The sequence below is a fragment of the Quercus suber genome, unplaced genomic scaffold (assembly GCF_002906115.3).
Source record: "Quercus suber isolate HL8 unplaced genomic scaffold, Cork oak 2.0 scaffold_227, whole genome shotgun sequence".
NCBI lineage: Eukaryota > Viridiplantae > Streptophyta > Magnoliopsida > Fagales > Fagaceae > Quercus > Quercus suber.
Window position 1 is genome coordinate 719334 of NW_027069685.1, and position 72089 is coordinate 791422.

The following is a 72089-nucleotide window of genomic DNA, read 5'->3' on the forward strand; positions in this document are numbered from 1 at the left end:
AGAACTACACGAAAATAAATATATGAACATGCATCATCACAACAAGAGAAACATAAGAAAAGAAAAGATGAATATGGAACAACCTCTTGCATGGAGCACTCTTCTTTTTGAGAGGATATTTTAGGGTTCAAAGAAATTTATGCAATTATCTTTAAAACCTAAAAACCCTAGCTTGAGAGAATATCAAAAAGGGAGATAAGAATTTTGAGTGTGTGAGAAAGTGTCTCTCTGAAAGCGTAAAAGAGTGTCAAAGAGTCTAATGAATTTTCAAATCCAGTCTCTATTTATAAAGGCTGGAATGCTTAAAAAATAAGCAACGATGAGTAGAATGCGAATCAGGACACGTCTTTTTGCGAATAAGTCGAAAAGGATATGTCTTATCATCACCCGAAGAGAGTTGGGCCTTAGCCCTTAAGGGTGCCATTTGGCACTTTGAAAGTCCCGATCGGCACTCCAAAGGTGTCGAATGGTACTCTTGGGTGTTGATCACACTTTCGTGTTCGGGTGTGTTTTGGACTCCTTTTTTAAGTTTTCTTGAGCCGGGCCTAGCAATTAGACATGTTTTCAATCCGCATTCTAAGATTTTTATCTCTTTTCTAGATAAGTCAGGTCTTTTTAGCGACAATTATCTTGTAAATAAATACTCTAAAATAAATTTTGATAAAGTTCAAATTATCCACAATTTTATTGTTATCCAATTATCCCATTTACTCCTATGCAAGCAATCCTATTTTTGACACTAACTACCAACCAATCACAAAACTATTTAATTAATTTTAATTGTTTAACCAATTAGAATTAATTTAAATTAATTATGTGTGATCAACTCTACTTAGACATAATGCATGCTGACTGTGCAAACTTGATCATGTGATATCTTTTGATCAGACGGTCCGATTTGGAAACCAGACATACTGTCACGACCGTTAGAATCTCAATATCATTTTCATGATATGCAATGAATGAATTAATGCATGTAATGCAATCATGATTTTTGGGGTACATGGATGGTCATTCCAGTCATCTTCCTTGATTAAATCATGGGTACAAAATCAAGTGTCTACACCAGCTTAAAATCTTCATGGTTCTTGGGGAAGCTAAATGGGGCCAGCTTCCCATTGCCCAATTCTATTTTCAATTTCACAAACACCATGGATTTTACCAAATTGAGAAATTGAAATTTTAGGTGTATCTACAATGACTTCAGATGTACCTTCTTTAGGACAAAAACCACAGAGGAGGCGTTGCTAAATATTTCTTCCAAGTCTTCCAAACTCCACCCTGAACCTTTTCCTTGTGACTGTTGTTGTAGCAAAAGTTCCAGAAGCAGAAACCAAAGTTTCTTCATTTTACAAGTCTGAGAAGGGGCATGGATCAGAACAAGTAGAAATTGGGAAAGGTGGGCAAGACCCAAGTGATGATGGACTCATATTATTTAAACTTTCCAATCCCGTGTCCAAACTAACTGCTGGGCCTTGAATAGTTTCCTATGCTGGGTTTGGCATGTGGGAATATCGGCCCATTTCCTTTACTGTGATCTCATCCCTTGCCTGTGATCCTCTTAAATTCGGCCCATTGCTAGTGTTACCTAATTCAAACCAAAACCGGCCTCGGTCCACTCTCTAAACTAGGGTTTCAATAAACTTATAAGTGATTTAGGAATCTGGCCACTTCCCCATGCAGCCCTTGTAAAACCTCAAGTCTATCCACATTCAAATTATCCAAGTCGAACATCGTCACAGTCACAGAGTCACTTCAGTTTTAGAAGAATCCAGTTGAGCTTGTCGCAGTTCTCCATTAGTAATAAATGGACCATCTCTCCCCCCCAAGTCCACTTAAGATCAGAAGATACTAGGGGAAGCCATAGAGGTCTCATTGAGAAGGAAGAACCAGCCTCCTCATTCGTAAGAGCATTCACATCAGTGGGTTTAAAGTCATGTAAAATCATGTAAACATCAATTTTTACACATTTTTGTTCAAAAATGCACTCCATCAGCTCTTCTAAAATTGTATAAAAATGTGTATTTCTTTACACGAGCTACAGTAACCGTGTAAATATACACGGCTACTGTAGCTCGTGTAAAGAATAATTTATTCATTTCCTTCGCTCGTTTTTTTCTCTCTCTTCTCCGGCTCAACAACCTCAGTATCTCATCTTCCTCTTTTTCCAAATGCACACAACCAGACAAATCAACACACAAACACATCCGGACAAATCAAAACACAAACACATCAGACAAATCAACACACAAAACAGATCTACACTTGCTTTAAAAAAAAAAAAACACAGATACACAAACACGGAGATCACAACACATCAGACAAATCAACTCACAAAACAGAGATACACTTGCTTTTAAAAAAAAAAAAAAACACAGATACACAAACACGGAGATCGGAGATCGGCGATGCAGAACGGAGATCGGAGATCGACGATGCAGATCGGAGCTGTAGCGGATGGGTTTTGTGATTTGGTGGTGTATCGGTGATGCAGAGCTTCGGTGGTGGATCGGTGGCGTTTGGTGGTCGGAGCTGTGGCGGATGGGTTTATGGTGGATCGGTGATGCGGGGTTGTGGAGATCGTTGATGCGGAGCTTCGGTGGTGGAGGGTGGTGGATCGGTGGCGTTTGGTGGTCGAAGCTGTGGCGGATGGGTTTATGGTGGATCGTGATGCGGGGCTGGGAGATTGTTGATTCGGAGCTTCGGTGGTGGAGGGTGGTGGATCGGTGGCGTTTGGTGGTCGGAGCTGTGGCGGATGGGTTGGGAAGAGAAACCAGAGAGTGGGTTGGAAGAGAATCCAGAGACTGGGTTTAGAGAGAAAGAGAGTGAGAGCGTGAAAGCAACCAGAAAAATGAAAGAGAAAAATGAAAGAGAGAGAGAGGGCGCGGGTATTTAAGGGAGGTAGGTAAAAAAATAATAAAAAAATAGAGTGTAATAAATATTTTATTGAAATAACTTGTAAAATAAATGAATTGATGTGGGTGTTTGTAAAAGTGAATGTGTAAAATAGAAAAAGTAAGTTTTTAGTTAAAATGAAGTGTAAATAGACACACTGATGTATGCTCTAACCTGGTGAGGCCTTAATTATGGTTAAGGTTGGTGGTATTATGGAGTGGATGGTTGAGTGATGGACGGTTAAGGTTACGGGTCGAGTTGTTGGTATCAATCACCTGATGGTCTGGGCTCAAGGTAGGTGAATTGAATGGTGTTGGTGGGATTGCATTGTTACTCAAGTTTAAGGAGTGGATTGCCAAATTTAGTATTGCATATTCATTCTCAGATTGGATGGTTGTATTGGGGGGGGGGGGGGGGTTGGGTGGGGGTGGTGTTGGGGTGAATTAGGTGGAATATTTTCAGTGTTGGAGGGGTGAGAAGTTCCGGGTTCAGGTAAATGTTGTTGGCTTGCTTCAGAGACCTGATTTGGTGGAGATGGTTCATGATTTCCTTGGTTGGGTGCAAGTGATGATGATGGTGTAAATTACCAAATCTAATCTGTGTCATCCAACGCCTTCTTCTATTGTAAAAAGCTCTAAGGTCATTGATAAAATGTGGTTCTAAAACATCAAAACCAAATTGTACCTGGTGGATCCGTTGAATGCGACATCTTTGTCTGAAAAGCCACCTCTCAATTTCATCCATGTCTTGAGTGCGGTGGCCTCTTGTGTGCCCAATTAAACCACATCTTGTACAGAGTTTGTGATCTCTTTCATATCTACACTAAACCCAGGTTCTTGTACCATCATCCAGCCTTAACATAAAGCCTAAGAGAACAGGCATCCATGGATCTATGTGTACTCTGATCCTTATAAAATGGATATTTCATGGCATTTGGTCTTCCCAGTCCACTCTTTCAAAAATTCCTATCAATTGAACCATTCTCTCTACTAGTTCTAGGTAATGGTATTCCAAGGGAAGACCATGTAGTTGTACCCAAAATCAGACATAGTTCAGCTGCAATCTATTCAAGACCAAATCTGGTCTCCATTTCTCTAGCACAAAGAAGGCTCCATCAACTGCCCATGGACCTTCATTACATATATGGTTTAGATCTTCCATCAACTCAAAGTGGAGCAAATAAAAGTGTGAGTCTCTTCCTACAACTGTGACCGAGCCCCTGATCCTCCATACAGCGTTGATGATGTGTTGTAAGTGGGGAACAGAGAACTTTCTGTAGTCTAGAATGAATCCTATTACACAAAAGCTCTAGAAATCACGTTGCATGTTGACCTTTTCAAGATCTACTTCAATGATAGGTCCATGTCTTGCAAAAAGAATTTTGTTTCCCACATTAGACTGAAGATCCGATTCAGTTTCATCAGCAAAGGGATCACTGCTGACTTCTAAACCACTACTTTCAGTCCAACCATACTCTCGTGCTATGAACTGGTCATCCATCAAGACAAACACGCATAGACATAAAAGACCTAGAGAGGAAAGGACACAGCTGATAAATAAAACTAGAAAAGCAAATTCCACGATAACACTATCACTTAGTCAAAGAAAAATAATTTTGATAATGAAGACATAAAATAATTCCACGATAACACTATTGCTTAACAAGAGATACAATATTAATCCTAAAATTTCAAATATTCATTTAATCCATTACTAACTAGTAGTAAAATTCTTATATTAACCTAAGATAAATTTACATTAATTCTAATCATTGGTCACATCACCCAATTAGATGTTCATCATAATTTGATAAATGTACCTTCAATTTGACATAAAAGCATTAAGAACATCAAAATTTGGCCTAAGTCCTAATCTTAACAGTTTTAAATTTTTGAGTAACCCCCAATTTATGATGTTTCTACCCAATACGTGTTATTAAACCCTTATTATATGTCCCAAATACATATTATTTCATCTAATTTAGATAAATGCTTAGGAATTGGAAAATCTTAATTTTCATAATAAACTTACCTAAAAACCTTTTCTTTTTTTTAAATATTTTTACTATGGTCAAACTCTAACCAAAATTTGAGCTCAAAACTTTAATCAGAACCCTTAATTACATTCTTGAACAATAAATTTAATAGATTGTGTACGGCACTGCGGTACCCAGACCCATTTGGGCCTTGGATTCTGACTTAACAGTGTGGCCCATGGACCCAACCTCTTTCTACCCAAGACCCCAACCCGAACCCACAAAAGCCATGGGCCCAAGCTCCGTATTGCTCAAAAGCCTAAGGAGTAGGAAATCTACATTAGCATGCACCTTGTTTTGCCACCTGGTCCTTGCTCAGTGAACCATTCCCAAGCAAGAAGACAGGCGTTCGGATACACCAACCCTCGTATGTCCGGCAATGCCTTGGGGAATATCGCTACCGAGCATATCTACTGGAGTCGGAACCAATTCCAAAGCCACTCTCACCACACCCCACTCCCACCTAAACACCCATCTACGATTTACGATATTGGACCTCCTTTTGCACTAATTTTGAAAGCAGTCATAATCCCTCCACTAACGCTTGGCTATAAATATGAGAAGCTAAAGGAGGAAAGGTTGTTGAAACGCTTGCAAAGAAACAGAGAATAGAGTAAGGTAAGTAATCCAGAGTAAGAGAGAATTTTGGTGAGTATCTGTACTGAGAACAACCCAACATAGGAAATTCAAGCCCATCTTACAAATAGATTGTGAGCCCAAGTAAGACCCAGCCCAATAGCCTCATTTTTGGCGCACACAAGCTGTCTGTAGGAATCTCCTACAACGATGTGGTTCTACTGAGAATCAAGCCCAGGAAGATATCTAATAGACATCCCGAGAGCTATGCTGAAAGTGGTTCTGTGGGGTCTTTTCGGGGATCTACTTGGCGAGAAAGGAGACACAAAAGATGCAAAGATAGAGACCGTGAGCGAGACGAGGAACGATCTAGCTTTAAAGAGGGGTCATATCAGACGCACCAGATGATCTCAGACGCTTCGGGGTANGTACTCTGATCCTTATAAAATGGATATTTCATGGCATTTGGTCTTCCCAGTCCACTCTTTCAAAAATTCCTATCAATTGACCCATTCTCTCTACTAGTTCTAGGTAATGGTATTCCAAGGGAAGACCATGTAGTTGTACCCAAAATCAGACATAGTTCAGCTGCAATCTATTCAAGACCAAATCTGGTCTCCATTTCTCTAGCACAAAGAAGGCTCCATCAACTGCCCATGGACCTTCATTACATATATGGTTTAGATCTTCCATCAACTCAAAGTGGAGCAAATAAAAGTGTGAGTCTCTTCCTACAACTGTGACCGAGCCCCTGATCCTCCATACAGCGTTGATGATGTGTTGTAAGTGGGGAACAGAGAACTTTCTGTAGTCTAGAATGAATCCTATTACACAAAAGCTCTAGAAATCACGTTGCATGTTGACCTTTTCAAGATCTACTTCAATGATAGGTCCATGTCTTGCAAAAAGAATTTTGTTTCCCACATTAGACTGAAGATCCGATTCAGTTTCATCAGCAAAGGGATCACTGCTGACTTCTAAACCACTACTTTCAGTCCAACCATACTCCCGTGCTATGAACTGGTCATCCATCAAGACAAACACGCATAGACATAAAAGACCTAGAGAGGAAAGGACACAGCTGATAAATAAAACTAGAAAAGCAAATTCCACGATAACACTATCACTTAGTCAAAGAAAAATAATTTTGATAATGAAGACATAAAATAATTCCACGATAACACTATTGCTTAACAAGAGATACAATATTAATCCTAAAATTTCAAATATTCATTTAATCCATTACTAACTAGTAGTAAAATTCTTATATTAACCTAAGATAAATTTACATTAATTCTAATCATTGGTCGCATCACCCAATTAGATGTTCATCATAATTTGATAAATGTACCTTCAATTTGACATAAAAGCATTAAGAACATCAAAATTTGGCCTAAGTCCTAATCTTAACAGTTTTAAATTTTTGAGTAACCCCCAATTTATGATGTTTCTACCCAATACGTGTTATTAAACCCTTATTATATGTCCCAAATACATATTATTTCATCTAATTTAGATAAATGCTTAGGAATTGGAAAATCTTAATTTTCATAATAAACTTACCTAAAAACCTTTTCTTTTTTTTAAATATTTTTACTATGGTCAAACTCTAACCAAAATTTGAGCTCAAAACTTTAATCAGAACCCTTAATTACATTCTTGAACAATAAATTTAATAGATTGTGTACGGCACTGCGGTACCCAGACCCATTTGGGCCTTGGATTCTGACTTAACAGTGTGGCCCATGGACCCAACCTCTTTCTACCCAAGACCCCAACCCGAACCCACAAAAGCCATGGGCCCAAGCTCCGTATTGCTCAAAAGCCTAAGGAGTAGGAAATCTACATTAGCATGCACCTTGTTTTGCCACCTGGTCCTTGCTCAGTGAACCATTCCCAAGCAAGAAGACAGGCGTTCGGATACACCAACCCTCGTATGTCCGGCAATGCCTTGGGGAATATCGCTACCGAGCATATCTACTGGAGTCGGAACCAATTCCAAAGCCACTCTCACCACACCCCACTCCCACCTAAACACCCATCTACGATTTACGATATTGGACCTCCTTTTGCACTAATTTTGAAAGCAGTCATAATCCCTCCACTAACGCTTGACTATAAATATGAGAAGCTAAAGGAGGAAAGGGTTGTTGAAATGCTTGCAAAGAAACAGAGAATAGAGTAAGGTAAGTAATCCAGAGTAAGAGAGAATTTTGGTGAGTATCTGTACTGAGAACAACCCAACATAGGAAATTCAAGCCCATCTTACAAATAGATTGTGAGCCCAAGTAAGACCCAGCCCAATAACCTCATTTTTGGCGCACACAAGCTGTCTGTAGGAATCTCCTACAACGATGTGGTTCTACTGAGACTCAAGCCCGGGAAGATATCTAATAGACATCCCGAGAGCTATGCTGAAAGTGGTTCTGTGGGGTCTTTTCGGGGATCTACTTGGCGAGAAAGGAGACACAAAAGATGCAAAGATAGAGACCGTGAGCGAGACGAGGAACGATCTAGCTTTAAAGAGGGGTCACATCAGACGCACCAGATGATCTCAGGCGCTTCGGGGTATGGGCAATTTGAAGAGAGGGATGAGGAGCTTGAACGGCTATATAGGTTGGTAAGGGATTTGGAGTTGGAGGCAAGGGGCAGACGTTAGAGAGGAGACCAAGATAACCAAGAAAGGGGATCTGCTAGCCAGGGAGATTGCTATGGGACTTGGTCCAATTAGTCCGGTTCCCGCCGACATCGGGACCGTTCACATTCACGAGAGTCTCGTCGACATCGGGACCATTCACGTTCTTGTGTTCATGGGAGTATGCGAACAGGGATTCAGACTCCCCCAAAAAGCGATGACCCCACAATGCTACCATGGATGCTATGAATCGTGCCTCACTTAGAGCCACCCAGTCACCGTTCTTAGACGACATTGAACAGACCCAGCCACCCAGTCACCTCAATGCCGAGTAGGTTTACGCGCCCACCGTTCAACTCCTATGATGGAAAAACAGACCCAGTTAAGCAAGTTAGCCAATATATTTAGATGATGTCCCAACTAGTATATGCGTTGCTATCCATGAAAATGAGGGTAGGAGAAACCCTTCACAGTTATGCTAGCCGGTACTAGGAGCTTTATAATAAGATCAACGAGGGTAACGAGAAGATTGCGGCAAGCACTTTTAGAATGGGATTGCCCAAGGATTCTGGACTACGGGAGTCATTGACTAAGAAGCCTCCCAAGGACATGAGGCAACTGATGAGGTGTATTGAAAAGTACAAACAACTAGAGGATGACCGGCTACAAAGTAAAGGTAAAGCACCAATGATAAATCGTCATCGGCAAGGTGGTTTTCCACCCAGGCTTTTGGGGGGTTTAAGGATTCAGGAGCCAAAAGCACAAATAAGGGAGGTAAATGTAACATATAAGGAGCCAGTGCATAGGATTGTAGATAGGATTAAGAATGAGTCATACTTCACGTGGCCAAACAAGATGGAAGGTGACCCATCTAGGAGGAATCAAAACTTGTACTGCACTTACCACCAAGATAAAGGCCATACTACCAAGCAATGTCAGGTTCTGAAGAATCATCTCGGGCAGCTGGTAAAGGCCAGATATTTAAAGGAGTTTTTGATGGACGCAGGGGACCGAGGTGCAAGGTAGGGCACTCAACAAAGGGAGAACCCCCTTCCACCCCCTTTAGGGGTAATTGAGGTCATCCATTCTGTCCCAAGGAATCTCACTATAGCAAGAAAGAAAGGAGTGTTGACTGTAGTACCAGTGAAAGGTTGCTCAGGCATACAACTGTCTGGGAAGAAGATGAAGCTTACCTGGGAGCCTATCGCTTTTGATGATGATAATTTGAAAGGAACAATTCAACCGCATGATGATGCGTTAGTAGTCACGGCCCGGATAAATGGCTTCTTGGTGAAAAGGATAATGGTAGACTAGGAAAGCAGGGCCGACGTGATGTATCCAGACCTATTCAAGGGCTCGAATTGAAGAATAAGGACCTTTTGAAGTATAGTATGCCCTTGGTCGGGTTTGATTGTGAAGTGGTAATTCCCGAGGGGCAAATCCCCCTTCCCTTGAATATGGAAGGTAGGGAGGTGGTAGTAGCATTTATAGTGGTTGCTTCATTTTCTCCATACACGGCGATTCTAAGAAGGCCATGGATCCATGCAATGGGGCCATTCTGTCTACCCTGCATGTAAAAGTCAAGTTTCCTACCGAGCAGAGCATTGCTGTAGTAAGGGGAAGCCAGCAAATGGTTAGACAATACCTGGTTACCATAGTCAATTGGAAGAAGGAGTAAGCCGAACAAAAAATGCGAGCCGAACAGAAGGAGCAGGTCAAGCAAAAGGACCCGCCATAAAGGATCCCTTTATAGCAATTACAAGATCCCCAAGAAGAGAAGGGGGCTGGCTGTGCCGAGGAAATGATAAGAGTAAGAATATTGCCGAATATTGACAAGTACTTCCAAATAGGAGAAAGCATGAAGGACCAGGATAAGGTAGATATGTTGTTATTCCTTTTATAGAACATGGATGTGTTTACATAGAGTCCATTTGAGGTGCCCGAGATGGATCCCAAATTCAGTGTTCATGGTCTTAACATAGACCCATCATTCTCTCCTAAGAAGCAAAAGTCGAGAAAATCGGCCAAGGAGCATGTCGAGGCAGTAAAGTCGAAAGTTCAAAGGTTGAAGGAGGCTAGGGCGATAAAGGAAATTTTTTTCTCAGAGTGGTTAGCAAATACCGTGATAGTGAAGAAGAAGAATGGCAAGTGGAGGGTTTGTGTAGATTTCACAGATTTGAACCGAGCATGCCCAAAAGACCTATTTCCCATGCCAAAGATCGACGAGTTGGTAGATGCCACATACGGACACCCAAGGATGAGCTTTTGGATGCCTTTCAAGGGTATCATCAGATTGCTCTGGCATCTGAGGACTGAGGAAAGACAGCATTCATCTCCCCAGATGCCAACTATCATTATACTGTGATGCCTTTTGGTTAAAAAATGCCAGGGCCATGTAGCAACGGATGATGACAAGGATGTTCCGGGATAAAATAGGGTGTACAATTGAAGTGTACATTGATGACATGATAATGAAAAGTAAATAGAAAGTATGGCATATAGAGGATCTTCAGAGGGTGTTTGAGGTGCTTCGGCAACATAAGTTGCGCCTTAATGTTGAGAAATGCACTTTTGGTATGGGGGCTGGTAAATTCCTGGGATATCTGATCACTAATCAGGGAATAGAGGTTAACCCCGATCAGATTAAAGCCATGAAGCACCTCAAGCAGCCGAGCAATCCGAAAGAAGTGCAAGTATTGACCGGCATGTTAGCTACCTTTAACCAATTCATCTCCAAATTCGCTGATCGTTGCCGACCATTCTATCAACTTCTAAATTAGTGGAAAGGATTTCAATGGAGTGAGGAATGTGACAGAGCTTTTCAGGATTTCAATGATTATTTAATGCAAGCACCCATGTTAACGCCCCGGAGCCTGGGGAGGATTTATTCATATACCTCTCAGTGTCCAATAATGTTGTAAGTGTCGTGCTGCTAAGAGACCAAGGATTGCAGCAACCTGTGTATTACATTAGTAAGACTTTGGTTGATGCCGAGACAAGGTACTTACCCTTGGAGAAGCTAATGTTAGCTCTAATGCATGCTACGAGGAAGTTGTCGCATCATTTTCATGCTCATATTGTATATGTCCTGATCGAGTATCCTTTATAGTCGTTGTTAAAAAGATCAGACTTCACGGGCCGCATAGCTAAATGGGGGACCCAGCTTGGTTCCTTTGACATACGGTACAGGCCACGAAACTCGGTGAAGGGCCAAGTCCTTGCTAATTTCATTGTAGAGTTTTCCCCTAAGAACGACAGGGAAATGGTTTGTCATGTGGAGAATCGCCCGTAGAAGGTATTTGGGGACAGAGCGTCAAGTGCCCTAGGGGCTGATGCCGAGATTATCATTATTACTCCTGAAGTAATACGGTTGGAGCATTCTTTTAGGCTGAGGTTTAAGGCCTCTAATAACGAAGCCGAGTACGAGACCTTACTTGTTGGATTGAGAGCCGTTTTGGGAATAGGAGCCTGAGATGTGGAGATATACTCAGACTCTCGACTGGTTGTTAACCAGGTCCAAGGCAACTTTAAAGCTCGGGATTCTGGATGAAACCATACTTGCAGGTGATAAAGCAAATCATGAACAAGTTTCATAAGGCAAAGGTGGCCCAAGTGGGTCGGGCATAGAACAGACATGTTGACTCCCTAGCTACGTTAGTGTCATCAATGACAGAGAAGATTCTTCGGTTAATCAAAGTGGAGCTTATAGCAGAGCCGAGCATTAATGTGGCAGATAGCGTTGGTATTGCTAGGGTTGATGTTGCCATGATTTCAACAACCGGGCCATGTTAGATGGACCCAATCATTGACTTCTTAGCCAAGGATCGAGTTCTGAATTATAAAAAAGAGGCTAACAGGATTCGTCGAATGGCTGCTTAGTATTGGTTGTCGGCAGATCGCAAGTTATACCGGAGGTCTTTTGGGGGGCCGTACCTTTTGTGCTTGCACCCCAAGAAAGTAAGTGAGCTTTTGGTCGAGTTGCATGACGGGGTGTGTGGCAATTATGTAGGGGGGCGCTTATTAGCACACCGAGCAATGACTTAGGGATTTTGGTGGCCACAGATGTAAAAGCATGCCGCCGAATATGTGCGTAAGTGTGAACAATGCCAAAAGCATGCCCCTTGATCCATCAGCCAACAGGTCATCTGAATCCCGTCAGCAGCCCATGGCCCTTCACATAATGGGGGCTAGATATTCTCGGCCCTTTTCCCCGGGTAGTAGGCAATTGCAAGTTCGTGTTAGTAACTGTTGATTACTTCACCAAATGGGCGGAAGCCGATGCTTTAGCTAATATCCGAGATGTAGACGTTAAGAAGTTTGTGTGGAAAAACATAGTCACAAGATTTGGGGTGCCGAACTCACTGATATCTAATAATGGGCTACAATTTAATAGTAAGGCTTTTCACGCATTTTGTAGTGATCTTGGCATCAAAAACAGGTATTCCACTTCAGTGTATCCACAGAGTAATGGTCAAGCTAAAGCCACCAATAAGGCAATCGTGAACGGGTTGAAGAAAAGATTGGACGGTGCAAAAGGTAGGTGGGCCGAAGAGCTACCTAACGTCTTGTGGGCATATCGAACAACCCCCAGGAGGTCTACAAGGAAGACTCTGTTTTCCTTAATGTACAAGGTAGAAGCCGTGATACCAGCCGAGGTGAACCTATGCAATGCACAAGTTGTAGGATTTTACCCTGCCAAAATAATGAGCTGATGGTGGAACGTTTGAATTGGTTGGAAGAATGCCGAGAAGCGGCAACTATACAACTGGCGGAGTATCAGCAAAAAAAAACAAACAAAAAAAAACAAAAAAACAAAAAAAAAAAAAAAAAAACCTTACAGATACCAATGCCAACTAACACGCGCGCCACCTCGGTTCACAAACCATCAGGTAATGATGACGGCTAAACCAAACGGCCAGATGTAACTTGCCTTTTGCGAGTGCATTAATGGGTTTCTGAAATCGCCCAAATATTCCCCCATTGAGCTTCTCGGATAGCGAGTGCCTTTTGGATTCCTTGATTCTTCCCGAGAGCCAGGCATGAATCAATGGGGGGGCTAATGTACGGCACTGTGGTACCCAAACCCATTTGGGCCTTGGATTCTGACTCAACAATGTAGCTCATGGACCCAACCTCTTTCTACCCAAGACCCCAACCCGAACCCACAAAAGCCAAGGGCCCAAGCTTCATATTGCTCAAAAGCCTGAGGAATAGGCAATCTACGTTAGCACGCACCTTGTTTCGCCACCTGGTCCTTACTCGGCGAACCATTCCCGAGCAAGAAGAAAGGCGTTCGGATACACCATCCTTCGTATGCCCGACAATGCTATGGGGAATATCGCTACCGAGCATATCTATTGGAGTGGGAAACAGCTCCAAGGCCACTCTCACCACACCCTACTCCCACCTAAACACCCACCTACAATTAACGATATTGGACCTCCTATTGCACTAATTTTGAAAGCAATCATAATTCCTCCACTAACGCTTGGCTATAAATATGAGAAGTTAAAGGAGGAAAAGGTTGCTGAAAGGCTTGCAAAGAAACAAAAAATAGAGTGAGGCAAGTAATCCAGAGTGAGAGAGAATTTCGGTGAGTCTCTGTGCTGAGAACAACCCAACGTAGGAAATCCAAGCCCATCTTACAAATAGATTGTGAGCTCGAGTGAGGCCCAGCCCAATAGCCTTATTTCTAGCGCGCACAGATTGATATCTGTAATACAAAATCCCCAATTTAAGAATAAACCTCTTATCCCAATATGCAATATCTCTGATCATTTGTTAACCAGCCATTGTTTTGATCAATTGATAGTTTAAATCTTCAATTTAGCTTCCCAAGGATTTGGCTTACCTCCAGTACTTTTTTAACTAGAATCTCCTTTTATTTTAATGAGAAACTGTCACGTCATCCACTAACTAAATAAAAGATGGAGATTAAAGCCTACTACCACTTGACATTGTATATTTAAAACAAAACAACATGTCCAGTTAAAAAAGTACTGGAAGTAAGCCAAACCCAGTCCCCAATATCATGATTTTATTAATGAATTGAAATAAATAAATAAATAGTAAGTGTAGCATATAAACCCCTAAGTCATTCTCGAAACCTAAGGATTTCACAAATTCCAACCAAAGTAATTGGGTTTAAGCAAAATTGACCACAAATCTTAACCTAGCTAATAGGCTTGATTAATTTTTAAAGAGTATTTGGTGAAATGAATATCCAAAGGATCCAAAATGGATAAAGAAAAAAAAAATGAATCTTTTCAAATTTTTCGATGAGGGTTGGGTTGAGGGTCACTACAAAAAACGAGTACTGTAGTGGCATTTGAAAAACATTGCTATAAATTTTTAAAAGGCCGCTATAGGTCCACCTGGGCTATAAAACAGTGTTGTAGAACCATGGCTATAGGTCCATCTAGGTCAATAACGGCATTTTGGAAAGCACTACTATAAACCTAGACCTATAACAACCTTTTTAAAATGCTGCTATAGGCCAATTTTTTTTTTTTAATTGGCTATAGCAGTGTTTTAAAATGCCACTATAGGAAATGGACCTATAGCGGAGTTTTTGAAACGCTGCTATAGGCCTTTTTTTAATTGGCTATAGCAGCATTTTAAAATGCCTTTATAAGTCCATAAAAACGCCACTATATATATAAATTTTTTTTTTTCTTGGACAGAACTAGTTTTGGGTCATTCCATGAACATATCACCTCTTTTATAACTCCACAAACATATCACCCTATCCATAAAAAAGTCGCTATATATATATATATATATATTGTCCTGGGCATTCCACAAACATATCAACCTGTTTAAAACCTCACAAAATGCTAAACTAACTATAGCACTTGCGCTTTCGAAACTACCAAATGTCAATACAATAACAAGCTATAATATATAGATTGAATTGCAAAATTAAAGAAGACGGTCCAAATTTCGTTGACATTACATATAAACGCTAAGCATCCTACTTTATACATTGAATACAACTAAATAACCATGATGTATACTTGGATCTACAGGAGAATACTCATCAACCCATATCCTCATCATCATCATTCTCAACCTAAATATAATAGAGGCAAAATCATAACAAAATTTACCAACAACGTTACTAATGACTAATGCATCAAACCACATTAATGCATTAAATATTTTACCTAAGTCTGCATTGAAATACACACTACTTGGCTAAATTTGTCCATCATTTTTTTTAAATTGGGCGTCACATTCCATCCTTTGATTTCTCTCTTCAGCTAGTAACTGGGTCAATGTTTCTACCTGAGTCTCCAATTCCGTAACCTTTTGATCACTAGCATAGGACAATGGTGGAGTCATAGTGTACCGCTGAACATCTCTCGTCTTTCTACTAGATAAGGGCGGTCCAAAACTCACCTCATATACACATCCTTGGTGCTCTAGGCCCATCACTTGAGCAAACGCATCATTTGGTGCCCAAAGGACTCCTCCACCACTACTCTCTCCAATTAATTGGGTTTTAGTAACATTGTGCACTTCTTGCATCCTCACCTTTTTTCACAATTGTACCAAATAACATTTTAGCTTCTACATATAATGCAAAGAGTTCAGTGTATTTATAATCAACAATTACCTAGTCATTTGCAAATACAAGTAAGGCAAGAAGGATGAACATAGACAATACTTACAATGTTTTGAATGGCTTGTTCAGTTACAAGACTCCCATCTTTATGTCTATATGCTTTCTCATAGACCACAGTATGCTCTACTAGCACCGCTATAGGCCCAATGTTTAATAACGTTGCTATAGACTCTTCAAAACGTGACTATAGACTACCTATAACAACATTTTTTTGAAAATGCAGCTATAGTGAATTATAGCAGTGTTTTTAAAAATACCGCTAAATAAAATGCTATTATAGCCAGCGTTTTTTTGTAGTGGGTAAAGAAGATTAACCGTCAACCAATCCTTCTAATTTCTTGATTTGGTCTAAAATATCTTTCTCTATATTGTTTTGGTTGTTCAAGAAACTTTTCCAACTACAATAGTAGTCGTTTTTCAACGGTGCTCTTGAGGAGGAGGAAGAGGGGCTATAGGGTTTTCAACTAATATTAGATTTTACGAATATCACAAAGTTGGTCAAAGTTAGGCGATCCTAGAGTTGGGCCAAAATGACACAAATTAGCAACTCTTCCATCTGATTGGGGGATATTATTTTCATTACTTTAGAATTAGGGCCCCGTGTATTAATTTAATAAAATAAATTATTTTGGGTTGTCTAGTTTATATGGAATAGAAATATAGAACTTGAAAATTTTCGAAAGGTCAAATGGGTTTATGATAATGCTTCATGTTGGGGCTAGGCTAACACAACACTTAACATTAATAATATTATGTTATGCTTTGCTCATTTCAATTGCCAAATGAAATCAGGAAGTGGGGTTGGTCTTGATGGCGATGCGGGCAACACATCATTGTGATGAAACTATCAACAAGCCATGTCGAATTTGCATTTAAAAATGTTGAAGACAGATAAGTATCAAATTAGACTTGAAGTTGACAAAAAAGAGTCACCACTGAAGTCATTTTACTGTCACCATGTTCACATAATGAGATGCAACAAAAGATGAATTCTGAAACAAGAACGTTCTTATTATTAGAAACCATGTACAAATTTCGTGAACAAGTTTCTAATCCTCAGCTAGCTACATTCGTAGCTTTAGCACAGCTTTTTACCTCCGGATTCTTTTCCTCTTTTTTTTTTTTTTTTTTTTTTTTCTTGGAGGAGAATTCCAAGAAAGCTAAACAAGAAACAGAATAGCCAACTTTCTGCTATCCCTTTTCTAAGTCACTCTTTCTTGCTTTTTGGATCCTATTTTTCCTTAGTTCATCTGGTATTACAGCAAGATTGATGTGTGCTTCAACAATTTCCTATTTACAAATCAGATTTGTCGTCCTAGCTTATTGCACATGTAGGCCTCGCTTGTTCCTCAGCAGATTGTTGAGAAGTCAGCCGACTTACAAATCTATCTAAGGCTTCCTTCATCCACAAATGCTGACAAACTTCTCTAGCTTCTTGCACGCTCATCTACACCATATAACCAACATATATAACAAATAAACATCAGCAGTTTTACTTTAAAAAAAAAAAAAAGAACAACAGCAATTCTTTGAAGAAAAACATTCTTATATTGCAAAATTTAGGCAAAACACTCGCATAGGAAAGCACTAAATTTGTGCCTACCCATATTCTTTGGCGGGCATTCTTCTCAGGCCAGAAATCTAACTGCTCTTGAACAAGCAAAGGGAACATGAATCCTTCATAATATGTATCATGGCTTTTGCTCTTGAAACTCCATTGACCCAGTTCAGACTGCAAGAAGAAATTTCATATGTCAAAAACATTACAAAACTAAATAGTCAAGAATAAATTATAAGTCAAATGAGTTTTCACCCGCTAATATTTTCGGTAGGGGAAAAAGACGAATTCTCTGATTTAAATTTCGGAAGAAAAACGCAATAATAATAATACAAGTACTAATTTGTATGACCGCCTAGGTAACACAGCATAAAAAGTAATTTATTAATCTCCTCAAGTTAAAAATCAAGTGAGAGATAAATTCCCTACTGTTAAAAAATTCTTCCTATGTAAGGTGGAAGATGTAAATTAGTGCACCATCAATGTCATATAAAACCAGCATTGATTTTACTTTTATTATATACCAATCAAAATTTACCACTTCAATAATTGTGAAATTTGCTATATCTTTAGATTTTCAGTTATAAAATAAGTGTGTACAATATTGATGTTCAGTTGAGCAAAACTGGGAACTTCAGAGAACCACTAACCTCGATAATGCCTCGAACCCCTGCTTCCTCTAGGGTTTCCCGTGAAGCCGCCTCTATTTTGGATTCATCTGTTTCCCAACCTCCCTGGGAATTACATACATGTTAGTTTGAAAGTAATTTTATTTAAAATTAGTTAAGACAATAAGCACATCATAATAACATTCACTAAATAGTTACAACAATATGAGTACCTTTGGGAACAACATCCCTTTGCCTTTTTGAGAACTGATGACAAGAACTTCTAAATCTCTTGCATCTTCAATGGAAGTCTGGTTTGTAATCTTGTATCTGTATGGTATGCATCTATACAACACAAAAGAGTATGGTACATTTTAGCTACTAAGAACATACATTCGTTGACTCATGAACAAAGCTTCAATATTTACTAGATAGGATTCACTTCATAATTAATTCCTCTTTTAACATTTAAATCATTGAAAGTAGGAGTGTAATTTTGTAGAGTAAAATTTTATTTCTAGGAATTTTAATTCTTTGACGCTACCAAGATATTCAAGAACTTTTTTGTTTCGCTTAAAACAAAATATAAGGCCCATCATTTATAATTATGGATTTATTTCAGAATGCATAATCTTACAAGATAGTTTTATAGAATACCTCTTTCACGATACATGAGTTCTATTGGCCTGAACTCTATCAAATATGAAACCAAAGTCTCACAATACAGTTTCATGAGATTCTTTGTTTCTATTTAATGTCAATTATAAAATTGAGTCTTGACCTCACGGATCGGAAGTTGCAAATTTAAGTCATAGATTTAAATTCAAAAACTGTAAATTAAGTATGTACTTTATAATATGGATTCTGGTGTGGTGTGGGTTAAAAAAAATAAAGAAATAAAATTTTGGGTAAGGAAAAAGAAGTTTCCACATGGCTAAAGGTCAATAGATTAATAAGCATTATTCTTCATTTTCTGACGGTGATAAGAGTAGAGTAGAGTAGAAAAACAGAAGCAAAGATAGGTAAAATGTCGGCTCGTGGCCCCCAACAAAAAGTAAACCTTTCCCATCACGCCCTCCAATCGGCGGTCTCTGACCGTTTTAGCTATGAAAAATGTCAAATTTTGCACAAACTTAAAAAGGCCTCCACTGAAAATGTCAAACCCAAAAAAAAAAAGCTTTCGTTACCCAGAATTTGAAGGGTATAGTACTTTTTCGAAAGAAAAAGACTCTTATTAACGATACGCTAATAATTGACTGTGAGTTTTCTTGAAATTTATATACAATTTAATTTTTTGAAAAAAAACCCCAATTAACAAAAATTAAGTGACCTTTAACTTGTATTTAATCAAGAGACACAAAACAAGATTTAAAGAGGAAAAACATCAAAAGGATACAATTTCCAACAGATATTAATGATCCATTGACGTAACTTATTAATGGATCAATGGGGTAACTTTTTTTTGAGAAGGAGGAGGTATTTCTCCATTTCATGATGAAACATTATGAACCAGATGAAGAAACTAGAAAAAGAACAAAATTTATGAAAACCAATTCCATTATTATATAATTTGAGAGAGAGAGAGAGAGGGAGAAGTAGAACCAACCCTACAACTTGGCGCCGACCCTTGTTGTATCGTTGCAAATGCCTTCCAGTGCGAGATACCAAAGCAACCATGTTTTCTTGAGACATCAAAGTGACCATGTTGTATTGGTTTTGGGAAGAATTCTTGAAAACGAAAACAAAAAATTTGCTTCCAATAATCTTCTCAATACAAGAAAATAGACAAAATTAAGCTGCAGCAGTAGCTGCTAGCTGTCGATCTTATTATAGATAATGAAGGATGAGAAGAGAGAAAGTTGTGAAGATCCTGTAATGAAATGAAATGTTTCTGTTTCTTCTGTTATTAGTGGATATGAGGAGACAAAAGGGACAGCCGAACCACCCTCTTTAATAATGGCAAGTGTGCGTGAGAGAGAGAGAGAAGAAACAAGAAGAGAAAGAGAGCGTCATTGTTTGGCCCACAAATAATATTATTTATTTATTTATTTTGGGTTTTGTGGGAAATGCCGTTTGCATGGATCCAGGCTACGTATTGCTGATGTGTTATGGACCCTTTTTTTATGTGGTTGTCACTTTTCAATATCCAACTGCTGGGACTGGCTAGATTTAGATTTTAGTTTTAGTTCTAATTAAAACACACACTTTTTTGTTTTTACATAACTTGCTGTTACCATCTTTAATCCTAAAATGGATCTTTCCCATTTCACTTCCATTCACGTGCAATTTTACTGTTGTTGGAGTTCAAACTTTCTATTTAGTTTTCTATTCTTAGTAAATATTATTCTATTTTTTATTATTTTTTCTCTCTCAAAAATAAATAATGAAGTTCCTTTTTTATCTTTTCCACTATTTTCCCATTTTCGAAACATCTTCTCTTTCACATAAATAATTCATATTTTACACACAAATTAACAATTCACAAATTCACCACCAAAAATTCTTTTCATTAAAAAAACTTGCCCTATGTGCTCAATTTTTTATCTGTTTTGAGGTATAATCTAAGGGTCTCATCTGGTGCAAGTGAGACCCAGTAGTGCCACTCAGGTGTAGTAAAAATGGCTGCGACGAGTAACCTTTTGAAGTAGTATCATGAGAAATAAAAGAATATTGGGCTATTTAGGTAGTCTTTTTTTTTTTTGGGGGGAGGGGGTTAAATATTTAGGAAGTCATTGCTTTCTTCATCATGGGTCCTTAGAATATGACCATAGACCCCACCTTCATGTGCTCCTAATTAAGGCATGGGACTAGGAAGGCCGGCCTAAGCCATCTAGGCATAAGATAAGACCCTAGATGAGACGTTCACAACAGCCTGACCACAGACATGACTCAGGGCATCTACTTCTTATGATTAGGCATGGCTTGTTAAGAAAATGACATGAAAATGGTGGTTTGAACTTTGAAGGGATTATGGAAACAAAGTATATGTGCACAAGGAAAGCTATCAGTGGATATGGGACTTAACGGCGATCTATACCTTTGATAGGAATCCTTGGCATCAGCATCAACTATGCCAATGAAAGTATGATCTATATGCCATGTGAGTAAGATGGCAATGAGGTAATAGAGTCAGATTATAGGTGCCTTATCCTACTTTATCTCTTTTATGAGGCTAGAGAAAGGCATGTCTAGTTTGGGACAAGTTAAAAATGTTTTACTAATACTAATAAGATATATAGTTTTGACGATGATAAGATTATAATGAAACAAAAATAGAAAGGTTGATCTGAGAGTACTATGAGAGAAGAAAAAACAATTTCTTTCAAGATTATAATTAATTATGTAAAAAAAAAATTAATATAACTAGCTAGAATATGTATTATATGCATAAATAATTTAAATATATGTTAAATAAAATATTATATATACATCAGGCCAAGGTGAGCAAAATTTCTCTTTGTCATGTCACCCTTTTAAGGAAAAAAATGTATTTTACCTAATAATCATTAATATGCTACTTAATTCTTTTGTGAACAAAGATTCTAGCTAATACAAGTTCACATTTGTATTTTCTTCTTTTTTTTTTTTTAAGTTATCAAAGTCAAAACGCAATACCAATTCATTGCTTAAAAAGATCTTAATACTTCTTCTTTTTTCAGTTTACATTCTTTTTCTTAATTAAGTGCCTGAGTAACAGTAGTAGCACATGCATATTTCTACAAGTTATATCAATTTGGACAAGTTTAAAATGTTTTTTCACATGAGTTTGATGATGTTCATTATCAGTCCTTTCGAGACTCTAGGATAGTGGAATCACCAAACTTGAAAGACATACCCTGAACTTAAAGGTTATTAAGTTCAATCCATCAAAATATTCAAACTTAACTGCTAGTTTTTGCATAATTAGTTAATTACTCTCCGTCACTTGAGCCGGGAGAGAGTGATGACAATGTACCTCCTATATATATTTAGACCAAAAACAGCAAATTATTGTCTAAAACACAAAGTAGACTGCCAGTTTCTCAATGCCAAGCACTCGCATAAACATGAATTGTCAATGAATTAGTAAAAACCTTTTCCCATATTTAGACCATAGATAGCAACTTGGCCCAAATTCAAAGTTCTGGTTGCTTCTTTCTTTTTATCAAGTACTCACATAAAAATGAATTGTCAATGGGAATATGATTATTTTCGAAACTTTCGTGTGATAATCATATTCCTTTCGGTGTATAGCGATCTGCCGCTTTTTTCGGTGAGTGAATGCGGCTATGCATCTTCTTTTTGAGATTCTAATGATTTTGAGACCTTTATTAAAATACGAAAATTTGTGGAGTAGTATCAAAAAAGGGTAAGAGAATCAAATAGCTATATATTAGTTTTAAGCAATGGGATTTTTGGAATGGGACAAACTACATATTCTGCTGATACTAACATGACTCATCCCCAAAAAAAAAAAAAAAAAAAAGTCCATCTCAATGACAAACTAATATTATTCACGAGATCCCATTATATATATAAATATAAGCAAGAAATGAGAAAAATAGAACAAAAAGACTTGAAAATTGAGCCAGTTAAAGTCAACCGTTGAGGGCACATAGGTCAAGGCTGTCAAGCATATGGTTTGAATCTGAAGTGTATCCTAATTCCTATATGCTTATATAATTATTTAACGGCCCAATAAAACATTGATCGATAAATCCACAAGAACGCCACTACTTGATGATAAGAGTTTTTAAGTTGCTTTATTTGGTGTGATGTTCGACCGATAATACTAGTAAGACCCTAGTGATACACATAATATTATTTATTGTCGTCACGTGATATGGGATCGATGAATCCACACCAAAAACTTTTTTTTTTAAAAAAAAAAAAAAGATAAATCCCCCCAGAGCATTGTAGATGACAGTAGCTTAGTATAGTATATTGATGAGGAGTAGACTAGAGAGGGGAGGAGAAAATTGACATGAATTGAGATATGAATTATATAAATTAATGATAGTGACAAAATTAGGATGCTTCTAATTAACACCACTACCCATTGAATATTACTCGCGAAACTAATTTATAGCATATAATTAATCTTCCAACTAATAAACATAGTAGCTTAAAATCTTAATCAAAATTAAGTTTACAACATATCATGATTCACTGGAGAAAATGGGCAAATGCCCATTTCAAAAAAAAAATCCAGCATTTTGCCCCCTTTCCCAAACTAATTAGGGAAATACTTCTCTTTTGAAACTCAATTTTCTCAAAATCGAGTTATAAAAAAAATAAAAATAAAAATAAAAAATTCTAGAGCCCTATAGTGGCGTTTTAAGGGGCTTATAGTGACGTTTTAAGTACTTATAGTGGCATTTTGTAACTCGATTTCTATGAAGTTGAGTTACATGCAATTTTTTTTTCTTTTTTTTACCTATAACTCTATTTCATGGAGATCAAGTTACAAAACGCCACTATAAGTCCTTAAAATGTCACTATAGGCTCCTTAAAAATATCACTATAGGACTTAACTTAATTTTGAGAAAATCGATTTTCAAAAAATTATGCATTTCCCTAATTAGTTTGAAAAAAAGAGCAAAATGCTAGATTGTTTTTTTTAAAAAGGTAAAGGCCAATTTTTTCCGTGATTCACAAGATTCAACTAGTATTTGTACACTTTTTTTTTTTTTTTGGTAAAGGGAAAAATATGATTCAAACTATAAAAATAAGCTGACATAAATAATGTCATTATCACTATACACTTGCATTAAGAGTGAAAATAAAAGTAAAGTCATACTACCCAGAAAGAACGTTAATTACAATGAGTTATTGAAGCATTCAAACTAGTGTGAACTTCCAATGAAAAATGGAGGACTTTTTTTTTCCTTCGCAGTTGAATGATTGGGGACATGCCCTCTAATGTAAGGCATGTATTTTTTTCCATCCCGCCCACCCAAGTAGAAATTTGAGTAAGTCTTGCATGTATTTTTTTTTTTTTTCTCAATTTTTGTGATTTTCAACTCATGAAAGGAAATATATAAGTATATATATATATATAGCCTACAAATTAATTAGTCTATAGAGTTGAAAATCACAAAAAGAAACCATATATTGCGTGTTACACAAATCCTCATTCTTGACCCTTCCTTTTTTTCTTTTTTCTTTTTTTTTATGAGTCTTGACCCTTATTTTAACATATGAAACCACGCCTCTCCAATTGTAACACGTAGTCGGTATTTTACTGTTAGCAACACTTATTGTAGCATTTAAAAAGTTTGTTGTGATACACGACTAGTCGGTCACATGTCGGTGGGATCTGATTTTCATATTAATTATATTATTATATGCTTTCCAAGTTAGCACTTATTTATTGTTATAAATAAATATAAATGTGAATCACTACAGATATATAGTTTATGTCATCGTTGACAAATTGATATGTGAATCCTGCCACACAATTAAATTCCCCAATTTTTTTTTAATTTTTTTTAGCACTCGTGGAATGTGATGACGATCATCATATATATTATATAGATGATCATCATATATATTATAAAGGAAGTTCTGGAAAAATTGGGCACGAAAGTATGCGCCATAAATTAAAAAAGCAGGTGGCTGCACAATCATGTGGCATAAGCGCAAATTTCCATGCATATATAATTCCTATTTTAATTACATGTAAGATAAGAAAAAGGTTCCGAATTATAACTTTTATGTCGTAACTATCAATTTGTCATTTTAAAAAAAATAACAAAAATAACAACCACAAACTCTTTTTTCGTAAGTGTAAGTATAGAAATATAACTAAACTTCATTCTATCTAATCAGCCCCCACCTTGCAAATGATCCAATTTTTTATGTTAAGGTTGTCTTAACATTTCAGCAAATGGCATGTATATGGTTAATGATTGGGTAAGACGCACAATGGGCATACATATATATATATATATATACACACACACTTTACTTTGTTAGTGCATGTATATCAAAACAATTAATTGTTTTTTTTCTTTTACCATAAAAATTTTCTTTAAATAGTTCATAAACTAATATCCTCTAAGCATTCATTATCATTTTTCATACACTTACATACTGCCTAACCCAATGGCTAAGGCCAGTCTACTTATTCGTAATTTACTTTATTTATAAAACAAATTACTTGTTGTGCACACATATTGCTTATATTGAACTAACACATGCCTGTATGACAAGCTCTTGTACAATTTCATACATAATGTAACATTATAAAGATTATTCTTTTATTCTCTTTGGGATTAATTATGGGTCCTTAATAAATTAATTAGGCTAGATCACCTTTATTATTTTCCACCATTTATTTATATATGAAATCATACTCAATGTTCTTGTTATCAGTTCTATTGTCATTATTTTTGTCCTCCTCTAAATTATTTCTCTTCTTCAACTTGAATCGACTCACTCTTTGTACNATAGTGAGTGAAACCAAGAGAGAAAAAATATATTTTCGCTTAGGAGAAACGCAAGAAGGAGGAGAAAGTAAAGTGTTGCCATTTTCGAGAAGATAGCTAAAGAAGAGAGAGCAGTAACAAAGAGTATTGCCGCAAATTGAAGAAAACAGAGAAATAGGTGCTGCACAAGAAAAAAGAGAGAGCAGCCAAGAGGGAGCTGCTTAGAGAAAAAGAAGACAACCAAGAGAGAAAGCTGTGCGTGGAGAAGAAAATGAAAAAGGAGAGACCAAAGTGTTGCCGCCTTTGAGAATGATAATTAGTGTGTGTGAGAGTAAATAAGATACATACATATGAATTATTGTAATTGATTTGATAAATATTGAATTGATTCAGAGTTTGTCCCTTAGTTTTTCCCTTCAAAAAGAGTTTTCCACGTAAATATTTGTGTTTTTGTGTGTGATTGTTATTTTGGATTGCTAATATTTGTGATAATATTATTTGGGATCCAACATTAACATATTAATAAAATGAGTATAGTTAAAATAAGAATTTAAAGATTGATAAGTAGTGAAAATGCACATAAAGATAAAATTCGAAACGAAAAAAAATCGCTTAAAGATAGGGGTGACCCCCCTATTAGTGAAAAGATGAGAAAGAGGTACTTGAAATTGTTTAGTCATGTTTAGAGGAAAGTGATTAATCCATTAGTACAAAGAGTGAGTCGATTCAAGTTGAAGAAGAGAAATAATTTAGAGGAGGACAAAAATAATGACAATAGAACTGATAACAAGAACATTGAGTATGATTTCATATATAAATAAATGGTGGAAAATAATAAAGGTGATCTAGCCTAATTAATTTATTAAGGACCCATAATTAATCCCAAAGAGAATAAAAGAATAATCTTTATAATGTTACATTATGTATGAAATTGTACAAGAGCTTGTCATACAGGCATGTGTTAGTTCAATATAAGCAATATGTGTGCACAACAAGTAATTTGTTTTATAAATAAAGTAAATTACGAATAAGTAGACTGGCCTTAGCCATTGGGTTAGGCAGTATGTAAGTGTATGAAAAATGATAATGAATGCTTAGAGGATATTAGTTTATGAACTATTTAAAGAAAATTTTTATGGTAAAAGAAAAAAAACAATTAATTGTTTTGATATACATGCACTAACAAAGTAAAGTGTGTGTGTATATATATATATATATATGTATGCCCATTGTGCGTCTTACCCAATCATTAACCATATACATGCCATTTGCTGAAATGTTAAGACAACCTTAACATAAAAAATTGGATCATTTGCAAGGTGGGGGCTGATTAGATAGAATGAAGTTTAGTTATATTTCTATACTTACACTTACGAAAAAAGAGTTTGTGGTTGTTATTTTTGTTATTTTTTTTAAAATGACAAATTGATAGTTACGACATAAAAGTTATAATTCGGAACCTTTTTCTTATCTTACATGTAATTAAAATAGGAATTATATATGCATGGAAATTTGCGCTTATGCCACATGATTGTGCAGCCACCTGCTTTTTTAATTTATGGCGCATACTTTCGTGCCCAATTTTTCCAGAACTTCCTTTATAATATATATGATGATCATCTATATAATATATATGATGATCGTCATCACATTCCACGAGTGCTAAAAAAAATTAAAAAAAATTGGGGAATTTAATTGTGTGGCAGGATTCACATATCAATTTGTCAACGATGACATAAACTATATATCTGTAGTGATTCACATTTATATTTATTTATAACAATAAATAAGTGCTAACTTGGAAAGCATATAATAATATAATTAATATGAAAATCAGATCCCACCGACATGTGACCGACTAGTCGTGTATCACAACAAACTTTTTAAATGCTACAATAAGTGTTGCTAACAGTAAAATACCGACTACGTGTTACAATTGGAGAGGCGTGGTTTCATATGTTAAAATAAGGGTCAAGACTCATAAAAAAAAAGAAAAAAGAAAAAAGGAAGGGTCAAGAATGAGGATTTGTGTAACACGCAATATATGGTTTCTTTTTGTGATTTTCAACTCTATAGACTAATTAATTTGTAGGCTATATATATATATATATACTTATATATTTCCTTTCATGAGTTGAAAATCACAAAAATTGAGAAAAAAAAAAAAATACATGCAAGACTTACTCAAATTTCTACTTGGGTGGGCGGGATGGAAAAAAATACATGCCTTACATTAGAGGGCATGTCCCCAATCATTCAACTGCGAAGGAAAAAAAAGTCCTCCATTTTTCATTGGAAGTTCACACTAGTTTGAATGCTTCAATAACTCATTGTAATTAACGTTCTTTCTGGGTAGTATGACTTTACTTTTATTTTCACTCTTAATGCAAGTGTATAGTGATAATGACATTATTTATGTCAGCTTATTTTTATAGTTTGAATCATATTTTTCCCTTTACCAAAAAAAAAAAAAAAGTGTACAAATACTAGTTGAATCTTGTGAATCACGGAAAAAATTGGCCTTTACCTTTTTAAAAAAAACAATCTAGCATTTTGCTCTTTTTTTCAAACTAATTAGGGAAATGCATAATTTTTTGAAAATCGATTTTCTCAAAATTAAGTTAAGTCCTATAGTGATATTTTTAAGGAGCCTATAGTGACATTTTAAGGACTTATAGTGGCGTTTTGTAACTTGATCTCCATGAAATAGAGTTATAGGTAAAAAAAAGAAAAAAAAATTGCATGTAACTCAACTTCATAGAAATCGAGTTACAAAATGCCACTATAAGTACTTAAAACGTCACTATAAGCCCCTTAAAACGCCACTATAGGGCTCTAGAATTTTTTATTTTTATTTTTATTTTTTTATAACTCGATTTTGAGAAAATTGAGTTTCAAAAGAGAAGTATTTCCCTAATTAGTTTGGGAAAGGGGGCAAAATGCTGGATTTTTTTTTTGAAATGGGCATTTGCCCATTTTCTCCAGTGAATCATGATATGTTGTAAACTTAATTTTGATTAAGATTTTAAGCTACTATGTTTATTAGTTGGAAGATTAATTATATGCTATAAATTAGTTTCGCGAGTAATATTCAATGGGTAGTGGTGTTAATTAGAAGCATCCTAATTTTGTCACTATCATTAATTTATATAATTCATATCTCAATTCATGTCAATTTTCTCCTCCCCTCTCTAGTCTACTCCTCATCAATATACTATACTAAGCTACTGTCATCTACAATGCTCTGGGGGATTTATCTTTTTTTTTTTTTAAAAAAAAGTTTTTGGTGTGGATTCATCGATCCCATATCACGTGACGACAATAAATAATATTATGTGTATCACTAGGGTCTTACTAGTATTATCGGTCGAACATCACACCAAATAAAGCAACTTAAAAACTCTTATCATCAAGTAGTGGCGTTCTTGTGGATTTATCGATCAATGTTTTATTGGGCCGTTAAATAATTATATAAGCATATAGGAATTAGGATACACTTCAGATTCAAACCATATGCTTGACAGCCTTGACCTATGTGCCCTCAACGGTTGACTTTAACTGGCTCAATTTTCAAGTCTTTTTGTTCTATTTTTCTCATTTCTTGCTTATATTTATATATATAATGGGATCTCGTGAATAAAAGGTTTTTTTTTTTTTTTTTTATCAACATTTGAGTTTGAGTTTAAGTTAAACTTGTTAGATAATTGTGAAAATTTCAGAGGTTTTAGTTTTATATGTATGTGTGTGTGTGTGTGTGTGTGTGTAGATTAATGCATTTTGGGGGGGTTAAAATACACTTTGCAACACTGACAGCGTTGTTGCTAAACTAATACATGGTGTTTTCAATAAAGACATCTAATTAAATATCAAAACATGCAACTTACACCCTTGACAATTACAATGACGTCAATGTAATCATTTTCTTATTATTTGTGACATTTTTCGCATTAACAAACCTAAAAATGACGTTGTTGTTTATATTTCCTTTGTCAAAATGTCAATTTTGGGTAAATTAACGCAAAGTCCTATTGAATTTTGACAAAGAGATACATCATAAACTTTTATAATTAGAGAACCATCTTTGAAGTGAACTCTAACTTAATGGATATAAAGAAGAGATTAAATTCTATAAGGACGTGGTGTAAAACCAATGTTTTACCCCTCTAATCCCAACATGCCACATCATCTTATCACATATTTAAGAATAAACACAATCACACTCAATCAATTTTAATACCTATATATAAATCCAACCAAATTGGGAATCTATTGAGATGTTATTAGGTGTGGTAGGATGTATTGAATTTTAATAAATTTTAAGTAAAATGCTAATATGGCAATCACTTATTGGATAGTATAAAACATAGGTTTTACACCCCATCCTTATAGAATTTAATCTCTATAAAGAATATTCTAGTCCTTTTTTTACCCTCTAAAATCTTAATGAATGCAAAATAATAAGAGATTATTTATTGCGACAAAGTAAGTCTCGACTAAACTCTAAAATTATAAGTGATGACAATCAAATTCTTCCATGCATATCTATTAAAAACCATTATCGATTAACTTTATTGTGGGAGGAAAATAATTCAATTTGTAATGCCCATTATATGCAAACGACGCACGCACGCGCACGTGTGTGCGGGCGCACACACAAACACTCTCTCTCTCTCTCTCTCTCTCTCTCTCTCTCTCTCTCTCTCTCTCTCTCTCTCTCTCTCTCTAAAAGTTAGTTGAAATAGTACAGTGGGATTTATGAATATTACCAAAAAGTGCAGTAGAGTTATGAATAGTAGTAAAAATAAGTTGAATAGTAAAATAAATTGTCTTTTTAAGTTAGAGCCAAACGCACACAATATATAGTTTATTTATTCAATATCTTGGTTTACAATGGGAAGGAGAAAGGAGAGACATTCTTTAAGTCAAACAATGACCTCCTTATTCTCATTTAAGACACTAGCAAAAGTTAGAGCAACTCTATTACATTTGATAAGAACACTAACAAAATAACTAAAAAGAAAACTTTCACAAATTATAGATATTTACTCAAGAATCCAAGAAACTTAGGCTAAGAGTCGACCTCAATAGTGGCTTTTGAGACTGGATTCGTATTCGTGCTCGCTGCTCTTTTCTTTATAGAAGTCCCCATAACGTTTACAACACCAGTCTCCTAAGGTGACATACATTTATTTTTTTTATTTTTATCTAGATACATTTTCTGAATTAGTCAAAGGAAAAACAACTATAGATTCACGAATGAATTTCTTCTATTTTCTCAAACTTTTGGTGACATAAGATAATGGCCCAAATTTTGGATTATTTGCTTACCTTTAAAAACTTTGAAAATTGATTATTATCTATTGCATATGTTACAAAAACTTCACATTCCATTTCATCTCTATCCAAAACATTTGAACATCATGGTTTTAAAAATTGGAACGATCAAAGAATCGAAAAATGGTTTGGTTCTCAATTTTTATTGATTGAACCATAAATTTTTATCGGTTTTGATTGGATTAGGGTCTGGTTCCTCGTTGAACCGATTGATCCGATTTGGTTTTTAAAACTATATCGAATATATCCTATTATCTTGCTCAGTATTTTGAAAAACTATGGCCCCACCAACTTTTAATCCCAATTCTATATAAGATTGAGTATCTTACTTATCACACTGCTCATTACTAAAAGGTTTATTCAATTCCTTCGTGGTTTCCTTATTCATTGGGACCCCCACTAAAATTATTCTTAACCATTTATATTTTCTAACTCATTTCATTAAGATGGAATCAACATTGTGATATTTATTTTATGTAATTAAAAAGGTTGCTAATATAATAAATATATTTATTTTTTTATATTAATTATTTTAGTATAATGAACTTTTGGTGTCATTTTACTAAAATTTATATGAAAAACAATTGATTTGAAATATGGTATTATTGCTCAAATTTAGTTGCTTTTGCAACAATTGAAACAAAGTCTAACAAAAGGGAAAAAAAAAAAAATAACACACAATTAAGAATGTGAAAAAATAATCAAAGGATATTTGCATTTTTTTAATATATATATTATTAAAACTATATTTGCATTCTTGAGTTGGCACTATATCATGAAATTTCAAGTTTGTAAACATATATAGTATGATCAATCACCACACTACATTGTATTTATGTTTTGTTTATAAAAATAAAATACTAAAGATTACAATTTTTTACAAAAAATTTTATACATCAATAGTTGGGGGGTTGAACCCTGGGCGTCTTTAATGGAAATATTGGGAAATGCCAACAAATTGAGTTACAAAGTTCTTGGCAAAAATTATTGAAATATTAGAGGAAACTAATAATAAGTGAGACTGCATCTTGCGGTAATTCAACTAGTTGATCAATATGAAAGTTATGGGCATACTTGATTTTGTACCTGGTCACACATGAAAATCAATCTTTTCATCACACTTGTCATAATTACTTACACTAAAATTCACATCACTTTGTATTTGGTCACCCATGAAGATCACTGTTCATCTTCATGCTTGTACTTTATAGTTGATCACATATGAAAATCACGACTTTGTTTGTAGAGGGAATATTTTAAGCACCATTTTCTAATCACTTGTATGAAATTTTTACTAATATTCTTGAGTTATTTGAAGTGTGAGCAATTATTGCGAATCTCCCACCATGTTGTAATAATTGCGGGAAGAAACTTCTTCATATGAACAAGCAGTAAAACTTGTTATCTTACCGTGAATGCAAACAATGTTCAAAGTATTTAAAAAATAATAACCCAAACAATCCCAAAAGCAAGAAAAATAAACAATGGAAAGTTATTAAAGAATTAGAAAGAATATAAAAATGATGAAAACGAAAATGAAGCAAATGTGGTTGCAAAATGACCATTTACTCCTCTTCCAACATTTAAAAAAAATGATATTTGTTGGTTGTGAAATTTTGTGTTTATATTTAGAAGTGAGACGGACAGTGTTGGGAAGCCCAATGTATTTTGGTTTGCAGATTTAATTTTGAGGTTTCTACTAGAATTAGAATGGCTGGATTCGAGAGTCCACGTAAATTTTAGGCTTTGTGTGACCATTCTCCAAATGTATTAGTTTATTGGGCGGAGCCGTGGAGGAGCAAAATGTTATTTAGAATCAATTGTTTTCTGAGGATTGGAGGCCAATGTAGTGAACTGCTGTTTACTATTTTTATTGGGTACAAGGCCTAATATGTGTGATATAGTCCATTAATATTCATTGGATTTGGAGACCTAATATCATGTAGCGATGTTCTATGATATCATTAGCTTGAAAGAACAAAGCCCACAGAAAGGGCCCGGAACAGAAACCTTTTCTTACAGTTTAATTTATGGATAAAATGCGAACAAATGTCCTCTTATGAAACAATCTAAAAGAAACATTTAGAAAACAATCTGGAAAGAAATAGAAAAATGGACAAAAATTAATGGAGGTTCAAACACAAACTTCATGGTCTATTTCTTCTTAGTTTCTTTTTTAAAAAAATCATTGTCTATTTTAGGAAACTAGGATTATGAAAATGAATAACTTAGTTTTAGATTTGAGGATTTGAAATATAATGATAGTATCAATTATTTGATATAAATTTAATAGCACATGATGTTGTAACTTTTTGAAATTTTATAAAAAATAAAAAAAATCCCTTGCAATGTTATGGATTTAAAATGACATTACACCTAGTCATTTCGAACCCTCATATTAATAAAATTTAAATCCTTCATAAATTTCACTTATAAAAAGCTATATTTTCATAATTTTATCCAAGTGATTTCAATTAAAAATTGAAATCCGAATCCATCTCTTTAAATTAATTTATCCTAATGAACACATAGTAATATTGCGGCTCTTAAGGTAGTTTGAATACATATAAAGTTAGAGATTAAATTCTATAAGGATGGGGTGTAAAACCTATGTTTTATACTATCCAATAAACGATTGCCATATTAGCATTTTACTTAAAATTTATTAAAATTCAATACATCCTACCACACCTAATAACATCTCAATAGATTCCCAATTTGGTTGGATAGGTATTAAAATTGATTGAGTGTGATTGTGTTTATCCTTAAATATGTGATAAAATGATGTGGCATGTTGGGATTAGAGGGGTAAAACATTGGTTTTACACCACGTCCTTATAGAATTTAATCTCATAAAGTTAATATCTTTTTCTTTTTTTAGTTGAGTTAGGGATTCACACATATATCTTTAATAACATCTTACAATGAACTCAATATAGTTTTAGCTAAAATTTTGCAAAAAAGTTATTTTTTCAATTTTTAGAATCTAACTTTTTTACATTCACTCCCCACCAAACTATCTAATTTTTAATCTTTTCAATTTAAAAAATAAAAATAAAAATAAAAATAAAAATATTATTATTTATTATTATTATTGCTTGTTCGTTTAGACTCCTTAAACCAAATTGTTTAACTTAATATATTAATAAAGTGATTGCTTAGATTAATTATTCAGATCTAGGTTAAACACAAATAAATCATATCATGCAAAGCAGCAGAAAATAAATAACACCACGATATGATGACATAGAAAAATCGATGAAACGAACCGTTTCAAGGTAAAAACCTGGGGAGGATTTGACTTAATTATCCTTAAGGTAAAGTAAATCGATTATAAAAGAATTGAAGCTTTTATAATCAGACTTAACCCTAAATCTGTTGTTACCTCATGTAGTAACTTACTGACACAACCACGTGCAAGTTTCGAATCCATGGACTTCTTCTCTCCTTGGATTTACACCAACACAAGCACCCATGCTTGTGACTTTGAGATCCCACTCAAAGGTTTCAGATTACCTTCAGTTGTTGATCTTGTGGCAACAACTTCAACAACATTGGATCTTGAGATTTTTTAAGGAATATTGTCGGTAGAAGACTTTAGAGAGCTTTGAGTACAAAAANAGGGTCATAACAAAATGACACGCGGAGTCCTACGTCCGTGTAAAGAGTGTGAACCCATTTTACACAGTACGAATTAAAGAAATCACATAATTATTACAAGTAAAGATAATGAATGGCGGACATGACTGAAAAAGATAATGGATTAGTCATGTTCGCCATTCATTATCTTACTGGAATAGTTATGTGATTTCTTTAACTCGTACTGTTGCTGAGGATAAAACAAAGTACAACTCCAATCAAAAAAAAAAAAAAAACAAAGTACAACTAGTTTGCAAAGGACAATAACAACCAGATGAGTGTGAGAGATTCAAAGCCAAACTTGTGTAGGAGAACGAAGAAGAAGGTTCCGAAGCAAAACACAGTTAAAGCTGCTACCAAGCTTTAAAAAATCAACTTTTGAGGAAAAGTTTACAATTAATGAATACAAATGATGAGGTTTACAGCCCACGAGTTCACGGGCCACGAATAGTTTTTTCCTCCCTTTTTTCTTTTGGTCTTTGATAAACAATTTCTTTTTAGGAATGTTTTTATTTTGATATTCATGCACGAACACAATAAAATATCACAATATTTTTACAATTTTTTTAACATGATTAACGAATACACTTAGAGTATTTGTAAATTGACAATTTTAGAAAAAAATGTATACTATTTTATATGAAATATAAAATGCTGTAAAAAAATACAATAACCTTTTACCATAAAAATTATCTAAAAAAAGTTCTTAAACTAATACTTTTAGGATATTTGTTAACTTTCTTCTTCTTCTTCTTCTTCTTCTTTTTTTTTTTTGCTAATATTTGGAGCTTAAATAATAGGTATAGAAATATTTATATTGATTAAAAATTAGGAGTCTTATCCACTTGAGAGCCTTATGCAATTGCCAAATTGATCTAATATTAGGGCTGAACCCACTCATGAGAGAAGAGAGAGAGAGAGAGAGAGAGAGAGAGAACATTTATCTACAGTATTTTCAGAAAAAGTTTTCAGTTTTAACAAAATAAGCAGATCTCAAACAGATTCATCTTTATATATATATATATATAAAAGTTAATTCTAGAAATTTTTAAATATTTAATTTTAGATACTTGTATGCTAATTGTTGTTAAAGCAACTAAATATAAGAAGGAATTTCATATTCTTAATCTATTATTATTATTATTATTATTATTCCAAATAAAAATTTATTCTTATATAGAATTTATAAAAATCATAACAATCAAATACATTCTTTTAATATAAATAATTAATACACAATTATAAATAATTAATATATATGTATCTAATGGCTAATTCAATTGATTAGAAACAAAAAAGTTAGTTGTAATACATCAATCAAGAAGAATCATACTCTACAATTTTAAAAAAGACAATCAACAAAATACCAATTACCAAATATCATTAAGCGTATGGAAGAATTTCACCGCCAGCCTCATTACATCACAAACTCCTGAAGACAAAAAAAATAAATTGTAAGGGCATAAGGCTCAATGGATCATGAACTAGCATTTATAGCCACAAAAATTATTTATGTGGTATTTTCCTAAACCCAACTCCTGAAACACCCTTGCATATCCTATTAAGTCTCATGCACCCTCTGTACAAAAACAGCAGCCTAAATAGAAAATCTTACAACGTGTATTACTGTTGAGGAAAAATCATGGCATTGACAGAGGGAACCATCATGCCAACCTCACATTCATATTACTCATCAGATTCATCCGAATCTTCCTCAGATGTCACCTCAGAGCCTTCTTCCTCTTCATCATCATATGAATCAATCCTCATTGATCTAGTGGCAGTCATCTTCGTCAGTGCTGCAGTTTTACTAGCCCTCTGCGAGCGGATGCTTATTGTGCCAGGAACGGTGGGAACAACAGAAGTGGGTGAAACTTCTTCATCAGAAGAGACCTCTTCAAGCCTCACACGTCTCCTAGAACGGGGAGGTCTGCTTGAGCGTGGTGCTGGTGTTTTTAGCATCTCTACAGAACCATTGGTGTCCAGGTTGAAGTCTAGTTCCAACCTCCCTATGATACATAAAGAGGGACAAAAAAATACACACATGTTAAACCACAAAAAGTAAAACAAATGGAAAGATTACCACATTGATTATGGTCCAACATGCATTTGACATTGAAACTACAGCTAACAAATCAAACGCTAAACTGCATGTATTAATCCATAAGTTAATTGGGAAAATATTTCAAATTTACTCCCACTACTTAACATGTTAGGCTTGCCACTACCACGCTAACACATTGCATGAAGCAATTGCCATATGTCATCTTTATCAATCTGGAAAAGGCAAGAATTTGTCTCTAATAAAATACCACTTCTCTACTGTGTTACTGGAAACTTTTGGAACAGTTTACCAACCCCAAGCATAATGTCAAAAAAGGAACTGTCCCTCCCTAGCTCTTCCACAGATATGTAAAGGTCTTTACCCAAAATAAGATTGGCTTGATCCTGTGACAGTTCTTGCTCCGGTTCTCTATCTAATGCCTTCAGACGATCAGCCATCCCCTTCAGTTCCTTTACAAGATCCTTCTCTGCCAAGACAGACTCAGCCACATGATTTAGAAGCCTCCTGATTAACTTTATTGACCCTTGTTCTGATAACCGAAAATGGAGCAAGACAAGTATTCTACATAGTGCCAAAACATATGACCTCTCAGCAGCTGTCTTCTTCATATGGAAGCTTGCAACCTCCCAAAAAACAAAAAAAATAATAAAAAGACATTATAAGTTTGAAGTCCACAATATTCAAATGAAGTATTCTTTCAAAAAGACATTTATCCCTAGTTATTTTACATATATGCAAACTAATAACTTACCATCTCTAACAAAGCATGGTCCTTCTTGACTCAAGTCTTAAATCACTTATCACTCAGGAATTTAGATAATATCTGACGCAAAGGATATCCTATATGATATTCGTGTAACTTAAACTAACATGGATAGAAATAGTGAAGGATGAATTTCTCACTCCCGGGAGAGTGGGATTTCAGTAGGGTCATTTGAAATTCCTAACTTTTACAAACATTTCATCCATGCCACTCCTTTGCCTATAATCCATCATCCCGAATATAGTCCAGTCAGCTTTTTTGTAATTCAATCAAATAAACACACTTCTCAATAACAGCCCTAGACTTGGAACTGGACATGGAAGGTTTCATGCCCACCAAAACTCTGAGTGTTCTTCTCGAAGTGCATGCATGATAAAATTCCATCATGGATGGTTATCCTTCAGTATTTACCTCCTCTAATGATGCAACAAAGCAAATGAATATGAAATAGAAATAGCAGGAGTACAAACTCCTATGAATAACATTTGCTATTTGTATTATACTCTGTGGCTTTAAAGAAATGGGTTCCCAGTTCCCACACAGCCGTCAAATTCAGAGAATTGATGTGACTTTGATTGTTGGATCACCAACTACAAGATATATTTCAATACAATAAATTTGATCCATATACAGCTCATTGCCAATCCTAAATATAATATCCATAACTTATATTATATCAGGAGCGTCAGCATGGTCATGCAATAGCACTAATGTTATAATAGTTTAATCAAAAAGTTGTAAACAATTACCTCTACAGCAATGCGTATTGCAAGCCCCTCTTCACTACACTCAAGCGGAGGTTCTAGAGAACCATCTATGACTTCCGGTAGTTCCCTATTTCCATTTTCATCCTCTTTCACAGTCTCCTTTTCATATAATGGAGCCTGCATCATCTGCAGCATGAAACGTGATGCTTGGACTGCACGCTTACGCATGTCAGACACCAGAACTGGAGAACCCCCAGCATTGCCATTGACGCCTGGCCACATTGAACGCATGATAGGAATGAAAGCCTTGGATAAATATTTCTGCATTTACAGAACCAAAACACTCAGGCCATCAACATAAAACATAATTCACTCACATTTATAAGACACACCAAAACTTGAAATCTGAGTAACCTGCCTTGTGATTTGCAGAGAGGGAAGGATAATGCTCAAAGAACACAGATAAACACTGCTTCAACCTGGTCAATAGGACAAGGAGAATTAATTTTTATACACTGAAATAAAAAGATCAATAAAAAAAATTAAAAAAAGAGGTACCAAATCAGCCTACCTCTGCAGGTCTTTTCTTTCATTGCTGAAATACAAGTTAATGAGCTTGGCCAAGAGAAAAGGATGTAAAGAAGATTGTATGCTAGGATAGTTCTCACTTAGAAGAAGAATCTTTGCAAATCCCTCCCCGAGAATAGCTTGAACGGACTCATTTTCATCACTTGCTAAAGAGTTTCCCTGCTCATATCTATCAATTCCAGCATATAAGAGATCGAGTGTTTGAACATCCAAACCTTCACCTGTATCAGATAAGTTTACAGGACTAAAAGCCTTCTTATCATCTTGGAATTTTGATGAAAAATTCTCCCCCAAGGCCCTGTCAACTTCCTGAGGCCCATGCCACATCACAAGATCAATTAGGGCCTTACAAGCAACTACACAAACTGCAGAAGGGCCATTAACAAAGGAAAGCCTCAATTGCTTTACTAGTTCCTCGCTTGGCTTCTTCTCTAACAACCCAAAAAGCCCAAGGCACCTGACAGCAATCCTTTGCACATCCAAGTGAACATGTTTTGCCTGCAATTGAAATTCTTAACAGTGGTTAATACTGATGTGGGAGAAGGTTGTCCTGCATCAAATACCTTTAAAAAAGAAAGTCTTGAGCTATGTTACTGAATTAAACACAAACAAGTGCACAATAACAGGTGTGGAAAATGTTTCTCATAGGATGTCTAATTATTGCATTGAGAAAAGGGGAACATATTCCTTCTTTACCATAATTTTCAATATATGCAATTAACTTCTTGAACTGCATAGATATTAAAACATCATTTTAAGTGTTCAAAAAATTATCTTCCACATACACAACAGCAACATTAAAGCCTTAGCCCCAAAACTTTGATGTCAACTATGGATCCTCAAAAGATTAATTAAAAATCGGTCATATGTATTCATCTCCACCATTCTATCAAATCTGTTTTTTATAAGTAAAATTTTATCCTATCTAAAATCATACTATGTCACCTCTATTACTAACATTTATTTTTTAACTATTTTACCGATATTATTTCAGGCCTCTACCTCCTTTCATTCCCTCAACTTGAATCGTAACACTCTTTTTCAGTGGTAGATTGATTGCTCTCCTTTATACATAACCCAACCATCTCAAGCAACTCTCCCTAACCTTTTCATCAATAGAAGTCACATTTATCTTTAGAGAATTTCTTCATTTCTTATCGTTTCTTTCCTAATATTTAAACCTATCCATCTTAACATTCTAATTTCAACTATACTCAATTTTTGAACATGTTGCTTCTTGGTAGCCCAACCTTCAATACTACAATCATACAATACTCCTAATTTACTTCTCCACTTTATCCATCCTACTCTTATCCTTTATCCTCCACATGCAGCTCATTTTGCTCTAAGGTGTGCAAGTGAAAATGCCATACTTCAATGATTGAGTCCTCTCCCCGTGTCCCATGGTTTGGAGGTTAGATAAATCCCACCACTTAACACACGCATGTGCCACACTCCCAGTACCGAAATCCGTTTAGCATAGATCATAACACTTTGGGAAGGAAAAGCACAGGTTAAAGAAAATAAAATACTGACATATAAACTCATTACCCCTGGAAACAACAAAGATTGCAGTAGTTCAAAAGGTTCAATAGCTTGTCCCTGAAGCAAACGAAATGATTTCGCATTTTCCAAGAGAAGACCAGTAACAGCAAAACTGTGCATCCACTGCATGAAATCTGCAGTTCTCTCCCTGCAAGGCCGAGCAAGCTCTTCTACAACCCCAAGAAGAATTTGTTCAAATTCACCATTAGCAGCATGGACTTTCTTTGCCAGTCCAGACACTGCATCAGCCCATTCTCTGTCTCCACCAAGATTTATCCCATCTCCTATAACAACCATGTTCCCATTATCATCCACTTCGTGCTCAGGAGGCTTGTGCAGCAGTTCCTGCACTAATGTACTGGCAACCTTCCTGTTTGTAGCATCAGAAAAATCAAGCATTGCACCAAGCAATAGTAGCTGCCTAGATGCAAAGCAATAATTGGGTCCTGCATATATTAGGTAATATTAGGACACATGGTTGGATATAATTGACTCCCATGTCAAACCAAATGAACTCACACCCACCAGCATCAATATGAGCTTTCACCAAATCTATATAATCAGAAACTGTTGCAGGAAGAATTCGCTCTAGTAGGTCATTATTGTCTGAAGCTTCTGCGGCATATACTGCTGCTTCAGTGCCCATTGTAGCAGCAGCATCAGAGCCTTTTGCCTGTTGAAGCACAGTTATAATTCTTATAAGATCAAAACAAAGCATATTGGACTAAGCGGCACACTAACTGCAAAGAATTCAAAGTGATAGAGGAACACATGTTACCAATGAGAGGGAGAAATCCATGACAGCAATGTTGGTCCTTTATTCCATTTTGAGACATCCAAAATATGATCTTTGAAAATTCAGAGAACATGGTATTACTAACTTTCCTATACTACCATTTGCTTTATATGAAACGTCAATACCCTCTTTCATTGGCCTTATTTGAGTTCGAATTAAAGAAAGTGACTTGGAAACTTACTTTTTTTTAAAAAGATAATAGTATAATATATTAAATGATGTTCATTTAAAATTTTGGGTTTTCTATTAAAGGTCAACAAAAACAGACAAAAATTGTGGGTTGAACCTACATTTAAAGCTTCTTAATCCAAAGTCACGATATGTAAGGCTATAAGTTGAGGGTTTTTTCTCTTAGCTTGACCAGGGCTAAACTTTATCCCTATTCAACTAGACCAATCGGCACCTTTAATCAACACCACTCCTCCCCCACCCCCCCCCCCAACCCTTACAAATAAAAGAGAAAGTGTGTCAATGAAAATATAAAAGTCCAGAGAATTTTTGAAAGAGAGAGAAACTCACTTGTGCTTCATCCTGCAAATGTCTACACACGGTCTTCCAATAAAGCGCAACCTCTGCTTCCATTAATTGGATGCTTGGGGTGCAATGCACTGAGTCCCCTAAATTCAATATGACAAACCATAAGGATTCTATAAATTACATATTAGCCATGAAACAGGTGAACATTTAAGCTTATGTATATCAGTTTGTTCAAGTAGTAATAGGACACCAACCCAGCATTTCAAGACAAAATTATTCGGTTATTGGGTAAAAAACAATATACTTCTATTGTCAAAAGTCGAATTGGGATCAACTAGGACAGAAATAAAGCATATTTATATAAGCTAATATGTTCTGTAAATAACATCCAACTACAAACTCTAATGACTCTACCCTGTCTCTAAACCATACGTATTTTAGTTAAATGCATATCAGCAATGCATCTTATGTTCTATCTTTCTAACACTTAAAAGTCATAACCAACAATGATATTTTCTTCATCAACAACTCCTCAGGCCTCAAATTAGAAATTTAGGTATATACCAAACAAATCCTCAACATTGTTGTAGCAGGAAAGTGTTTAAGAAATATATGATATCTAATGTTGTGCCACGATCCACAACTCCCCCATCCACCCACTCAGCACAATAAATTGACCAATTTTATAAATTTGTGTGCTTGAATAGCTAAGTAGAAATACAATAAAGCCCACCCAACCTTCTGTTCTATCAACTGTAGATGATATGTATTGCTGAATACTTTCCCCATCACGTAGATTCACTAAACCAGCTGTTAACAAAGCCCCCATCACAGACTCCCCAACCAATTCATAGGTTTCAACATCGAGATACTTGAGAAGTTCTACAGGGTCTGCACTGCAGCACTTAATAAGCCACTCATCTTTCATTAACTTTAGACACTCCTTTGAGACTGCTAGAGAACGGTCAGCAAGTCCTCTCTGAAGAATTGTTGTTCTGAGCTTAATGCTACAAAATAAAGCAAACCAAATTGAAGAATAATATATGTTTAGTATGAAACCAACTACAAAAGCTAAGCCAGATGTTCAACTATGTCTGCACCCCTCAAAACACATCGTCAATACTAACTAGACTATGCAATACTTTAATTGAACATAAACACAGAGAATTCATACTGAAGGCAGAGCAGTTCTTGTTATACCGTGGACTTACCTTAGACTTTGAAGAGGAAATTTATTAGCAAGAACACAGTATGCTGCTTTGCGCACTGACTCACTCACATCTGTGGTGCAATCAATAATTACTTGTGATGTTGCATTTGAAGGAGGCAATGATAGGACTATTGTCTTACGAACATCCTGCAGACATGCCATAGCCTTGTAGATATAAAAACACTACAATATTGAACATTTTTCCATAGGCTTCATATCTTATGAGCTTTCATCCTTTTGGTAATAAAACTATTGCCCCCACTGGAAAAGCACAACTCCTAAAAAAATGTAGCATTCATGCTTTCCACCTTGTCCTATCCTAGCTTACAGGCATTGCCTTTAATTAGTTTTTAAAAAAAGTTAGAAAGTACATTACAAGACATAGACAGGAAAAGAAAAAGTAATAATTTGGAAAAATGAACAAAATAGGCTATGAATTTTACCAATAGACAAACATTTTGGGACAACTAAAAAGGGGAATGTGGACTGTTGTCATATCGTAAGAGGATCGAGTGTTAAAAAACAATGCTAGAGACAGGCAAAGACCCTGGTATCATATTGAACATAGTTAGATCCATCCTATGCCAAGATAAGTGACATGCATATCATGAAACATCTAACACTCTTCAAAGAGTTAAGAACAAGAGAAAATATTTGAATACTTGTGTTAATGTTAGCACAAGCAGGTGGCCATTGGAGCTTGGCGTCCCACCATCAATGAAGGAACATGAATCCTCACATACTAACCCGTTGAGTAAATGTGACATCATGGACTCATGCTTGCACAAGCAAGAAATGAATAGATCAAAACTTTCAAAAAAAAACTCACAGTACAAAGATTTGATTTCAAATTAAGTCAGCACACATTCAATGAACCAGTAGGGCAACTCACCGCATTCTGTTCTATGGGAAGCACCTCAAGAAATAAATCTAGGATATCACTGTTCTCACCATCATTTGCAAAGCGTGAAAGAGCCCTGACTGCAAATGTTCGGATTATAGAGACCTTGTCCCTCACGCACACCAACATGCATTCTATTACCTCATCCCAAAGTTCACTGCTCACTTCCGCATCATCCGGCAACCGCATAATGATCTACAAGTTCAAGAATTTCATCAAATAAAAAGACAAACAAGAGTGCCCAAAACCATGGTAGGAAGTATTATTCAGACTAGCCAAAATGTTCATACTCAGATGACATGCAAGATGTAGAGTATTTGAATCAAATGTCAGTAGAAAAACTTAAGACTAGTTTCACTTTCTTAAAAGGAGGAAACAAAGAGACCAGCAATTGAAATTACAAAATGGGGGGAAGCAGATTTAAAAATCAACTCCAAGCATAAGTCCACCAAAAAGAAACCAGTTCAGCAGCTTTCTAGGAGCATTTTCAGGAAATTCAAATGCTAAATGACAAGCAACCAAGAGCCTCAGTGCATTTTAGGAAGCACGGACACGGGTACGAGAAATTTCTGAAAAATTATAACATGACACAATGGGTATGACACCAGTACGACACAGGTACCACACCCCAAATGGTGTCCATGCTTCCTAGTACTAAAACAAGAAAATATAATTGTGCAACTTCATGAACAACTAGCATAGTGCCATATTAAAATACCCATCTTCTCCAAACAACAAAAAGCACAGTACCCAAATTTCGTCTCCCATTCCACTCCTCCATTCTAAGATCAATTTTTGATATAAGCAATCCAATTGTGCAATTTCTAAGATATCGAAACCAACAGAGCTTTGGAACTTAATGAGCAACTCTTAATTCTTAATAGCTTCTAACTCCAAACTACCAAATACTTTGTAAAACCAAATTTCCCAATCCTATAAGTTCCCAGCTCAATTTTTGCCTACATTTTCAAATTCAGCAGTAACCAAAGCCGTATTATGAAATTAACTTTATAGTTTCTAGTCCCATCTCTTCATTTCATTTTCCTCAGCAACCAAACAAGTACCCAAAAAAAAAAAAAAAACCAAAAGTTAACCCTAATCATTTCAATTCTCATCTGAAATTCCATCACATTTCATCCAGTTACAAAACCTAACAGCCACACGTACCTCGGAAACCATCTGGCAAGCGCGGAACCTGGCGGTCTTGTTGGCGGCAGCGGCGGCGACGAGGAGGAACCTGAGGAACTCCTCGAGGAAAGCATCGGAATCGACGGAGGCGCTGGCGAATATGGAGACGAAGCGTACGACGCGCTCGGTGGAGGCGACGCGCCGCTGGAGAGTGAAGAGCGGGGTTAGGGTTTTGGAGAAGGCGGAGAAGAATTGGAGTGGAGACGATGATCGTGATCGGAGGGCTGAGAGCTCCTTCAGTTTCCGGTTGTGAGTGGCGTAGGAGGTTCGAGTTTCTTCCAGAATCTTCGCGATTTTTTGCTTCAATTGCTTCTCTTCCTCTCTCTCCTCCGCCATTTCTCTCTCTCTCTCTCTCTCGGACTCAGACACTACAGTGAGTGTGAAAAAATTGGATCAGATGGGGTTTTGAATTCAAGCGGGAGTTTTGAAAAGCGCATATCATGGGCTTGACCTTGAATTTCTCATTTTTGTTGGGCCCAGTTCAAGCCTCTGAAGCTCAGCCCATTTAAGAATTTTTAAATTTAAAACCCAGAAAAAAAAAATTGTGAATAAACAAGCACAACAAGCTTCTTCTTCTTTTTTTTCATTTTTTTAATATTTCCAGCACTTATTAGTCAAGATTCAAGAGGGTTTTTTTTTTTTTTTTTTCCTTTTTCATTGTTTTTTTTAAAGCAAGAGAGTATTGGTGGCTTAAGCAAAGGTTAAAATAAGCTTTGAGTGTTGAGGTAGACAATGGGTTGTTAACTTTTGATTTGTCAATATTATTACACAAGATTACGAATGATTAGAATCAGCACTCACCAAACACCTCCAAATATCTTGAAGGCTTCACCTGGTTCATTTTATAAGCAAAGTCAAATGTTCATTTCATAATATTAAAAAAAAAATCAATAATAATAATTATTATTATTATTATTGTTGTTGTTGTTGTTTGAAATATGTGCGATTTGATGTGATTTATTAAATTTTTATATGTATCAAAGTATTGTAGGGGAAAAGAAAAAAAGTAGCCAGTTCTTACTTTATTTATTTTTTTGTGGAGCTCACCAAAATAAGTTCTAAAAACCCCAAAAATCAAACTTTTTTTGAGCTTGTCAAACGCAATAAATCTTCCCTATAAGGAAAGGTATGAAAGGGGTTTAGAATTTTCACCCATTATATCATAAGTTGTAAAAGGCAGCTTCATATTTCTTTAGATAACTACGCATGTTTTTATTCCATTAAATCAAAAAATACATAAATATGTGTTAGATTGGGGTTATCTTATGAGTTGTAGTATTTGGTCTTGTTTCTTATGTTTTACTTTTAGCTATTAATAGATCCTTTATAGGTTGTTTGCCATAATCATTTTCGCATAATTTATTCATTAGAAATGTAGAACCGATCAAAGGAACTTGTTTTTTCATGCATATCTTGTATAGATTTGTAGATTTGTGTCTTGTATAGTGAATAGTGATATGATGTAAATTTGTTTCAAATATGATTTAGCACATTGAATCAAATGTTTATGGATCATTTATACAATTTCCAGCAGTTAGTTTTTGTTTTTGCGTCATGTAAAATCATGAAAGAGCTTAGACAAAATTATGTTTTTTTTATCTTATTTAATATAATTCACAAGTCATTTAGGAGACAGTGATAGGTATGTGTATTCCTTTGCATCATAATGAGCATAATTCACATAAAATCAAGGGAAATAAGTTAGAACGTATAATTTCTAGATTTGAGATCTAATTTTAATTTTTATGATTATATACGAAACATGTTCGTTCATCATATAGTAACAACATCAAGGACATACACTTTAAATGCTCACATGATAAAGCATTCCTATGTATTTTATTAATGCTAAATTAGGTTGCATTGCATAATCACTAATCTACTTTTATGGGTTTTTTTCATTTTTCATGATATAATTATATGGTAGGAATAGGATAGTATTATATCTTAGGAGACCAATTGTTGATTGGGCGTATTAGTTTGTTGTCTTCTTTAGTTGGTAATTTAGCCCTGCCTTTTTCTTTTCTTTTCTTTTCTTGTTAAATTTAGCCCTGGTCTTAGTCTAAGGGATATAGATTAGGTATTTTCATGTAATTTTTTATTATTATTTTCTTTCAAATTGTAACTAAGAAATGAGGCTTTGTAATTTAATTTTCTTATTAAATTGTATTTAGGATTAAAGTCTTGTAATTTATTTTCATTTTGACAATTTGTTAATTTTCATTATTTATCATTTAAGATTATTTGTAAGGTTTTTTTTTTTTTTAAATCATGTAAACTAAATTGAGTGAAAACATTATGTAAATCTCTAGATTAGATCAAATCATTATCATTAATAAGATTTTCACCTAAACATCCCTTACCTAAAGATTCATTATATTTATACATCAAAGAGAAGAATCGAAAGTAGACTCTCATATATATCACAGTTTTTGCGCCAAGTCAATTTTTTCTTACACACCAAGAAAAACCAAAGACATTAACAAATCAAAATATAAATTTAATATATTTTCTAACAAACTAAATCGGACTCTTGAGGGGGAAGGGAATTTTTTTTTTTTTTTTTTTTTAAGTTTTTGCAATGAAACTATATATGTAGAATCCTGAGCAAATTTTCTACCAAATGATCTTGCACATGACTCAAGATTTGTCTAAAATTTTAGAAAATAAAGAGAACTCATAAAATAGAATAGCTTAGGTGGGCTTTCCTTCTTCATAACTTCGATTGCAAAATCAGAAAAAGAAATGTTAGCTGAGGCTGGCTGAAAGCCCCATAATGAGGTTAACATAGAATGGGTTATTATTACTTTTCTTTTAGTTTTCTTTCAAAACGAGCAAGTGCAATCATATGAGGACGTCATCAACAATCCTTCAAGGATTTCCAATAAATCCAAAAATGTCGAGAAATATGCCCCTCACCAAACCCCATATGTTATGTTTTACTTTTGCACTCCCATATATTTACATGTAGTGTAAAATTAAAGTTTTCTATAAAATTTAAAAAAAAAAAAAAAAAAGTGTGTAAAATTAAAGTAAGTGTTTGGTGAAAATAATAATGGCAGATCAATCCAAGGATAACATTATTGATTGACGACCGTACTTCCTTACTGTTGGTATTAACTCTAGGGGAAAATTTTCTCAACAAAGAAAAAAATCTCAAGGGGAAGATAAAAGAAGAAAGAACGAAAAAGTGTTTTTGAAGACCAAAAACAAGAGGCCCACTTCACAGTTCACACATTAGCATAGCAATAAAGAGCATTCCAATTCTGTCCATTTTAATGTTAGAATCTACTTTTTATATTTTACACCATTACTTTTTTTTAAATGTCAACATTAAATTATTTATTCTCAAAGTTAATTCAATAAAATAAAAATTCTTCATTCACATAATCATTTTTTAACTGTGGACAAGATACGCATAATCAGTTGGTCTTAAAAATAAAGAAATAAATAAATAAAGACCACCAACTGATGTCGGTGATTTAATTTGGGTTGGTTCTCCAAAATTTTGCATTTATGTTATTGCAATCGATGACTCCAAAGACAACGACAATTTCATAGAAATTTTCACATTCTCCCTCTAGTTCTTTGAGTTGTGGTGATCCCAAAAGAGATAAACGCTAGTTTTATCAATTGTGTAAGATGTTATAGACACAACAATTGTATTGACAAGTCTAGACCCACCATGCATTTACATTACTTTTTTATTTATTGTAATAATAACTTGTCACCTTGCTATGTGTGAAATTTTTTTTGTGATTCTGGACTTTACATATTTGTAAGTGAATTGCTATTGGATACTTTGAAGTTGGCATCCAATTAGACTCGCATTCTGTAGTAATCTTTCGCTATCCTTGGTAGTACATGCAACTAACATTGGTGACACAATTTTCGGATGTTCCTTTTTTCTTTTTTTCCTTTTTTTGTGCTTTAACAGAAATCTGGAAAAAGAAAAAGGAGCATATTTCTCTTACAAGTAAAAGTTATGAGGATTAAAAGCATATATATCGGAATACTAACTTTGTTCGAAAGATGGCTTGCTTCAAATGGAAAGTACTTTTGGTCCTATAGAACTAGAACATTTGCAGAAGAATATGTGCTCTGAACACTGCAAAGAAGTGCTTATAATTTGTAAACCGCCCAATAAATTGAAACCCTCTTTTCATGAGCATCATAACCATAAATCCACAATTGAAGACACGTACATAAAGTCTGCCTATTAGGTATTTCGCACCAGATGCCACCCAATAGGCCAGTAGAGAGGATCCACGTCAAATTTGTCTATCAGATTGTGCATTTTCCTCGAACATCGCTCAATGTGACTGTCCATGAGCAAATGGCCCATGCCTATCATCCTATGCCTAGTTGGCTTGCTAGTGTCCAACCATGCAGGCTGAGGCTGAAAGCACAATGTGATCTCTTTACTTAAAAGTCTTGAAAGATAAACCTAAGGTTAATATAGATCCAATGCTATCAAAGTTAATTACCCAGGGTGTATTTATGTGACTAAATAATTAAATTAATAATCTCCTAATAATTTAAACTTTTGGGAGAATTTGTAAGTTAACTGTCCATGAGCAAATGGCCCATGCCTATCATCCTATGCCTAGTTGGCTTGCTAGTGTCCAACCATGCAGGCTGAGGCTGAAAGCACAATGTGATCTCTTTACTTAAAAGTCTTGAAAGATAAACCTAAGGTTAATATAGATCTAATGCTATCAAAGTTAATTACCCAGGGTGTATTTATGTGACTAAATAATTAAATTAATAATCTCCTAATAATTTAAACTTTTGGGAGAATTTGTAAGTTAACTGTCCATGAGCAAATGGCCCATGCCTATCATCCTATGCCTAGTTGGCTTGCTAGTGTCCAACCATGCAGGCTGAGGCTGAAAGCACAATGTGATCTCTTTACTTAAAAGTCTTGAAAGATAAACCTAAGGTTAATATAGATCCAATGCTATCTAAGTTAATTACCCAGGGTGTATTTATGTGACTAAATAATTAAATTAATAATCTCCTAATAATTTAAACTTTTGGGAGAATTTGTAAGTTAACAATAACCAAACAAGTTTCTATTTTTTTTTTGGCCAAACAAAGGTATTCCATACTTCTTCAAGTAACTTGCCACTCAAAAGTTTGCAGAAGGTTTATTTTAAAAAAAAGGGATAGTTACATAAAAAAGTTTGACCCTAATTTTAATTGCATAAATTTTTACACTATAATTTCAAAATCATTATAACCTAAACAAAATTATATTAAAAAAAGTTAGTAAAAACAAAGTAAACTGGGTTTGAAATTTCGCTATGCACCAATAATCCTTCTATCTAAGTTATCTCAAATAATATTTTGGCACTTAAAAGGCTTGCAAAACAACTTAATCATTTGTAAACTCAAATAGGTGAATACAATTTTCTTAAGATTTTTTTTTGGAATATTGTTTGACATTTGTGTGTAGGATTTTTTTTTTCCCAAAGTCTAAATTACATTAATTTTGAAACTAGAATATATTATATAATTGTCCCAAAATGATCAAAAACAGATAAATTGCAAGTCATTCAGAGGGATATATTTGTATTCCTCTTTTGGGTAAAGTGGTAAACATAGATAGGTTTATGTAATTGTCCCAAAATGATCAAAAACAGATAAATTGCAGGTCATTCAGAGGGATATATTTGTATTCCTTTTTTGGGTAAAGTGGTAAACATAGATAGCTTTATGTAATCGTCCCAAAATTTTTCAAAAAAAATCCTTTCATATTAAAAATATCTAGAATTATTAGATATTGCAAGAATTTCTTAAGCGTTCTGCTTAAATTTAAGCAGAACGCAAAATGTGTTTAAAAGTGGTTATATATAACTATCGTATTGGATCTAGTACACTAGAACACTTTATCTAAGCTTTGCTCAACTTCTTTATACCCACTCAAAATTAAAATTAATAAAAAGTTATCAAATTAAGTAAACCGTGTGATATCGGATAGACTGATTTTTCACTCGAGTTGAGAGTTGAGAGTTGAGACAACGACAGGCTCATGTCTAATAGTGTATAACCAAGCCAAACCTTGGAAAGTTATTCCCAAATATTTTGGTACCTTAGAATTCAATAAAAACAACTTAGACTTATCCTCTAACAAAATGAGTGGCAAAGGATGAATTTCGTGAAAAGGGACTCTTCACCAGCAAGTCTCTGTCAAGTTGTTAATGACGTACCTTGTCTCACTCAACTCACTCCCTTCCGGGAGAAATTGATGATAACTGGCACGCGTTTCCCTTATGTTTTTGTATCAATCCGGAGCAAATTCCAAGTAGAAATATCACAGAGCCATGTTCAATAATAACGGCTACTTCTTCATATAGAAAATAATAAAATAAAAATAAAATCCATTTGTATTTGTTTCATTGTAAAATATTTTTATAACATTTTATGGTAGAAATATTTTGAAAAACCTTTAACCTTTAAAAACTTGGTAAAATATTTTACAAAAACACACCATGCCTCTCCCCCCATCTAGTAGTTAGTTGCTAGTCTGATGGACTAAGTTTGTAGTCCAGTTATTGGAGCTGCCGAAGCTAGTAGTTTGGCAATCAGTGCTGGCAGCAGTCCAATAATTGGACTACCAACTCCGTCTGCCGAACCGCCAACTCCTGTGGCTAAGCCAATTTTGGAGGTTTATACTTGAAATTTTTTACATATTATACCAACCAAATACTTGAAAATAGTTTTAAATATAAAATGTTTTTATTTACAGTTTAAAACATTTTAGGGGAGAGAAAAGAAGGTAACAATAGAAACCGTAGTATATCTTCAGATTTTCAATTTAGATTTTAGAATCGCCAAAAAGTTGGACATCGCATTATGAGACGAAAAAATGAAAAATCTATGTACTTTATATATATATATATATATACAAGGGGGTGTATTATTTAATTATATATAAGTTTATACAACAACAGGCATTACAACCTTTAGAGCATCCACAGCAGATGTTGCATAAAAAATGTTATTTTGCCACACTAAAAGCCTACTTTATTATTTTATCACATCATTTTATAACATCTCATTTATCAGATATTTTATCATTCAATTCTATACATTAAAATAATATTTACACTACATTAAAATAATATATTAAACTACTTCCCCATCATCATCATCATCATCAACAACAGCACAACCACCTTGACTACAACAACGCCGATAGCCACCACCAGCACAAACCCACATCCACCAACACCACCTTATAAAAAAAATATTAAAAAATTAAAAAAAATTAAAAAAAAAAAAAAAAAAACACAACCAAAAAATTTTTTTTTTTTTTTTTTTTTAAATCATGTAAACTAAATTGAGTGAAAACTCTATGTAAATCTCTAGATTAGATCAAATCATTATCATTAATAAGATTTTCACCTAAACATCTCTTACCTAAAGATTCATTATATTTATACATCAAAAAGAAGAATCGAAAGTAGGCTCTCATATATATCACAGTTTTTGCGCCAAGTCAATTTTTTCTTACACACCAAGAAAAACCAAAGACATTAACAAATCAAAATATAAATTTAATATATTTTCTAACAAACTAAATCGGACTCTTGAGGAGGAAGGGATTTTTTTTTTTTTTTTTAAGTTTTTGCAATGAAACTATATATGTACAATCCTGAGCAAATTTTCTACCAAATGATCTTGCACATGACTCAAGATTTGTCTAAAATTTTAGAAAATAAAGAGAACTCATAAAATAGAATAGCTTAGGTGGGCTTTCCTTCTTCATAACTTTCGATTGCAAAATCAGAAAAAGAAATGTTAGCTGAGGCTGGCTGAAAGCCCCATAATGAGGTTAACAAAGAATGGGTTATTATTACTTTTCTTTTAGTTTTCTTTCAAAATGAGCAAGTGCAATCATATGAGGACATCATCAACAATCCTTCAAGGATTTCCAATAAATCCAAAAATGTCGAGAAATATGCCCCTCACCAAACCTCACATGTTATGTTTTACTTTTGCACTCCCATATATTTACATGTAGTGTAAAATTAAAGTTTTCTATAAAAAATAAAAAATAAAAATAAAAAAAGTGTGTAAAATTAAAGTAAGTGTTTGGTGAAAATAATAATGGCAGATCAATTCAAGGATAACATTATTGGTTGAGGACCGTACTTCCTTACTGTTGGTATTAACTCTAGGGGAAAATTTTCTCAACAAAGAAAAAAATCTCAAGGGGAAGATAAAAGAAGAAAGAACGAAAAAGTGTTTTTGAAGACCAAAAACAAAAGGCCTACTTCACAGTTCACACATTAGAGCATCCGCATCCGGATTCTAAATCCTATCTTATTTTACTACCTCAAAAAATCACTTTATCAATTATACAATACAATTTTACAATTTTCCAACATCCCAACTTTTATATCTCAATCCTACTTATTAAAATAATATTTTTACATAATGAAATAATATATTTCACCATTACCATTATCCAATACAACACATTATTTATACATTATTTATTCTTTCTCTCTCTTTCCTTCTGGTCAGAACCACAATCACCACCACCGCTGCACACCACCACCGCCGGCAACCCAGAAACTACCGTCAACACCCAAAAAAAAAAAAAAAAACCAGAGAAAATCACAACCACCGGACCCAGCAAACACACAAACCCAGCAAACACCGAAACCCACCACCGGAACAAATCCCCCAACCCATCGGAAAAAATCACAACCACCGAACCTAAATCCAACCACCCAACGCCACCCAAATCCGACCCAAACGCCGGAAACCGAAACCGAAAACCCAAAATAAAACCCACCAAAATATGAAAGCAACCCAACCAACCAAACGCCGGCCACCAGACCCAGAAACCGGCCACCATGTCATCACCACCAAACTCACCAAACACCGGTCTCTATGCCGATCTACACATCGGTCTCCAAGCCAATCTCCACCGCGTTGACGTCCAGCCACTGCGCCTATCGCAGCCACGCCACCAACCTCGCCACCACGCCGATCTAGAAATCCGATCCGGCGTGAGCTCCGATCTGCCTTGGTGATTCAGCGTGAGCTCTGAGAGAGAAGCTTGAGAGCTGAGAGAGAAAGAAAGAGAGAGGCAATGAGAAACAGAGAGAGGCAAAGAGAGAAAAGAAAGAGGAAAAATGGGAGGTGAGAGAAAATTGCCTGTATAAAAAAGTATTAAAAAAAATTTTTTTTTTTTTACAACCCAGCTACAGTACCATCTTACATTTGAGATGGTACTGTAGCAAAATCTCAAATTTTTTTTTGCATATGAGATATGGACTCCCGGTTGCTGATGGGTTTTGGGGCTCAAATGCTAAATGCTCCTAACATTTGGCATATAGAAGCCCAAATGTGGATGCTCTTAGCATAGCAATAAAGAGCATTCCAATTCTGTCAATTTTAATGTTAGAATCTACTTTTTATATTTTACACCATTACTTTTTTTAAAATGCCAACATTAAATTATTTATTCTCAAAGTTAATTCAATAAAATAAAAATTCTTCATTCACATAATCATTTTTTAACTGTGGACAAGATACGCATAATCAGTTGGTCTTAAAAATAAATAAATAAAGACCACCAACTGATGTCGGTGATTTAATTTGGGTTGGTTCTCCAAAATTTTGCATTTATGTTATTGGCAATAACTTATTGCCATCGATGACTCCAAAGACAACGACAATTTCATAGAAATTTTCACATTCTCCCTCTAGTTCTTTGAGTTGTGGTGATCCCAAAAGAGATAAACGCTAGTTTTATCAATTGTGTAAGATGTTATAGACAACAATTATTTTGACAAGTCTAGACCCACCATGCATTAACATTACTTTTTTATTTATTGTAATAATAACTTGTCACCTTGCTATGTGTGAAATTTTTTTAGTGATTCTGGACTTTACATATTTGTAAGTGAATTGCTATTGGATACTTTGAAGTTGGCATCCAATTAGACTCGCATTCTGTAGTAATCTTTCGCTATCCTTGGTAGTACATGCAACTAACATTGGTGACACAATTTTCTGATGTTCCTTTTTTCTTTTTTTCTTTTTTTGTGCTTTAACAGAAATCTGGAAAAAGAAAAAGCAGCATATTTCTCTTACAAGTAAAAGTTATGAGGATTAAAAGCATATATATTGGAATACTAACTTTGTTCGAAAGATGGCTTGCTTCAAATGGAAAGTACTTTTGGTCCTATAGAACTAGAATATTTGCAGAAGAATATGTGCTCTGAACACTGCAAAGAAGTGCTTGTAATTTGTAAACCACCCGATAAATTGAAACCCTCTTTTTCATGAGCATCATAATCATAAATCCACAATTGAAGACACATACATAAAGTCTGCCTATATAGGTATTTCGCACCAGATGCCACCCAATAGGCCAGTAGAGAGGATCCACGTCAAATTTGTCTATTAGATTGTGCATTTTCCTCGAACATCACTCAATGTGACTGTCCATGAGCAAATGGCCCATGCCTATCAGCCTATACCTATGCCTAGTTGGCTTGCTAGTGTCCAACCATGCAGGCTGAGGCTGAAAGCACAATGTGATCTCTTTACTTAAAAGTCTTGAAAGATAAACCTAAGGTTAATATAGATCCAATGCTATCAAAGTTAATTTACCCAAGGTGTATTTATGTGACTAAATAATTAAATTAATAATCTCCTAATAACTTAAACGTTTGAGAGAATTTGTAAGTTAACAATAATAATAATAACCAATCGAGTGTCTAGTTTTTTTTTTTTTTTTTTTTTTTTTGCCAAACAAAGGTATTCCATACTTCTTCAAGTAACTTGCCACTCAAAAGTTTGCAGAAAGTTTATTTAAAAAAAAGGGATAGTTACATAAAAATGTTTGACCCTAATTTTAATTGCATAAATTTTTACACTATAATTTCAAAATCATTATAACCTAAACAAAGTTATATTAACAAAAGTTAGTAAAAACAAAGTAAACTGGGTTTGAAATTTTGCTATGCACCAATAATCCCTCTATCTAAATTATCTCAAATAATATTTTGGCACTTAAAAGGCTTGCAAAACAACTTAATCATTTGTAAACTCAAATAGGTGAATGCAATTTTCTTAATATTTTTTTTTTTTTAGAATATTGTTTGACATTTGTGTGTAGGATTTTTTTTTTCTCAANTTACCCCACTTTACCCAAAACAGGAATACAAATATATCCCTTGAATGACCTTGCAATTTATCTGTTTTTAATCATTTTGGGACAATTACATAAACCATCTATGTTTACCATTTAACCCCAAAAGAGGAATACAAATATATCCCTCTGAATGACCTGCAATTTATCTGTTTTTGATCATTTTGGGACAATTACATAATATATTCTAGTTTCAAACTTAATGCAATTTAGACTTTGAGAAAAAAAAAATCCTACACACAAATGTCAAACAATATTCTAAAAAAAAAAATATTAGAGAAATTGCATTCACCTATTTGAGTTTACAAATGATTAAGTTGTTTTGCAAGCCTTTTAAGTGCCAAAATATTATTTGAGATAATTTAGATAGAGGGATTATTTGCCATAGCAAAATTTCAAACCCAGTTATTTACTTTTTTTACTAACTTTTGTAATATAACTTTGTTTAGGTTATAATGATTTTGAAATTATAGTGTAAAAATTTATGCAATTAAAATTAGGGTCAAACATTTTATGTACTATCCCTTTTTTAAATAAACTTTCTGCAAACTTTTGAGTGGCAAGTTACTGAAGAAGTACAAGTAGAAATATCACAGAGCCATGTTCAATAATAACGGCTACTTCTTCATATAGAAAATAATAAAATAAAAATAAAATCCGTTTGTATTTGTTTCATTTTAAAATATTTTTATAGCATTTTGTGTACTAATGATTTGGCCAGAGCAATTACAGAATTTATGTAAAATGTTTTCAAGATTACGGCACTCTGTAATCTTTGCCTTAGATAAAAGAAATATATCATTAGCAAAGAATAAATGCGAAATTTTAATTCAACCCTTAAACGTGACAGGATGGATAGTTTTGTTCCGAACCATCTCTTCCAGAAGAATAAATAAGCGTTCCAAACACAAAATAAACAGATAAGGAGGTAAAGGATCCCTCTAACGCACCCCCCCTACTTTGAACAATAGCCGGTAAAGGCGCACCATTCCACATGATGTGAAAATGTGTTGAGGAGATCATATTCATAATAAGTTTAGTCAAAGTTGGAGAGATTTGGAACAACTCAAGAATTTCTTGAATAAACGACAATTTGAGGTGATCATAGGCTTTATCAAGTTTAAGGGCATTGTGACCCTTGGGCCCAAACTTTCTAACCATCATACGAATAATTTCCTAAACCAAAATAATATTATCGGTTGTTTTGTTTTTTGTGACAACGACATATAACAAAATATAGATATTGCCTATTTAGAAAACTCCTAAACCTGATAATATAAGCATAAACATGTGAATAGTAATCCATGTGACCCCACGACCTTTCCCTAATATCCCTCCTCATGTTTGTATGGGTTTGACAAACTATATATGATGTCTGTTTTGTTACGTGTCAATTCATATAACAAAATAATATGTTACTATTTCCCTAATATCCCTCCTCATGTTTGTAGGGGTCTGACAAACTATATATGATGTCTGTTTTGTTACGTGTCAATTCATATAACAAAATAATATGTTACTATTTTTTGCACATCATTTGAGAAAGGGTAATGATATAATATATATATATATATATATGAAGTTTTAACTTATAACGTTCGCTTTTGTAATTTTTGTTTTTTATCATAAGACCAAAACATCAATTTGTTTTTGGTATAGACGGAAATTGAACTTGAGATGTCTTATTTAACCATCAAAGACTTTACCAATTAAACTAACTAGAACCCACAATAATGATATTTATTGATACAAAAAAAAAGTCACAACATATTAAAATTAGTATATCACATCATTAAACAAATATTTATTTAAAAATTAGGGTGAGCCCATGTGTGAAGTAACATACTAATTTAAGAATGTTAAGAAATTATTTTAATTTTTTGTTGTATATACCGCAGAGCATTACTCTTTGAGGAAAAAAAATGTTCTAACGAACCATTATTTAAGATGAAACAAAAATTGGATAATTTCTCAAGAACCAAAAAAAAAATAAAAAAATATAAACATAAAAACTTTAAAACTGTGGTTTAATTAGCTCAACTGGTAAAATTTCTGATGGTTGAATAAGAGATTTGAGGTACAATTCTTGCCTACACAAAATGCACAATTAGTGTTTTGGTCTTGATGATAAGGAGCTATTAACTATCATAGAAGCGAACACTATAAGTTGAAACTTTCTTCAAAAAAAAAAAACCAAACTTTAAGACTCTCAAAAAGCTTCCTTTCTTTTCTTTCTCCCTACCCCAGCCCGGACCACTCCATCCTCAAGTTTTCCATCTTTACTTTAAACAAAAAATTAATTAATGGACGAGACAGCAAGTTGACTTCCATTCAATTATAATTAAAGTTTATCTAGATTATGAGTATGATCCATTTATAATGTAAGCAGCAATTATAATCATCTGGCCCTGCTTGCTTCTTAATTTTGGGTGACACAATAAGGTCTTAATTTTTAATTTAAGGGTGTTTGTCAAACTTAAACAAGAGATTGTGATGTTACTGCTAATAAAATTTATACATACATACATACATACATACATATATATATATATATATAGGAATTAACATTCACTAATTATATAATATTAAATTGAGTTCATATGAAGTATTGCGATGCATCATGTATCATATATTAAGCTGCAACTGTATATATATATATATATATAATCATTCAAACAATAAGATCAAAACCTTTATTAAAATTTATTTTGCCCTTTCAAGATACTCAATAGAACTTTTTGTGAGCATGTGACCTTTGAGGATCTGAAACACCGTAGGAAAAAACTGTCATTGCTTTATATAAGTCGTTTTATTCGGACGTGTTCTTTACCTGGAATTTAAGATAAAGAATTGTGAAGTAAAAATTTGATTATCCATTTGATAAAGTTTTCTAGAATTATAATTCCCATTAAGTGTCATAATTCTGAACTCCCACATTTATGTAAGAAATATCAATTCTTGTATGTGTGCACGAGAATTTCTAATGTGATACTTAAATCCAACTTTTGAATTCTTTTCTTAAAACTAATTATACAGAGTTGATTTTACAACAAAAATATTTATTTTTCATCCAATTAATTTTTTATTAATTTTTTTATTAATATTCAGTATTTTTTTCGTTTAAAAAAACTTATCCATAATAGTCAAATTTTTAATTTTTGTTTAATTACTAAAATAATATATAGTATATGATTATATCAAATTATTCAAATTTATTTTTTAATGTATCGTTTTCAATAATATGATATAAATTCCAAATTCTAAGTAGTATATTTCAAGTCTCAAGTATTTTAATTCATGTGAGTTAAAACTCTTAAAAATCTGTAAATTTTGAGATTTGTACCCAAACATGATTATTGTTACACCCATGATTGTTGTTCAAGTATCTCCTGCCATTGTGCTCACTCACTCATATCATATGGGATGTATTTATTATTTAAAAATGGGAAAGGAGAAATAGGAAAAGTTATTATAAATCTAAAAATACCATTATTCTTTATGTTTTTATTTTTTAAATAATTATGTTCTAATCAACTGTTGATCTCACAAACTCTTCTTTAACGATGGAAGAGATACCACCTGACCTCAATGATTTGTGATTTTATTTCCTTTCTTCTATTTGGTAGAGAAATGAAAGAGAAATATAATTGTCATCACATAAGCACTATAATAATAAATGCAAATTCATATAATAAAATAATAATAATAATAATAAATAATGTACTAAAGGTCAGAACTACCTAAATATATAATAAAAGAATGAAGGAATCCTACAAAATTTGTTATAGTTGCCTCCGTATAGATGTCCAAAAACAACGCAATATCTCTATAACTAACTGAAAAGACATCATCATCAGGAGTTTAATCCAAAATTTATCTGTATATATATAATACTATATAGTGCAGGCCAGCATAGTTCAGAGAACGTGATGCCAAAACCAGGCATAGCAAATTATTAACCATTATTAGATTTTATTGACAATATGGGTATGATCGATAAATAATATAGTAAGCAACAATAACAATGTAAAGTCAAATGGAATCAAATAGGATAGGTCATTTGAAGATAAGTATTCCTAGTCCCTACGTTTTTTCCAATGGTTTGTTTGGTTAAGCCTTGGAAATAACATATATAATACGAGTTATTTGTGACCTTTGCGGCTCTGAAACAACACATCTACGATCTAACTGTCAATCTCTTCTTCTTCTTCTTTTTTCTATTTCTTTTTTATAATTTGATAGTTACTACTGTAAAAGAATTATTTGAACTCTGAATGTCAAAGACACTAAAAAATGTCAACTAGTTGAATTACAAGATTCTTGACATCAAACCATCAATCTCTATGGATCCAACCTTAATCATGAAAGAAAGTGAGGGGTAATGACGTTTTATGAGAAATCTTTTTTTTTTATTTTTAAATTGACTCATTTTCTTATATTTGTTCACAGCTTTGAAATGGAAACAAAAAGGTATTGTTTATTATTTGGCTCACATGGAAAATCATTGACATTTCTTCTAATTTTAAAAAAGTATGTAAATACAAACTTTTATTCAACAAAAACATACCCTAATTTGAAACTTTTTTTTTTTTTTTGGTAGAAACAAATACACATACACACACACAAAAGATAGGTAAATGAGTTTTAATACAAAAGCACACTACAACTCCACTCAAAAGTCATAATAACTTTTAAAAGAGAGTCAGACAAGTTATATTACACACAACATACTCCTTTAAGCAATATGAGACAATTACCCTTTTTTTTTATTTAGAATCTTAAGTGCAAATTTAAGTGAAAAAAATTACTAATTTTAGTATAAAAAAAGGTCATTTGAAAAAAAAAATCAAGTCAATATCAGTCAACAACCAATCAACAATTAGTACATGAAAAGAGAGGGAGTGAAGAGATAAAATTTATCATTGCGATAGTTTTTGTGGTGTGAAATTTATGTTTGATGAAATATTAGATATATAACACTCTGGAAAACTTTTTTCCCCCTAGAAATTTGGCTAGATGGAAAAGGATGGGTTTCGGTGTTTTCCATTCAAGTCCACCAAAACATGTCCTCTCAAATTGGAAAGAAAATGTGTGATAGATTTTTTTTTTTTTTTTTTAACATTATTTCCCTTGTTATTTTATTATTTCAAACTACAATACAAGTAATAGTAATGGGTCTAGTTTCTGCCCAGTGGCCACTGGCCACTGGACAAAAGCTGAGTCCAATAATAATTTACTTATATTCTTCTACTTTTTCATCCTCCATTCAAACACGAATATTAAAAACTGAAATATTTTTTAATCTCTCAACATTTTCCATCCTATTACTATCTACCCTCCTAAACAAGCAAAGCCTTAGGCTTGATTCCGTTGACTAACATTTTTCACCATTCAAATATTGATAATAAAATGCTTTCTACCAAAACAAATAAAACATAAGTAGATGGTACTTACAAAGTTGCAATGCATTTGAGAAGATAAGAAAAAAAAATAGTTTTTTCTTTTTTCATGGGCAAATGATGTGAGAAATATTATTTTCTTTTGTTTTAAAGTTTTTTTAAAAAGTCAATAAACTTGTAGTTTAATGATATTGTCTGGTCTCCTTTATGAAGAGCACTAAGATTTGAATTCCTTCCCAACTTGTTGTAACCATTTGAATTATTATTTCCTTTTAAAAGAATTTTTAATAAAGGAAAGGAACATTGGAAGGAATTTTTTTTTTTACAAAAATAAAAAAGAAAAAAGTCTGGAACGAATTTAAGAGAGTATGGTATTTTGATTTTCCTTCATTCACAAAAAATAATATTATGTGTTGTGAAATAATATGGATGACAAGAAGCCATTTCATAAGGCAAAGAGAAATGGAAGTTCCAAATCCTATGCTTTTATGTAGACAAATTAATGCAATTTAGTGAAATAATATGGATGACAAGAAACCATTTCATAAGGCAAAGAGAAATGGAAGTTCCAAACCCTATGCTTTTATGAAGACAAATTAATGCAATTTACATTTTACACTGACCATATTTTGTCTTGGGATTATGCATGAGAAGAAAAGCATTGAAGCAACATACGAGACCCTCCCACCCCCTCTTTTGTGAAAGTGAACTGCGTTCAATAAAGGAGAGTTAGGGCCATTTGGTACGTGATTTTAAGTAATACTTTTCAGTTTTTAAAGAATATTACATGTATTTTTACATACTTTTTCGCCTATACGTATTTCTAAAAAATACAAATAATGTTACTAAAACAACGTTACCAAACGACACCTTAGATGTGGTGGGTAGAAATCATAAAATTGAGGAACTCTAGATTAGGCAAAATTGACACAAGTGGGATAGCAAAAGTAGAACTTCTATTCTATGATCCCTACCTAACTCTAGTTGGGATAAGAGTACTTTATGTGCAAATGAGATGCCCTAACCGTGTTGTAAGTTTCAATGCTTTGCTGACATTCCAACACTAAAAACTAATACTAAAAGTTAATGTCAAACTCATCCATAACTACTATCAAAAACAAAAAAAAAAAAAAAACAAAATCACCCTTAGTTTGTCAAACTCATCCATAACTACTATCAAAAACAAAAAAACAAAAAAAAATCACCCTTAGGTAAACTAATACTAAAAGTTAATGTCAAACTCATCCATAACTACTATCAAAAACAAAAAAAAAAAAAACAAAAAAAAAAAAAACCCCTTAGGTAGGCTAATTTTGTTAAAGTGGGCTCTTTTGTGTAAAAAGGAGGGGGAAATCCCAATCTTGTTTGTGCCTTCATCTTCTTTTTTTTTTTTTTTTAATTTCTTTAATTTTAATATAATTCTCTTCTTACTCAGCAAATATAACATAACAATAAAGAGGCATATTGGGAAGTATATTTTCTCTTTCTTCACCTCCCTCTAACCCAACCATTTCAAGGCATTTGCTATTAACTAAGGTTTTGACTTTTAGTCCATAATTAAAGGAAAATTATAAGATATGTCAAAATCTACATCATGCTTAAGTGCTTACTTGTGATTAATGCATCTTAATTCACTTTTTCGCCTCAGTACTATGGAAAATTATTGTGTTCTCATGGAGTACCATAAATGTGTACTTCCTCCTCTCACATAAATAGTTGATCCCACTAATTAAATTAATGATGGGATCTATCATTCATGTAAGAAGAGGGAGTATGCATTTATTATATTCCGAGAGTACCTAATAATTTTTCCAGTACTATAATCCAATCACAAATGAGAAATGTTATGTCAATAATATTTTTATAACAAATCTTAAGTGGTACGTTGTTGTTAGTTATTATGAGTGGGAAAAAAAGTAATTAAATTTGTGAATTTAAATTAAAACCAATAACAACTTACCGTTGATAATCTGTTGTAAAATTATTGTGAAAGTATTATGGACGTAACACCCCTACTCACAAATTATACCAAAACAATTGTGAGAATGTGTATAGATTTTAGTGTGACTAATAATTGAAATGCCCCAAGTGGGACAGCACCCTGGCATCATTCATATTAGTATTTTTTTTTTCTGAATAATCATATTAGTGTGTGTATGTGTGTGTGTGTATATTGTATATATAACACACACTGTTAAATGAATAAAGTTCGCATCCTATTCACCCAACACATATGATGTTCCGTTTCCTGAGATTCTAAAATATATATATATATATATATATATTTTTTTTTTAAGAGAGGGTCCGGTGGCCCTGAATCTAAATATGCTATTAAATGAATAAGGTAATTTTTTATTTTTTAGGAGAGTGGACAAGTCAATATTCTAGAAAAAAGAAACCTAGAGTTACTCCCGAATTTTCCCATCTAGATGGGAACATTGAATAAACAGCCAACGTAGATGAAAGGCTCACGCAATAGAAAATCACCATTGAAATTTGATTGGACGTCAGAAAAGAATAAAAAGCTTTGAAAATTTTGTCACTTTCTGTTAAATTTAACCAGGAATTAGTGATTTTCTGGTGGCGATTGACTGGAAGCTAGGCTAAGTCTTGTGGTAACAACCAAAAGTTTTGCTATTCCGGTCCACTTTTTCGGCCACAAAAGTCAATCATATACCACATCAGAGGCCAACAACATGTTATTCTTTATCTAGTGGTTGTACTTTGGAGTTTGAACTAAACATTTATGCCATTTTTTTGGGCCAAGTATTGAAGGATGGAAAAGAAAGAAAGCCTTAAAAAAATAATTTTCTAAAGGCAAAAAGAACAAAGTTCGTCAAGCCAGACAAATACTGGTCTTCTTTTTACCCCCATGAAAACAAATTTTATTCATTAAAAAAAATACAAATAATTGCGTGAGTGAAATCTACGTAGGATGCAATTCTTTCATACTTCAATTTAAAAGAAGGAGCTTTTCTGCTTGAGCCTTGTTGTCACTTTGATCGAGCCTTTATGTTTTCTCGTATGGGTGATTGGCCAATAAATTCACTGTTTATTAATTTGTCTACATCATTTGTATGGTAATATATACTATATATATATATAAAAGAAGATTCTCTTGTTTCAATTGAACTTTTATGTGATTCAAAAATATCTTTATTAATAAAATGTAACTTCATTTAGAAATAAGATCATAAATGTTGAATAACAAATTTCATTTTGAATTTAAAGAGAAAATTTCTAAAATTTAGAATTTTTTTCTCTTCACATTCAAAAAAAATATTACAGTTACTGATTATCTCTAAAATTTATCATTTTTATTCATTCTAAAAAAAATCATCCTTTTTATTTGTTTGAAAAATAAAAAAATATTTTTAAATTATATTAAATAAAATTATTAACATTTACCCAAAAAAATAGAATAGTTTCTGAGCGCGTGCTCAGAGGGTAACATAATGAAAGTTGAATTTTACATGTATAGTGTATTATTATATTAAAATTATTAAGATAATTTTTTTTTTAATTCTCTATTTGTTTTAGTGTTAATATTTTCTAAAAAAATAAGTCATTTTTCAACAATTTTTTTTATAAAACTATATTTTTTTCCTTTATTTGGTAACAACCATAAATAAGTTGGAAAACAATCTTCTAACTTTCCTTATTTAGATTGATGTGAGATAAAATTGTTTTCCAAAAAATAAATTAGTGGAAAAAAATCTCTGAAAAATAATTCATACTTTTTTTAGTGGACCAAATTATTTTTTCTTTTACTTATTTTTTTTATGCCACCAAATACTATAAAATGTGGAAACCTATTTTTACACAAAGTTTTCCATAAAAACAAACAAAGCGAAAGTACAATTCTATTACCAAAATCTTAAGAAGTGTTTTCAAAAAACAAAAAAGAAGTAAACTCTATTACCAAAATAAATTTAATAAATTCAAAAGAAATTTCATTATTTTATCTTATTCTAATAACTTATCATAATTTTTTATTTTAACAAAGACAATGTATTTTACCATGTATACAACCTCATTTAAAGTTCTCAGGTATAATTTCTTAACAACAATATACTAGTGTAGGGACTCAAATTGGATTGGACCCAGAATAGGAATGAGTTTCTAACCCAATAAGCCCAAACAATGAATTTGTGGAGCGTAGATGCAAGAACTAGTTCTACTACGTAGGAAAAAGTATCATAATAACGAATCCTAGAAGATTTAAGGTCAACCAGCCGGGAAAATACTATCCTCGGCCTCTTCTTTTAGGAATTTTTGTGATTTCTCCTTTATTCCTTAGGGTTCTCCCCTTTTTTCCCCCTCCTTCTCTCCCTTATATATCATAACCCTCATCTCCTTTTCACCATACACGTGTAAGTGAACTTCGAGGAACTCCTTCCTGTCCCATCTAACACCTCCCAGAACCTTCAATTAGCAACCATAAGGCTGTTTGATTACTGTTCAGGCATCACCTCCACATTAATGCGGCCAGAGAGTTAGCTGGGAAGCATTTAATGTGGAGGCAGCAGTTTTAGAAGATATTTGTTATTTCTCCCTGCTCCTCCTTCGCTCTGTATTCATTTTTCAGTTCTAATATGACTTTGCAGAGTACCCTGAATAGTAAGATAGTTACATCTACCTCGGATCATGGTATCCGAGATGGGTCTTATCCTCAGACGCATTTTGGGCCATTACATATGATTTCCATATCTTCTTCTTGTACTATTTCCACAATATCTTTCTTTAACCATCCTCGAACAAATGAACGTCCTCGGACTGGGCCATTGGGCCATAAGCCCATTTCCTATTATTTCAACATTACCTTTTTGGATAACCAGCCCCACAATAGCCCCTCAAAATCTCACTTTTTGTCACCTCGAAAAAAATGGAGATTTTGATATTCTGCCCTCACCCCTTTCGTGGATTTCCCTAATCTCCAGAACGCCTTTCTACCTACCTAAGTCACGCTCCTAACGTTTCGGCTTCAGGAGTACACCATTATTAAATTATGACGGCCTCTTTGCCCCTACGTTCAACAGCGAAATGCAAATCTAATGGGTGAGGATTTTCAATATTTATGAGCGGGATTTTAATTTCTGAGCCATTATAAATAGTATTCAAATCACCTCTCTCTTCAGTTACCATAATCACTCAATCTAAACGCTCATACATCGAACCTGTCACTCTCTTTTACTTCTCCGTGTGTTCATAAATACCAAAACCCTGTCCAAGGACTTCCTTTTTAAACCTATAAGTCTCCTTAACCCTTCTTAGCTCTCATTCCGTTTTATTAACTTTTCTTCATAACTTTTAGAGAATTGGCAGGTTTAAGTATTTGGTTGAATGCAAAGAGGATATTGAGACATTTAGAACTAAGTATAAGATTCCCCCAACAGTGGGTATGAGATATGCCTCCCCCGAAACGTGGGTAAACGACAGGAAAACAAGAGAAGTGGTCATCCCTATGATCGCTTTTATTGAGGGAGGGATGACCATTCCTATAGGTAAACTCACTAGAAGTTACCTTAGATTCTTTAGGTTATCCCCCACGTAATGTGCCCCAAATATGTTCAGGGTGCTAGGGAGTATAGAAACCTTAAATGAGAAGATGAACTTAGCCCTGACCCATCATGATGTGAACTGGATATACAGTCTTCATCATCTGAAGGGTCAGGGATACTATCTTAATGTTAGGATTAGTGCCCTTAAATCCTATTGTATGATGCTATGTATGATATTAAGTTTGACATTGTGTATGACATTATGTATGACTTAATATTATGTTTAATAAATTTGTTTTATTATTATCTGAAATAATAGTAACATGAATATTCGGATATTATCACATTGTCCATGAGATGCATAGTATGTGATTTATGTGAAAAGTCACAGAAGATATAAATCACAAGTTCTTTGTAAACTCAGAATTATAGTTCGTAGTCGGTGATGAAATTGGGCATTTCATCTGCGAAGACTATAACATATCAACTACGATGATTTGTCTTGATCATGGAAGTGGAGACTTCTAGTTGATGTGTTAATATATTTTAAGAGTTAAGACATATTGAACTGGACCGCTGTGAGATTTATTATTCTCCTAAAGACTGTCAAAGGAATAATAAATCTCACGACTTGTATTTGCATGAACTCTTAATCCTGAGAGAATAATGNTTCTAGTTGATGTGTTAATATGTTTTAAGAGTTAAGACATATTGAACTAGACCGCTGTGACATTTATTATTCTCCTAAAGACTGTCAAATGAATAATAAATCTCACGACTTGTATTTGCATGAACTCTTAATCCTGAGAGAATAATGAACCTGATCATGAGGTGTAGGTTGCTTTGATATATAAGGAGTGAGATCTACAGTTATGGTCAAAACCTCAGTATGTTGGGTAGCCACATTTAGTGTTGATGGAACATGTATTCTCAAGATAGAATTCATAGTCTCTTAAGGGAGATATAAAATATTCCCTTGAGATAAGTTTAATGGGTTTGTTATTCAAAGAGTTAGGCCTAACCACTTTAGTAAGACTAAAGTATATATTTATGGAATTGGATTTCATAAATATATAATGAATAACATTAAAGGATTAAACCGGATACTCAAGGATTAAGATGTAGTAATTTACAAAGTGGCAGTCTACATTAATGACTTTGTATTACTACGAATATTTTATGAAGGGGTTGCATGTATAATAAAGTCTTGGGATATAATTTATAGATAAGACCTAGAGTGCAACTATTTTTATATAGTGGTATTAAAAATAGTTAATGGTAACTTTGGACTTGTCAAGAGTTGACAGAAAAGCCCAAGGCCCATTGGAGCTAGTGTCTTATTGGTCCCTTTTGGTCCCACTCCAAGCCACACACTTAAGCCCAATTGGTAAGGCCCAAAAGGCCGGCCCAATTAGATAAATTGGTTAGATACAAAGGGAAAAACGTACAGAAATATATAGGTGAGAAAAACATCATGAAAATGGTGTGCATGTGAGTTTTTGTCACTCACAAGTCATCCCTTTGTTATCAATCGAGAGACCACACATCTTGGGCGTTAGTGGAATTGGAGTGAAGATTAAAAGTAGTCCCAAGTGCTTCAATCTTTGTTTTGAAATTCACCGCTTCAAGGTACGATCTCTTGTTTCTCTAATTCTGAAATTTACTTTGTACGTGTTATCAATATCGAATGAAGTAGATCCGTTTAAAACTTATTTTCCGCTGTATTTATCTTTATATCCATCAAATGGTATCAGAGCGGTCTTCAATTTCGTATTGTTTAACATGTTATGTGAGTTTTAGAATTGGAGACGATAGTTTCATACTGTTAGAAATTTATGTTTTAATTTTCTGCATGTTGTTGAAACTATGATTTGATGAAAACTGAAATTGATGTTATGATGTTGTTTAAATTTAATTTAAGTATGTTAAATTGAGTTTTAAGGCTATAGCATCAATAGAATTCAGTTTTGACATCAAACTCTGTCTGCCATATTCGTATGAAAGATGTTTGTTCATGAAAAACGAATAAAACTATCTTAGAAAAATTTCTGGAAATTCAAGTTTCGCGATTTTCGATCGATCGAAAATTATTTTCGATTGATCGAATGAGACAGTGATCAGACTTCTTAGAACAATAGATTTTCGATTGTTAGTCGATCGATCGAATTTGTTTTTTCGATCGATCGAAAGTCAATCGAGTATCAATCGAAAGAGTCAGAGGATCAAGTTCGAATTTCTTAATTTTTTTGATCGATCGAGGGGCACTTTCGATGAATCGAAAGAAAGAAAATTAAAATTTTTTTCTAAGTGTTTTCTCATGTAAAAGGGGCAAGACTATGTGTAATTAAATTATGCATGTTTTAAAACTAAAAACCTTTCTTTTAAAACATCTAGTGGGAGAGAGATACAAGGGTTGGGTCTCACGGCCTCCATTGTCGGTTCATAGTAGTATGGAATAAATACTTTGTCTTTGCCTTGAGCTTAGCATTCCATGCGGAGAGTATTTATTTCATGGTCCTACAAGATTGAATTTCTTGGTTTATAGTGGTTTGATCAAACACCTTGTCTTAGCCTCGAGCTTTGCATTCCATGCGGAGGGTGTTTTGTATCATGGTACTACAAAATAGTCTCCACTTCCATGATCAAGACAAATCATCGTAGTTGATATGTTATAGTCTTCGCAGATGAAATGCCCAATTTCATCACCGACTACGAACTATAATTCTGAGTTTACAAAGAACTTGTGATTTATATCTTCTGTGACTCTTCACATAAATCACATACTATGCATCTCATGGACTATTTGATAATGTCTGAATATTCATGTTACCATTATTTCAGATAATAATAAAACAAATTTATTAAACATAATATTAAGTCATACATAATGTCAAACACAATGTCACACTTAATATTATACATAGCATCTTACAATAGGATTTAAGGGCACCAATCCTAACAATCCAATGGTGGATTTGTCAAAATTAATTCAACTTCAATAGAAAGATATTGAGTAAGGTTGTTACAACCAATTTTGTATCTTAAGACTACCAATTTTGTAGATAAATTTTGTCAATTTCTTTTTTAGGTTGAAAAATGGGTGTGAGTTTTGAAGAGAGAAGAGAAAGCAAGGTTCCTGTTTCAAAAAAGAAATGCTATGTTGACAATATTTTTATAACAGTTTCACAAAAAATTTTAAGTGGTAGTTTGTTATTGGTAGTTTTTGGTGGGCAAAAAAGTAATTTCAGCTGTAGGCTCAAATTAGAACCAATAACAACTTAATATCTATGATTTATTGTAAAAGTGTTGTAAAAATGTTGTGCACAAATCAATGTGAATACTTTTATATAATATTACTGTAGTTGAGTGATACTTATTTTTTTGAGACAAAATCTTGGGCTTTACTATAAAAGAGAAATACTATTATTATTCTCGCGTGTGTTCTAATAAGTATTATTGTTTAGTCCAATATATATATATATATAAAGAGAAAGGGTTTAATTACTAATGATAATATGACTTGTATTTTTGTTTAATTCACTTGATTAATAAAAAAAAGTCACTTGATTATTTGAAGAAAAAAAATTATATATTTAGGAATCCAAATAAAAATGCAACTTGAAAAAATTTTCATTTTACATACTTTCTGGGTCCCAAATTGTCATTTATTCAATTTTGAGATTTCTAACAATGAAGTTTCTTTTAAAAAGTCAATAAATAAATTTACTAAATACCATTTATTTTATTTAAAAAGTCAATACCCCTCTTTTACGTAGGTTTAAATTAAGGAGAGTGGTTTTTGGAAACTTATAAGTTTTTATGTAAAATACAGTGCATTAAATAATGTTATTTTAAAAAGAAAAATAAAGTAATTCTTATGTATTTTGTACTTCTAGAGCACGGAGAATGGTACTTCTTTTTTTTACATTCTTGGTTGGGTCCACTCTCATGAGAGAGAAAAGACTTATATATCCGATACATGATATATCTCTCTTGTGAGAGGAGGGAGCACCATTTATCTATGCTCCAAGAGCACCTAAAAATTTTCCCACTCTCCATTCCGAATTGTTGGCCTTGCTTGGAAAATCAAATTTTGAAAAGACCATCATTTATTGCCTTGTCTCTTAAATAAATAGATAAAAGTTTTCCAAAATTACCCTTAAACCTTAAACAATCTTCTCAAAACATTTTGTATTTTTTGGATTTTCTAAACAGGCTTAACAATATGAGATGAAGTAAGTAATTTCTTAGGTGTTGCACCTTATATTCTCTAATTAAATTTAAATACATAATTGTTATGACTAATACTATTACAATGCAACACAGACATACAAATTATCTTTTTCTAAAGATTATTAAATTCTGCTGTGTGGTTGATTGTAAATGAAATCACATAGTTAAATTTAATTGAAAAACCTTAAAAGAATTATTCTTAAACTTCTGTTTTGTCATTTTTGTTTGGGTTAAAAAAAAAAAAAATTAGGTGAGGGGACGGGAGGCTACCTCATACTAGGATCAGGGCAAGCTGCAAGTCTCAAAGAGGACTTGCATTGGACTTATAGATTGGCCCCCAAGGAGGACTGCTGGCAACGAGACTCAAACTTAGGCTTCTTGAGCAAAGTGTTCGAGTTTTACCAATTGAATCAACCCCGTTGGCTGGTTTTGTCCTTTCATCTATCATTGAACAGATCGGTGAGAACCAAAAGAATGAGAATAAACCAAAAAGAGGGTGGATTTTAAAAGATGGGTGCCGCCGGGCAAATAAGACAATAAATCACGCGCTTATGACAGGGTGAGAATCTAGATTAGTATCTACAGTAAATCGTTACGCCCAAAAAAGGAATATGAATGCAGTCGGCCTAAATTTTAATTTTCTATCTAAACAATGCGGTATGAGTCATTAGGTTAAGTTTTTCTCTTAGATTTGAAGACTTTAACCATAATCTAATTGGTTGATTATCACTTTTATTAGTCTGACTTTCTAACTATTGGTTATATATCATTGTCACTACTATAGTGTTATCCACCAAAAGAAAAAATAATACTCTTTCTTTGTACTTTTCAAGGTCGTTTGGCAAATATCAACTTGCATATGTTCTTTATTTCGGTTGTGCCCTTGTGTTAACGAAAAGACAAAGGAAAATTCGCTCGCGCTTAACGTGCTGCTACGTGATTTGCTACCACGTCATGGTTGTTTTGAGAAGAAAAAACTCATCAGAATGTATTTTGGCGTTGTTTAGGCTAATTTAAACAAAACAAAAAAAGTGAAAAAAGAAGAAGAAAAGAATGTATTTTAGCGTATTTTAGGCTAATTTAAACAAAAGGAAAAAGAACAAAATAAAAGATACCAAGTTTAAATTAGCATTGTGGATGGACAAAAACTAGTCCTTGTCGACCTCCACGGATCGCAGCTAGCAAGTCTCACACAATCTATTTATAATTTGTTAGGTTCTA

At 33.8% G+C, this 72089-nt stretch overlaps 2 protein-coding genes across 3 annotated transcripts; both read right to left on the reverse strand.

The window, feature by feature from the left end:
• Positions 1 to 16754: 16754 nt before the first annotated feature.
• LOC112028642 (nudix hydrolase 17, mitochondrial) lies at positions 16755 to 19880 on the reverse strand. The gene is made up of 5 exons (XM_024061331.2): positions 19541 to 19880; positions 18168 to 18279; positions 17977 to 18060; positions 17372 to 17500; positions 16755 to 17215 (listed from the first exon to the last, which is right to left on the reverse strand). Exons 1-5 carry the CDS (start codon positions 19636 to 19638, stop codon positions 17084 to 17086), a joined length of 555 nt encoding a protein of 184 aa, XP_023917099.1. The 5' UTR covers positions 19639 to 19880; the 3' UTR covers positions 16755 to 17083.
• Positions 19881 to 35677: 15797 nt separating this feature from the next.
• Positions 35678 to 45061, reverse strand: LOC112024500 (uncharacterized). 2 transcript variants are annotated; one of them, XR_010631616.1, is made up of 13 exons: positions 44536 to 45061; positions 43360 to 43563; positions 42469 to 42614; positions 41996 to 42264; positions 41300 to 41397; positions 40510 to 40657; positions 39991 to 40430; positions 38423 to 38937; positions 38270 to 38330; positions 37894 to 38172; positions 36743 to 37004; positions 35932 to 36325; positions 35678 to 35748 (listed from the first exon to the last, which is right to left on the reverse strand). XR_010631616.1 is itself a non-coding variant. In XM_024057124.2 (12 exons), exons 1-12 carry the CDS (start codon positions 44890 to 44892, stop codon positions 36003 to 36005), a joined length of 3102 nt encoding a protein of 1033 aa, XP_023912892.1. In that variant the 5' UTR covers positions 44893 to 45061; the 3' UTR covers positions 35678 to 36002. The 2 variants fall into 2 exon arrangements, 1 of the variants encoding a protein (XP_023912892.1); XM_024057124.2 differs by having other exon boundaries at positions 35678 to 36325.
• Positions 45062 to 72089: the final 27028 nt, after the last annotated feature.

Bases quoted from the DNA above. Each gene is read 5' to 3' on its own strand.
- LOC112028642 (XM_024061331.2), bottom strand. From the start codon at position 19,638: ATGGTCACTTTGATGTCTCAAGAAAACATGGTTGCTTTGGTATCTCGC. The intron at 18,280-19,540 runs GTTGGTTCTACT...TGTGTTGTATAG, and splicing joins GGTCGGCGCCAAGTTGTAGG to ATGCATACCATACAGATACA. The intron at 17,501-17,976 runs GTTAGTGGTTCT...TTCTTCTTGCAG, and splicing joins GGGTTCGAGGCATTATCGAG to TCTGAACTGGGTCAATGGAG.
- LOC112024500 (XM_024057124.2), bottom strand. From the start codon at position 44,892: ATGGCGGAGGAGAGAGAGGAAGAGAAGCAATTGAAGCAAAAAATCGCG. The intron at 42,265-42,468 runs GTAAGTCCACGG...TTTATTTTGTAG, and splicing joins TTTCCTCTTCAAAGTCTAAG to CATTAAGCTCAGAACAACAA. The intron at 41,398-41,995 runs GTTGGGTGGGCT...TATTGAATTTAG, and splicing joins TACAGTTGATAGAACAGAAG to GGGACTCAGTGCATTGCACC.